At 45.6% G+C, this 72089-nt stretch overlaps 2 protein-coding genes and 1 pseudogene across 2 annotated transcripts; 2 read left to right on the top strand and 1 right to left on the bottom strand.

Annotated features, from left to right (window-relative positions):
• The first annotated feature begins 15766 nt into the window (after positions 1 to 15766).
• Positions 15767 to 16508, top strand: LOC123075333 (uncharacterized). Its single transcript, XM_044497968.1, has 2 exons — positions 15767 to 15925; positions 16042 to 16508. Exons 1-2 carry the CDS (start codon positions 15862 to 15864, stop codon positions 16395 to 16397), a joined length of 420 nt encoding a protein of 139 aa, XP_044353903.1. The 5' UTR covers positions 15767 to 15861; the 3' UTR covers positions 16398 to 16508.
• Positions 16509 to 25783: 9275 nt separating this feature from the next.
• LOC123076482 (uncharacterized) lies at positions 25784 to 43191 on the top strand (annotated as a pseudogene).
• Positions 43192 to 48839: 5648 nt separating this feature from the next.
• LOC123075332 (uncharacterized) lies at positions 48840 to 50372 on the bottom strand. Its single transcript, XM_044497967.1, has one exon. The coding sequence runs from the start codon at positions 50111 to 50113 to the stop codon at positions 49139 to 49141; it is 975 nt and encodes a 324-aa protein (XP_044353902.1). The 5' UTR covers positions 50114 to 50372; the 3' UTR covers positions 48840 to 49138.
• Positions 50373 to 72089: the final 21717 nt, after the last annotated feature.

The raw sequence follows: 72089 nt of genomic DNA, 5'->3' as shown, positions 1-72089 counted from the left end.
TTAAGTTCAGAAATTCTATCAACTAGAATATTGGTAGGAACCTTTTTTCTAAGGTTTTCATTAAAAGCAACATAATCTAGAGATTGAAAATGCATTATTTCCTCTTGATCAAATAAGATAGTTTCTATGGGAGAACGTCCAGCGTCCACCCTATAATGCGCAAAGATTCTTTGGCCTCTTTTATAATAAATCTGAACTCATGATCCAAAAAGATAGTAGCGGCGCGCTTAACGGAAGAGTGCTCAATGTTAGAAAATTCTAGGAAAATCCTCTGTATGCAAGGATGCATGTGCATAAATTGTCTTTCAAGTTCAACTACAAGCATGGCGATAGCATCTGCAAGACTACTAGTTCTATGAAGAATAGAACTACCCATAGAAGGCAAAGCACCGGCACAAGTAAAGAAATCTTGGATAACTCCTTTTCCAATAATGTTACCACTACCAATTCGGAATTTTTTTGTATGTAAGGTAGGGGATTCTTTAGCAGGAGCATCAGAATTTTCCATGATATTATTATTGTCCTTATCGACAATAATTTCCCCAATTTTAGACATAACGGCAGAAAGAGCAAAAGGGAAAAGAAGAGGGAGGAAGGTGAATAAAACGGCAAGGGTGAAGTGGGGGAGAGGAAAACGAGAGGCAAATGGCAAATAATGTAATGCGGGAGATAAGGGTTTGTGATGGGTACTTGGTATGTTGACTTTTGCATAGACTCCCCGGCAACGGCGCCAGAAATCCTTCTTGCTACCTCTTGAGCACTGCGTTGGTTTTCCCTTGAAGAGGAAAGGGTGATGCAGTAAAGCAGCGTCAGTATTTCCCTCAGTTTTTGAGAACCAAGGTATCAATCCAATAGGAGACCACGCACGAGTCCCTCGCACCTACACAAACAAATAAATCCTCGCAACCAACGCGATAAGGGGTTGTCAATCCCTACACGGTCACTTACGAGAGTGAGATCTGGTAGATATGATAAGATAATATGTTTGGTATTTTTATGATAAAGATGCAAAGTAAAATAAAAAGGCAATAAAAATAACTAAGTGTTGGAAGATTAATATGATGGAAAATAGCCCCGGGGGGCCATAGGTTTCACTAGTGGCTTCTCTCAAGAGCATAAGTATTACGGTGGGTGAACAAATTACTGTTGAGCAATTTATAGAATTGAGCATAGTTATGAGAATATCTAGGTATGATCATGTATATAGGCATCACGTCCGAGACAAGTAGACCGACTCCTGCCTGCATCTACTACTATTACTCCACACATCGACCGCTATCCAGCATGCATCTAGAGTATTAAGTTCAAAAGAACAAAGTAACGCTTTAAGCAAGATGACATGATGTAGAGGGATAAACTCATGCAATATGATATAAACCCCATCTTGTTATCCTCGATGGCAACAATACAATACGTGCCTTGCTCCCCCTACTGTCACTAGGAAAGGACACCGCAAGATTGAACCCAAAGCTAAGCACTTCTCCCATTGCAAGAAAGATCAATCTAGTAGGCCAAACCAAACTGATAATTCGAAGAGACTTGCAAAGATAACCAATCATACATAAAAGAATTCAGAGAAGATTCAAATATTGTTCATAGATAAACTTGATCATAAACCCGCAATTCATCGGTCTCAACAAACACACCGCAAAACAAGATTACATCGAATAGATCTCCACGAGAGAGGGGGAGAACATTGTATTGAGATCCAAAAAGAGAGAAGAAGCAATCTAGCTAATAACTATGGACCCGAAGGTCTGAGGTAAACTACTCACATATCATCGGAGAGGCTATGGTGTTGATGTAGAAGCTCTCCGTGATCGATGCCCCCTCCGGCGGAGCTCCGGAACAGGCCCCAAGATGGGATCTCACGGGTACAGAAGATTGCGGTGATGGAATTAGGTTTTTGGCTCCGTGTCTGGTAGTTTGGGGGTACGTAGGTATATATAGGAGGAAGAAGTACGTCGGTGGAGCAACATGGGGCCCACGAGGGTGGAGGGCGCGCCCCCTACCTCGTGCCTTCCTGGTAGATGTCTTGACGTAGGGTCCAAGTCCTCTGGATCATGTTCGTTCCGAAAATCACGTTCCCGAATGTTTCATTCCGTTTGGACTCCGTTTGATATTCTTTTTCTGCGAAACTTTGAAATAGGCAAAAAACAGCAATTCTGGGCTGGCCCTCCGGTTAATAGGTTAGTCCCAAAAATAATATAAAAGTGTATAATAAAGCTCATTAATGTCCAAAACAGAATATAATATAGCATGGAACAATAAAAAATTATAGATACGTTGGAGACGTATCAATAGGATAAAACTTCTGATGAAATTCCAATTTCAATCGTTTGTAGTTCCATGATCCCATATCATCACAGAGCCTATACCATGTCAATGCCTCTCCCTTCAAAGATAAAGGGAAGACCTTCTTCTTGATAACATCCTCGGGCATACCTGCAAGCTTAAATAATCCACAAACTTCATCCACATAGATTAAGTGCAAATCGGGATGCAATGTTCCATCACCTGTGAAAGGATTAGCTAGTAGTTTCTCTATCATACCCGAAGGAATTTCAAAGTAAACATTTTCAGTAGGTTTAGTAGGTTGAGGAGCAACTCTTTGCTCTACTGGTCGGGGTGAAGATACCCCGTACAAGCCCCTAAAAAGGACTACTTTCCATAGTAACAAGTGATAGTAAATTTCAGCACACTATATAAATTTTTCCTTACCAAATTCCGCTTACCAAAGGCACTTCACTCCCCGGCAACGGTGCCAGAAAAGATTCTTGATGACCCACAAGTATAGGGAATCTATCGTAGTCCTTTCGATAAGTAAGAGTGTCGAACCCAATGAGGAGCAGAAGGAAATGACAAGAGGTTTTAAGTAAGGTATTCTCTGCAACCACTGAAATTATCGGTAGTAGATAGTTTTGTGGTAAGGTAATTTGTGACGGGTAACAAGTAATGAAAGTAAATAAGTGCATAAAGGTGGCCCAATCCTTTTTGTAGCAAAGGACAAGCCTGGAAAAATTCTTATATGAAGGAAAACGCTCCCGAGGACACATGGGAATTATTGTCAAGCTAGTTTTTATTACGCTCATATGATTCGCGTTCGTTACTTTCATAATCTGATATGTGGGTGGACCGGTGCTTGGGTGCTTCCCTTCCTTGGACAAGCATCCCACTTATGATTAACTACTGTCGCAAGCATCCGCAACTACGAAAGAAGAATTAAGGCAAACCTAACCATAGCATTAAACATATGGATCCAAATCAGCCCCTTACGAAGCAACACATAAACTAGGGTTTAAGCTTCTACCACTCTAGCAACCCATCATCGACTTATTACTTCCCAATGCCTTCCCCTAGGCCCAAATAATGGTGAAGTGTCATGTAGTCGACGTTCACATAACACCACTAGAGGAAAGACAACATACATCTCATCAAAATATCGAACGAATACCAAATTCACATGACTACTTATAGCAAGACTTCTCCCATGTCCTGAGGAACAAACGTAACTACTCACAAATAATATTCATGTTCATAATCAGAGGGGTATTAATATGCATTAAGGATCTGAACATATAATCTTCCACCGAATAAACCAACTAGCATCAACTACAAGGAGTAATCAACACTACTAGCAACCCACAGGTACTAATCCGTGGCTTTGTGACAAAGATTGGATACAAGAGATGAACTAGGGTTTGAAAGGAGATGGTGCTGGTGAAGATGTTGATGGAGATTGACCCCCTCCCGCTGAGAGGATCGATGGCGATGACGATGGCGACGATTTCCCCCTCCCGGAGGGATGTTTCCCCGGCAGAACAGCTCCGCCGGAGCCCTAGATTGGTTCCGCCAAGGTTCCGCCTCGTGGCGGCAGTGTTTCGTCCCAAAAGCTTCCTCTTGATTTTTTCCAGGGTGAAAGACACCATATAGCCAAAGATGGGCACCGGAGGCCTGCCAGGTGGCCCACGAGGCAGGGGGCGCGCCCAGGGGTGTAGGGCGCGCCCCCCACCCTCGTGGATGGTGGGTGGCCCCCCTCTGGTACTTTCTTCGCTTAGTATTTTTTATTAATTCCAAAAATAACTTCCGTGGAGTTTCAGGACTTTTGGAGTTGTGCAGAATAGGTCTCTAATATTTGCTCCTTTTCCAGCCCAGAATTCCAGCTGCCGGCATTCTCCCTCTTCGTGTAAACCTTGTAAAATAAGAGAGAAAAGGCATAAGTATTGTGACATAATGTGTAATAACAGCCCATAACGCAATAAATGTCAATATCAAAGCATGATGGAAAATGGACGTATCATCGATCGTGCTCGATGACTTTAACAAAGTTCGTCTAAAATAGCTTCAAACATGAACACAAAATTGAGCATTTACGGCCCACGAAACTACAAACGGATTGCCTGAATGGAACCGTAACATCGATGTGCATCTTTTTTGTGTAGAGCTTGTCTTGACTCGAAGTACCATTGTGTTGATTAGAGGGGAGAAGGAAGAAAGGAGATTAGGGAGGAGGTTAGCGGAGGTAGAAGAAGAAGCACGTACAGAGCTCGCATCCCTCTAGCCTCCTCTCGTGCAAGGGGCCCACCCATGTGCCCTCCCTGTGGCTCAGCTTAGACAAACTCACAAGAAACTGCCGATCTGAGCATCCCAGCGAGCCAAGCCCAGAAGTGCTTTAAGTTCCGTGCGATGCAGGCCCAACAGTGAGCGCATGTAGCCAAGTAGCCCAGTTTTTCCTGTGCGGGCCTTGTTGATCCTAATGCACGCAACCAAACGCACCCAGCGAGACCAGAGTCGTGAGTGTCCATTGTTTTGTGTTGGATGGGATCGTAGTATAGGCCCAGTTGGCCCAATTGAATCTAAGATGGCCCAATAAACCATTGGAACGGTCCGAGGCGCTTAGCACTCACAACGCTGGGAACGAAGACTATACGCACGATTTACTTTCGATCAAGAGCATCTCTACCAGATCCGCAAACGCGCGGCCACAAAAAGCATATAAGGTATACCGTAAATTGTATTTACGGTGTGGCGAGCGTTCCGGCCAAATAGATCGCGCAAACGCATCCCATTGTGGGATGCGTTTGCGGGATCTGTTCGGCCGGAGCACTCGCTGCATCGTAAATTTTTCATAAAACATCAGACAAACTACACATTTCGTAATAATGTCTACTCAATGGAAACAAAAGTAAATTTAATATACGAATATATAAATAGTCAAGAAAATCACAATAGACCAGTAGTCACCATTACAACAAATGTTTGAACTGAAATAATTATTACAGCACCAAATTATCCAAATCTCACACGGATAGAAATGGATACAAATGGGGATATTTCTCCCCCAATAGAGTTTCCACCAATGCTCAATAAGATCATGCTAAAGTTGGTTGTGCGAAGCACGGTCCTCGATCTTCCGGTAAGTCTCAAGAAATGCATTGATATCACTTGCACCCCTGGCCGACTTCGCACGGCTACCAACATTGTCATAGTTGTACTCCAAGTCCAAATCCCTCTCGTCCTCGACGATCATGTTGTGTAAAATTACACAAGTAGTCATGATGTTTCCAAGGGATTTACTATCCCAGAAGCGAGCAGGACCTTGAACAATGGCAAACCGAGCTTGCAACACACCAAATGGCCTCTCAATATCCTTTCGGCATGCTTCTTGTGCTTCGGCAAAAAAATTGCTTCTTGATCTTGGGGTCACTAATGGTCTGAACAAACGTAGACCATGATGGATAAATACCATTGGCAAGATAGTAACCCATGGTATAGTCATGGCCATTAATGGTATAGTTGCAAGTAGGAGCTTTGCTACTATCTAGTTGGCAAATAAATGAGATCGTTGCAAAAAGTTGATATCCTCCAGGTACCCGGCAAACCAAAGAAGCAATGCCAAATGCACACATCATGTGAGGCCACAGCTTCAAGAACAATGGTGGGTTTCCCTTTGTGGCCCGTGTATTTCCCTGCCCAAATCACCGAGCAGTTCTTCCACCTCCAACGCATGCAACCTATACTACCTAGCATGCCCGGCCATCCCCATGCTTCGTTCATTTCCATGAGCTTCTTCACGTTGAAGGAAATATTCCCTAGAGACAATAATAAAGTTGTTATTTATATTTCCTTATATCATGATAAATATTTATTATTCATGCTAGAATTGTATTAACCAGATACTTAGGACATGTGTGAATACATAGACAAACAGAGTGTCCCTAGTATGCCTCTACTTGACTAACTCGTTAATCAAAGATGGTTAAGTTTCCTGACCATAGACATGTGTTGTCATTTGATGAATCGGATCACATCATTAGAGAATGATGTGATGGACAAGACCCATTCGTTAGCTTAGCATAATGATCATTTAGTTTTATTGCTATTGCTTTCTTCATGACTTATACATATTCCTCTGACTATGAGATTATGCAACTCCCGAATACCGGAGGAACAATTTGTGTGCTATTAAACGTCACAACGTAACTGGGTGATTATAAAGATGCTCTACAGGTGTCTCCGAAGGTGTTTGTTGAGTTGGCATAGATCAAGAATAGGATTTGTCACTCTGTGAATCGGAGAGGTATCTCTGGGCCCTCTCGGTAATGCACATCACTATAAGCCTTGCAAGCAATGTGACTAATGAGTTAGTTACGGGATGATGCATTACGGAACGAGTAAAGAGACTTTCCGGTAACGAGATTGAACAAGGTATGAGGATACCGACGATCGAATCTCGCGCAAGTAACATAAAAGTGATAAAGGGAATGACGTATGTTGTTATGTGGTTTGACCGATAAAGATCTTCATAGAATATGTAAGTGAAGGAAATATGCCCTAGAGGCAATAATAAAGTTATTATTTATTTCCTCATGTCATGATAAATGTTTATTATTCATGCTAGAATTGTATTAACCGGAAACATAATACATGTGTGAATACATAGACAAACATAGTGTCACTAGTATGCCTCTACTTGACTAGCTCATTGATCAAAGATGGTTGAGTTTCCTAACCATAGACATGAGTTGTCATTTGATTAACGGGATCAAATCATTAGGAGAATGATGTGATTGACTTGACCCATTCCGTTAGCTTAGCACTTGATCGTTTAGTTTACTGCTATTGCTTTCTTCATGACTTATACATGTTCCTATGACTATGAGATTATGCAACTCCCGATTACCGGAGGAACACTTTGTGTGCTACCAAACGTCACAACGTAACTGGGTGATTATAAAAGGTGCTCTACAAGTGTCTCCGATGGTACTTGTTGGGTTGGCATAGATCGAGATTAGGATTTGTCACTCCGATTGTCGGAGAGGTATCTCTGGGCCCTCTCGGTAATGCACATCACTATAAGCCTTGCAAGCAATGTGACTAATGAGTTAGTTGCGGGATGATGCATTACGGAACGAGTAAAGAGACTTTCCGGTAACGAGATTGAGCTAGGTATTGAGATACCGATGATCGAATCTCGGGCAAGTAACATACCGATGACAAAGGGAACAATGTTTGTTGTTATGCGGTTTGACCGATAAAGATCTTCATAGAATATGTGGGAGCCAATATGAGCATCCAGGTTCCGCTATTGGTTATTGACCGAAGACGTGTCTCGGTCATGTCTACATAGTTCTCGAACCCGTAGGGTCCGCACGCTTAAAGTTCGGTGACGATCGATATTATGAGTTTATGTGTTTTGATGTACCAAAGGTAGTTCGGAGTCCCGGATATGATCACGGACATGACGAGGAGTCTCGAAATGGTCGAGACATAAAGATCGATATATTGGACGGCTATATTCGGACACCGGAAGTGTTCCGGGTGGTTTCAGAGAAAACCGGAGTGCTGGAGGGTTACCGGAACCCCCCACCCCCCCCCCCCCGGGGGAGAAATTGTTGGAAATATGCCCTAGAGGCAATAATAAATTGGATATTATTATATTTCCTTGTTCACGATAATCGTTTATTATCCATGCTAGAATTGTATTGATAGGAAACTCAGATACATGTGTGGATACATAGACAACACCATGTCCCTAGTAAGCCTCTAGTTGACTAGCTCGTTGATCAATAGATGGTTACGGTTTCCTGACCATGGACATTGGATGTCGTTGATAACGGGATCACATCATTAGGAGAATGATGTGATGGACAAGACCCAATCCTAAGCCTAGCACAAGATCGTGTAGTTCGTTTGCTCAGAGCTTTTCTAATGTCAAGTATCAGTTCCTTAGACCATGAGATTGTGCAACTCCTGGATACCGTAGGAATGCTTTGGGTGTACCAAACGTCACAACGTAACTGGGTGGCTATAAAGGTGCACTACAGGTATTTCCGAAAGTGTCTGTTGGGTTGGCACGAATCGAGACTGGGATTTGTCACTCCGTGTAAACGGAGAGGTATCTCTGGGCCCACTCGGTAGGACATCATCATAATGTGCACAGTGTGACCAAGGAGTTGATCACGGGATGATGTGAGTTACGGAACGAGTAAAGAGACTTGCCGGTAACGAGATTGAACAAGGTATAGGGATACCGACGATCGAATCTCGGGCAAGTAACATACCGATAGACAAAGGGAATTGAATACGGGATTGATTGAATCCCCGACATCGTGGTTCATCCGATGAGATCATCGTGGAACATGTGGGAGCCAACATGGGTATCCAGATCCCGCTGTTGGTTATTGACCGGAGAACGTCTCGGTCATGTCTGCATGGTTCCCGAACCCGTAGGGTCTACACACTTAAGGTTCGATGACGCTAGGGTTATAGGGAAAGTATGTACGTGGTTACCGAATGTTGTTCGGAGTCCCGGATGAGATCCCGGGCATCACGAGGAGTTCCGGAATGGTCCGGAGGTAAAGATTTATATATGGGAAGTCCTGTTTTGGTCACCGGAAAAGTTTCGGGTGTTATCGGTAATGTACCGGGACCACCGAGAGGGTCCCGGGGGTCCACCAAGTGGGGCCACCAGCCCCAGAAGGCTGCGTGGGCCAAGTGTGGGAGGGGACCAGCCCCAGGTGGGCTGGTGCGCCCCCCCACCAAGGCCCAAGGCGCATGGGAGAGTGGGAGGGGGCAAACCCTAGGTCCAGATGGGCCTTAAGGCCCACCCTAGTGGCGCCCCCCCTCTCCTCCCCTTGGCCGCCCCCCTTGATGGGATCTAGGGCTGGCCGCCAGCCCTTGGGGGTGGAAACCCTAGAAGGGGCGCAGCCCCCTCCCCCCCTATATATAGTTGAGGTTTGGGCTGCCCAAGACACATGAGAACGTCTCTCTTTCGGTGCAGCCCTACCCCTCTCCCTCCTCCTCCTCTCCCGCGGTGCTTGGCGAAGCCCTGTGGGATTGCCACGCTCCTCCATCACCACCACGCCGTCGTGTTGCTGCTGGATGGAGTCTTCCCCAACCTCTCCCTCTCTCCTTGCTGGATCAAGGCGTGGGAGACGTCACCGGGCTGCACGTGTGTTGAACGCGGAGGCACCGTTCTTCGGTGCTTAGATCGGAATCAACCGCGATCTGAATCGCTTCGAGTACGACTCCCTCATCCGCATTCTTGCAACGCTTCCGCATCGCGATCTACAAGGGTATGTAGATCCACCCCCCTTCCCCTCGTTGCTAGAGTACTCCATAGATTGATCTTGGTGATGCGTAGAAAATTTTGAATTTCTGCTACGTTCCCCAACAGAAATAGTGGGCCTTATGGGCCTTAGTGGAGAGAGAGAGAGGTTTGGCCTAGGGCAGGCCGTGCCCCTCCCCCTCTGGTCCGAATTGGACTAAGAGAGGGGGGGCGGCGCCCCCTTTCCTTCTCCCTCTCCCCCTTCCTTTCCCCCTCCTAGTAGGAGTAGGAAAGAGGGGAGTCCTACCCCTACTAGGAGGAGGACTCCTCCTCCTGGCGCGCCCTACAGGGCCGGCCGGCCTCCTCCCTTGCTCCTTTATATATGGGGACAGGGGGCACCTCTAGACACACAAGTTGATCTGTTGATCTCTCCCAGCCGTGTGGGGTGCCCCCTCCACCATATTCCACCTCGGTAATATCGTAGCGGTGCTTAGGCAAAGCCCTGCATCGGTAGCATCATCAACACCATCATCACGCCGTCGTGCTGATCGAACTCTCCCGCAAAGCTCTGTTGGATCGGAGTTCATGGGACATCATCAAGCTAAACGTGTGCTGAACTCGGAGGTGCCGTGCGTTCGGTACTTGGATCGGTCGGATCATGAAGACGTTCGACTACATCAACCGTGTTGTCATAACGCTTCCGCTTTCGGTCTACGAGGGTACGTGGACACACTCTCCCCTCTCGTTGCTATGCATCACCATGATCTTGTGTGTGCGTAGGAATTTTTTTGAAATTACTACGTTCCCCAACAGTAAGAGCCAATATGAGCATCCAGGTTCCGCTATTGGTTATTGACTGGAGATGTGTCTCGGTCATGTCTACTTAGTTCTCGAACCCGTAGGGTCCGCATGCTTAATGTTCGATGACGATTTGTATTATGAGTTATGTGTTTTGGTGACAGAAGTTTGTTCGGAGTCCCGGATGAGATCACGGACATGACGATGAGTCTTGAAATGGTCGAGAGGTAAAGATTGATATATTGGACGAAGGTATTCGGACACCGGAAAAGTTTCGGGACGTTTCAGATATTTATCGTGGAGGGGTTACCGGAATCCCCCGGGGAAGTTATGGGCCTTGATGTGCCATAAGGGAGTACGAGAGGGAAGGCCACAAGGTGGAGCCCCCCCCCAAGGCAGTCCGAATTGGACTAGGGGGAGGGGGCGCGGCCCCCTCTTTCCTTTCCCTCTCCCTCTCCTTCCCTCCTCCTCCCTCTTGGAATGGGAATGTGAATCCAACTAGGATAGGGAATCCTAATTGGACTCCCCCCTTGGCGCGCCCTCCTTGGCCGCCGGCCTCCTCCCCCCCCCCCCTCCTTTATATACGTGGCCAGGGGGCACCCCAAAGGCACAACAGTTGTTTTCTTAGCCGTGTGCGGTGCCCCCTCCACAGTTTACCACCTCGGTCATATTGTCGTAGTGCTTAGGTGAAGCCCTGCGCGGATCACATCACCAACACCGTCACCACGCCGTCGTGCTGACGGAACTCTCCCTCGACTCTCTACTGGATCAAGAGCTCGAGGGACGTCATCGAGCTGAACATGTGCTAAACATGGAGGTGCCATACGTTCAGTACTTGGATCGGTTGAATCGTGAAGACGTTCGACTACATCAACCGCGTTACTAAACGCTTCCGCTTTCGGTCTGCGAGGGTACGTGGACACACTCTCCCCTCCCGTTGCTATGCACCTCCTAGATAGATCTTGCGTGATCGTAGGAATTTTTTTGAATTACTACGTTCCCCAACACACGTCACCTTCTTTTGGAGCGCGAAGATACTCCGGGCCAAAAACACGGATTATTGTCTTCGCTAACATAGAGACACTTTTTGATGGTGGTATCCTTGCCAATGCAAAGACATTCATCTGCATAGTCGGCCAGAACAATATATGCAATCTCTCGCATCGCCGCCGATTTTTTTTATATGCACTAAAATCAATCAACCTGGCGTCATTCCTGCGCCGGGTGAAGAAACAACGATTTTGCTCGCAAGCCTCGACGATGCGGAAAAAAGTGACATACACATTTGATATCGCCTACGAAAGAGGTTAGCCGGATATGTCGGTACCTCGGCGAAGTAGTCCTTCATGAGCATTTTGTCGCCGAGAGCTCGGTTACAGGGAATGCATAGCTGGCCGACCATCGACTAGCGCCGGTTTTTAGGCGGCCCCGTCTCAAATTCGTCGACGAGATGCAAAAACACTAGATTTTCATCATCGTCGTCGAGGATCAAATCTTCTATGTCCGAATCGTCGAACGAAGACGGCGAGGACGAACTCCATTCCATCTACAATGTGCACAGAAGCCGAATAAGCTTCACCCGAACCCAATCCGGGCCAAAATCGAGCACTTACCGGAATGAGCATCACCCAAACATACCTCACCGGAAACAAGCCGAGTCGCGCTACCCTTTCTCCTTCCCGCCGGCCGACACCGCGCTGCCCCTTTCTTCTCCCCCCGACCGAAGCAGCGCTGCGCCGCCCTCTTCCCCTGACGCGCGTTGGCCAGAGTAGGCGGAACCAACCGGATCCACAAGGAAAGAGCCCAAGCGCCGAGCTCCCGTGCGGATCCATGGCGCCGCCAGCGGCGGCGAGCCGCGTGTGCAAATGGTCACCCCCGCTACCGAGAGTTGGTGGAGTGGATGCAGCATGGGGCAGCGGAGCTTTCGGGCGGCGTGGGGCAGCTGGAAGCGGCGGGGATTTGCGGCAGCGGCGAGTGGAAGCGGATGAAAATGCGTCGCGCCAGCCGAAAGGGGTTTCGGCAAAATCGAGCGGATTCCGGCACATATGAAGGAAACAGGCTCGCGGATGCTGGATCCCACAAAAAAAAATTCCGGGACGGCCCAATTTGGTGGATCTGCTCGGGCCGGCGATACGGGATGGATCCCTCAAACCGGCGGTTATTTTAGCGGATGGCCCGGTTTGCGGGATCTACTAGAGATGCTGTACCAGTCAATCGGACGGCCAAGGAAGCCTAAAAGTGACGATCCAATGGCCTGATAAGTGCAGGAAAAATGTTCAGTTATATTGTATCAAATATGTTTGTGTACCAAAAAACTTAGCTACCTGTGTAACAGCTGCATCAATCCTGGTGTTGTCTTTGCATTTGGTGGATGAACTGTGTTATCATTGGACCCAACTTAGGATTTATTTTTCGGACCCCCCCCCCCCCCCCCCCCCCCCGCGTGCAAAAAGAGAACTTATGATTTGTTTTTCTTTTTACAAAGAATGACAGTAATGTTTCATTGAGCCATGCAGAAAGCTAAAAACAGAGCCCCCGTGATGATTCTGCTGTGTAGAACTGCTCACCTGCGTTCTGTCCACGGCGTGCAACGTACACGACTTGGAGAATGGGTGGAGCGATTGGATCTTGGGCCTAGTTTGCTTTCGCCATCCCCCGGCGGTGCTAGGAATTTAAGTATGTGATGTCAAACACATACTCCCTCCGTTTCAAAATAGATGACCCAACTCATCTATTTTGAAACGGAGGAGTATATGTCTACAAACTTTATACTATCTTTGGCACAACTTTAACTTGCAGTAAAAAGTTTTGCCAAAATGTTGCATGGCTTCGCCAGTCTAGGTTCGTCGTTCAAATGGAGAATAGGTTTATGCAAGCGTTGTAGGGCTAGCTAATAAAATGAGTGGTCACGTCTGTGTGCCCCATCCCAAGCTGCTGGCATGCACGTCGGCCGTTACGTACCGGCTTGCGTGCAATGCGTGCCATTGGAACAAATGGGTCCAGGACATCGACGCCGCCACTGGAAACGGCCGTCAGCTATGCACGTGGATCCACGGCCCAAAATATAGGATTTTCAAACAAACTATACACCTGACAATACCTGACGCATGAGAAGTAGCGCCGCCATACGCTCGAGCGCTGCACTTGGAAGGACAAAAAAATCCAACCTAAACTACCAACCAGTGCAGAGGCACCCAGATTCTTCTCCCCACCACCGGCCACCAGAGCGGCAGAAAAAGGGAAGGCGAATCCACAAGCTCGCTGGTGTAGTTTGGAGAAGAGAGTTTGTCCTAGCCACCTAGGGTTAGGGCAGGAAAATGAGAGGCTGCCCACCGTTACTTGCACGGTGCATGGTTGTTGTCGATGTCATCTTCTCCTCTGGTTCCATGATGAGGTGAAAGGGAGGCGACGGTTCTGTCGCTAGCTCCCTTAATAAGCGTGCAATCGCACAAGATCAAGTCTCTCTCGTGTCCTCCCCTCCTTATTTTGGCCATCATGGCGATGCCATGGATGGGAGAGCACGATAGAACTTGGGCTTCTAGTATGACATCTCACTTTATCCAAGCTAGCAGTGAGGTATTTTACCCAAATCTATTAGAGGGCCTCCAGCATGCATCCGATTGCCACATTCATCGTGGTGGTGGAGGCGTCGATGCGGTCATCCGGATGGGTTTCAAGAGCTAATGGCGGTGGATTTGGAGGAATGTGGTGCCTCAGGGTGGGCGTTCAGGTTTACCCAAAATTTCGGGTCTGGTAATTCAAATTTTTAAAAATTTGGATTTCCAAAATCAACACCCGAAATATTCGTGAAAAAAAAAGAAACCCAAAAATTCAGGTTTGTGTTCTGATAATCCCGAATTAGCACAACAAACAAAATGGCAGCAGCGGCTCGCGGCATACTAATGGTTGATGCATCGCTCCCCTTTGCTTCCCTCTCACTCAAAGGTTGTGGGATCTAGCCTCGCCTCATGCGCTTCTCATGGCGGCAGGATAGTGGGACTAGGATGTTGGGACAAACCCCCAATAGGAGGTCACATATGATGTTGGCATACTAATGGTTGGTTGCCGAGCCACATAGGAGGCCATCGGCCATATTGCAGGGGGAGATTGTGAGCCTCGCGCGCGTCGCAGACAGCGGCTGCGAGGTGCAGACCATGGTGATGACGCCGGCGAGGTACAAGGAGTTAAGGAGATTGTCGCCCGCTCGGCCGCATTACATGTTGGTGGAGGGACCAAGGATGTGGCCGTCTGCGTTGCATTGTAGGCGCTGGTTTCAAGAGAGGGCGAGAGGAAGGAACGAGGTGTTCTAGAGAGAGAGAGAGAGAGAGGGAGAGAGAGAGGACTGCGCGACTGGTGGCACATCATGGGAAGTGGATGAGCGTCGTGACTATGGTCGTTTGACCTAGGGAAATCGAGGCCTTATTCTTATTCCCTGATTGGGCTAGGCCGATTCCAGGAAGTGGGATTTTGATTGGAATTCTCCTAATTTCGAGTAATTTGGGCTATTCGGGTACCATGAGTTGAAACCCGAATTTCCCAAATAAAATTTGGGTTTCTAAATTGTTACCTGATTTAGTGTTCGGGTTTTTCAGGTTCGGGATACACGGGTTCGGGTTTGGGCTTTGGGTATTGGGTTTTATGCCCACCATGAGTGGTGCCCTTGTTTGTCATGGCCTGGTTAGTCAGACTAGAAAATCATGGCCAGACCTTGTTTAGACTTTGGATACTTACTAAGCCAAATGACCATGTTGATCGACTCCATGTTAGCCAGACTAGCTGCTGAATAAAGATGTTGCAGTATTAGGTTGGAAGATCCTTCAAACCTGGGCGTTGAAGCACAAAGCCCTCAATGACATTTTTTTGTTATCTTCTTATTTCAGGATTCCTCAATCTCAGTCGACTAAGGACTTAACGAAGTCTTAGTCGATGCTATATTCGTTAGATCTTACATGGAGATCCGTGTAAAATTTCCTTTTGAGTTTTTCTTTCTTCTTCTTTATATGTTTTGTTACTTGACTGAGACTTCGTTAAGTCTTAGTCGACTGAGATCTAGCCACACCCTTTTTATTTACCTAAGCACCTGTATAGGCGTTTTGCATGAGGGATGGCCTTAACATAATTTGTTTTCCACGACAAGTTGACTCACAGATTTTTTTTTGCATGTAACCAACTATGAGTAAGCAAGTATTATTTGTGTTTTGCTCTTACGTTGCCATCAATGTAATTGCACCAAGAGCCAGCAGAAATTTTCTTTTGGTGGGGTAGCACAAGCTTTTATTTGGATACATATGATTAATTAGTGGAGATAGATACTAATATACACAAATGCTTGTATCCAATATTTGGATTTCCATATCCTCTAAGCCATTACATAAATGCTTGTATCCAACATTTGGATTTCCATATCCTCTAAGGCATTGAATGCATAGCCAAGAGGAGTGCAATAAATAGCACTCAGACCCCGTTCTTCTCCTCACACCATCATTCCAACAACTTATTTTGAGAACTTGGCCATGGCATTCAGCGGCGCTCAGATTCTCACTGCCTTCACCCTGGGCTTTCTTCTCATGGCCTTCTGTAAGTTCATATAGCAGTTTTTATCACATTGTAATTCCATGCAATTTTAGATCAATCGATGAAACAATATGTACTATAATTTTCTGGTGCACATATTAATTCTAAGTTACATGCAGGTGCGGAGGCTCGCCTATGCACGGCCCCTAGCAAGTGGGGCCAAATGAGCATTTGCAAGACCACGGCCTGCATCGGGGCCTGTCAGTACGAGAACTTCAAGGATGGGTACTGCTCCAGCAACGACGGCAACTACTTTCACATACCTAAGAGAAAGACGTGCATGTGTAGATATGAATGCAGGAAAAACCCCACCACCACTGTCAGAACCTACGTGCCTAAGCCACCGGGTGAACCCGAGGTGCCCGATCCTAAGAAGAAGTCGCCGCCATATGAACGTGATGTGCCGGAGCCGCCCGCGGGAGAAAACAAGAAGAAAAGCTTCCGCCAGCTGCCAACCAGTGAGCAAATGGTCTAGTCCGCCCGTCCGTGGAAAATGATTTCAATAAGAGAGGAGTCAATCAATGCTTGACTTGTACATATGCATAATTGATTGCGTGAGAATAATAAAAATCTTAGTACTGTTAAAGTGAACCTGTCGCTGTGATGGTTCCACCTTCTTCCACCCCCTCCCCCTTACGATCCCATGTACCCAAAACCGATTTATTTCCTCATACAACACCATGCATCCAACGAGCCAACACCTGTTTTTCCCCTAAAAATGCTAGACCTATGAACAGGCTACTAAAGCCTACGAAACCTTCCATCTCTAATTAATCTCCTCCGCCCTGAATTTCATTGTGGGCCTGTGCCCTTTTCCTTTCCAATCAAAACCTTCCATGTTAACTCTCACGTAAGGTATGTCAAAAGATTTTTGTAGATATAGCGTTATCCTTTTTCCCTTGTGCGACCCTTCCTTCGGTCCCTCCCATCGATGCTCGGAAAAAAAAAGGAAAAGAAAAAGTAAACGGCAAAGCTAAAATCCTGCCGACTGTTGGTTTGCAACAGATCCGCACGATTCGCTTGCCTTTTCTTCCATTTCTCACCGCCCGCAATTATTGGATCGCATTAATCATCTTCGCGCTAATTAGTGGATCGGCTTAATTATCCTGATCTCCTTTAAATACGTCTCCTAATTTTATGCATGCAGATTTAAACAAGGATTATCCCGATCTTCTCTTTAACTGCCCCTCCTAAATTTATGCATGCGTATTTAAATGATAATTTCGGTCAGGATTTTTAGGAAAGTAACTGTCATATTAATTTGGGCCTCCTAATTATATGCATGCACATTTAAATTGTGATTTAACGCAAAAATACATGTGTGCCGAAGAATTCGAACTCTGGTTGTTTGGTTTAAGCTATAGCTAGCCAACCAATAAATCAACCATCTTTCTAGTGTTTATGTTCAAGACAACTTGTATTTGATCTGTTGGTTTGAACTACTATTGAATTGCCAAACTCACAAACAACAAAACCGACCAGAAATTTTAGAGAAAAAATTGACCGCTCAATGCTCCAACACATATGAGATCTAAGCGAAGTTGAGTGAATCAGGATTTCGAATCTTTTACCCTCTTTCGTGCCAGAATCGTGAAAGAGAGGATGAGATGTGTTGTCTCACTCGAAGGACTCATCATGCTAACTTCTATGTGATCATCGCATTGCAGACCATATAACTTACTTACAAACAGCATGGTAACTTTTGACCAATGGGAAAAAGTTGTTGAAAACAAACTCTGGTAACTTCTTTGTCAATAGCATGATAATTTATGCACCGCAAATATGATAACTTATGTACAAACATCGCGATAACTTTTTTGAACAGGTGAAAAAAGTTGTTGGCAAACACACTCCTGAATTCTATGTAAATAGCATGGTAATTTACGCATCATACACGTGATAACTTCCGTACAAATATCGCGGTAAATTTTTTCCCGTGGAAAAAGGTTGTTTGTAAAACATACCTCTAATAACTTACGTGTAAATATCATGATAACATACACCACCAGAGCTGATAACTAACATTTAGACAATGTGTGGTAACTTTTCGACTTCGAAATAAAACTTCTTGAAAAGCATACCCCGTAACTTCTGCACAAGTAGAATGAGAATATGTACATCTCAGAGATGATGACTTACGTACAACACCCCGGTAACTTTGACCAGGGGATTTTTTTAATATGGTGTGGGACAAAAAAAAAGACTCCCGGTAACTTCTCATGGTAATATACGCATCACAGAGTAGATAACTGACGTAGAAACACCGCGGTAATTTTTTTGACCCCGAAAAAAAAGTTGTTGAAAAACATATCCCGATAACTTCTGTAAATAACATGGTAATATACGCACAATAGAGGTGATAACTCGCGTACAAGCACCACGATAACTTTTGACTAAGGTTTTTTAATGTAAACCAAATAATTTTGTGTAAATAACATGATAATATTCGACTGCATACCTGATAACTTACCTACAAACATCATAATAACCTTGGACAGGGCAAAAAAGTTGAAAAGCATACACTCGATAATTTTTGTGTAATTAACATGGTACTTTACGCATAATAAACCTTATCATAGGTGGCCAACAAGCCGTCTCTAGCACTGCACGGCCCGACACACGCCTAAACGGGCATGGCCCGGCACGACCCGTAAAATCCGTTTTATAAGAGATGACACCGATGCTAGACTATAGTATTACAAACGCGATAATTTAATTACAAATACCATGACAAATTTTGACCCGGACAAATAAAAGTTGAAATATACCCTGATAACTTCAGTGCAAACATCATGATAATTTACGTATTGTAGACGTGATAGTTTACGTTGCCCAGACGTGATAACTTTTGATGTGAAAAAAATGTCGTCGAAACATATCAACATGGGACCTAGTTTTGAAGATTTTGTCGAGACGAATTTTTTATGTGAAGACGGAATTTGAATCGGAGCGCTGGTTTCAGCTATAAAACATTTTAAAGTTCGAAATAGAAAGAATCTTTTGCTGACATCATCTTTTTTGTCTCCTAGTTTATATGCAGGCATGAAATCCAAGTGAACACGCGTGCATACTATTCCTCCGTCGTAAACATGATTAGCTAGTAATTTTTTTTGAGTAACCACGATTAGCTAGTATAAAAAGTAGAATTAGGTGAGTGATTAGTTGGAAAAGGAAAAAACAATCGTTCGAATCTATTACTATCTTCCGGTTGTCTGGAAGTTAGTCATGTCCAAAAGTAAAAAAGAGATCCCACGAACCATGAACACATGTTCACATGCCCCATCTCCCCAACCTCGTCGCTCACGATCACGTATCTCTCCCCACCCCTGAGAAAATCCGCCGACGCCGCTCCACTCCTCATTCACCTCGTGGTCGTGTGTTAGACTCTGTGAAAGATCGTGGATGTCGCCTAGAGGGGGGGTGAATAGGCGCTTTAAAATAATTACGGTTTAGGCTTGAACAAATGCGGAATAAACCTAGCGGTTAATTTGACAAGCACAAAACCTACAACAACTAGGCTCACCTATGTGCACCAACAACTTATGCTAAGCAAGATAAACAACTAAGTGATAGCAAGATATATGACAAGAAACAATATGGCTATCACAAAGTAAAGTGCATAAGTAAAGGGTTCGGGTAAGAGATAACCGAGGCACGCGGAGATGACAATGTATCCCGAAGTTCACACCCTTGCGGATGCTAATCTCCGTTTGGAGCGGTGTGGAGGCACAATGCTCCCCAAGAAGCCACTAGGGCAACCGTAATCTCCTCACGCCCTCGCACAATGCAAGATGCCGTGATTCCACTAAGGGACCCTTGAGGGCGGTCACTGAACCCGTACAAATGGCAACCCTTGGGGGCGCTCACCGAACCCGTACACTTTGGCAACCCTTGGGGGCGGTCACCGGTACCCGTCAAATTGCTCGGGGCGATCTCCACAACCTAATTGGAGACCCAGACGCTTGCCCGGAGCTTTACACCACAATGATTGAGCTCCGAACACCACCAACCGTCTAGGGCGCCCAAGCACCCAAGAGGAACAAGCTCAAGGGCACCAAGCACCCAAGAGTAATAAGCTTCTCAACTTGTAACTTCCACGTATCACCGTGGAGAACTCAAACCGATGCACCAAATGCAATGGCAAGGGCACACGGAGTGCCCAAGTCCTTCTCTCTCAAATCCCACCGAAGCAACTAATGCTAGGGAGGAAAATGAGAGGAAGAACAAGAAGGAGAACACCAAGAACTCCAAGATCTAGATCCAAGGGGTTCCCCTCACATAGAGGAGAAAGTGATTGGTGGAAATGTGGATCTAGATCTCCTCTCTCTTTTCCCTCAAAAACTAGCAAGAATCCATGGAGAGATTGAGAGTTAGCAAGCTCGAAGAAGGTCAACAATGGGGGAAGAACACTAGCTCAAAAGATGAGGTACATTGGGGAAGAAGACCTCCTTATATAGTGGGGGGAACAATCCAACCGTTACCCCCACTTCAGCCCCGCAGAGAGCGGTACTACCGCTTGCCCCTATAAGCGGTACTACCGCTCCCCCTCGCGGTACTGCCGCTGGGCCCAGAGCGGTACTACCACGGTGGCAGGGCGGTACTACCGCATACGAGCGGTACTACGGCCCCCACTGCCGCGGCTAGTACCGAAAAACCCGACACGAAAAAAGACCCCTCGAATCGAGGCGGTACTAGTACGAGACCGTAGCGGTACTACGGCTGGGGGCCACCAGCAGTACTACCGCTCTGGAGCGGTACTACCGCTTATAGCACCCAAGCGGTACTACCGCTCCGGCCCGCGGTACTACCGCTAGGAAACCAAAACTGCCATAACTTCTGCATATGAGCTCCGAATTGAGCAAACTCAAGCTTGTTGGATTGAGGAAGACGATGAGTAGCATCAAAACAGCAACTGGTTATAGTAAGAAGAGGCAGGGGAGGTATGCCAACAAATAGAGGAGTGAAACCTCCAACCAAGAAGAACCGGCATAACCTCCAACATCGAAAACATCATAGAAGATGCGAGTGAACTCCGTTTTCGATGAACTCGAGCTTGTCATCAAGATGACCATAAGCTCCAAAACTCACAAAGAGAAGAACCAAACAAGAACCAATAAAGATGATGCAAGGATGCAATGGTTTGAGCTCTCTATGAACGATACGATCAAGCTACTCATCGAGAGCCCCCCTTGATAGTACGACAATCGATCCTATAACCCGGTCTCCCAACTACCATCATGAGACCGGTAAAATAGAAAACCTATCAAGAGCAAACCTTTGCCTTGCACATGGTCCACTTGAGCTAGATGATGGCGATCTTGACTCCCTCAAGTTGGACCACCTTTCTTGGTTGTGTTGGCTTGATGAAGACTAGTTGATTGCTCCCCCATACTCCACTATGGGTGAGCCACTCTTCCGCACATCTTCACCAGTCCATTGTCACCACAATGGACGGCAAGCTTCAAGCATTTGATCTCGTCATGATGCTTCACTTGAACTTGCACACCGCAACATCTTCACAAGTCCATTGTCGCCACAATGGACGGAAAGCTTCAAGCATTTGATCTCTTCATGATGCTTCACTTGAACTTGCACACCGCAACCTAACCCCACAAAGAACTCTCACGAAGATCATGGGTTAGTACACAAAGCGTAATTGACAATGCTTACCACACCATGGGATCGCTTGATCCCTCTCGGTACATCTTGTGCGCTTTGTGTGTTGATCAACTTGATTCACTCTTGACTTAGTCTTGATCAACCTTGACTCTTTCCAACTCTCTTCATTTGGATGATGTCTTGAAGGTAAACATGAATGATCACACAATCTTCTTCTTCAAGACATGCTTGCAATAAGCTATACTCTCACATGACCAATCTTTGGATAATTCCTTAATAACACCTTGGTCACCACATAAACTCCTTGAAACCAACACATGGACTTCAAGAAAAGCCTATTGACAAATCCTTCAAATATAACTCAAGGCAACCATTAGTCCATAGAGATTGTCATCAATTACCAAAACCAAACATGGGGGAACCGCATGTTCTTTCACTCTGTATATACTGGGCCCCACGTGTAATTGTATTGTACATTATATGTACCTCTCTATATAATGAAAAGGTCACCCCACGTTGGAGGTGTGCCACAATCCCTAAAACCCTTGTCTAATAGGGTATCCGACCTAACGATCTAATGTCTTCCGCTCCGCCTTCGCCGCCAGCCGCCGACGTCGCCTCACGCGCCGCCGCCACCGCGGGCTCCTTCCCCGCCCTTCTGCCGCCGGCCTCGGACCGCATGGATCACTCGTTCCTACCGCCGTCCCTCGCGCGTCTCCTCCATGGCGGTACTGCGCCCTACACGGCGGATGGATCGCTCGGCCCCCTGCAGACCCAATCGGCGGGGTCCCTCTTCGCCGGCCCGGTGTCATTGTTGTACGCCGGTGTGTCGTCCTCGTCGCCCGCTGCTTCGGCCCGGTCCCAGCAACCGCCGCCGCCTTCGGCTGCCATGCACTCCCTCGTGCTCACGCCGCCACCGACTGCATCGCACCCGATGCGTGTGGTCGCACCTGCTCCGGTTGCCTCCCTCTACACCGCAGCCGGCCCTACCGTTGACGACGTCGCCCATGTGCATCATGGCGGCCCTGGTGGCTACTCGCTGTATGTGGCCCCGTACGGGCCGCCGCCACCCGCATGCCCCTCCTACGGCGCGTACCATGGCCAGGGCTCGTATCAGGCTCCACCACCCTATGGTACATCCTACGCGTACGGTGCCCAACACATGTACGCACCGGCCGTGGCTCCGCCTGCACCGTTGCCCTCTCCTGTGCCATATGTGGATGTTGAAGCTGCTCTGGCCGCGATCCCCTCGCCGCCGTTTTTGTTCTCGCACCTCCTTCCGGTGAAGCTTAAACCGGACAATTATTTGTATTGGCGTGCTCAGGTGCTACCTCTCCTTCGCAGCCATTATTTGGAGGGGTTCGTCAACGGTACCCTGCAGTGTCCACCGCCACAACATTCGATGTTTCGTGCGTGGATCGCTCAGGACCAAGCCATCCTCTCAGCCATCCAGTCTTCCCGGGGTGAGGGTGTGGCCTGGCTCGTCCTCTTTGCTGCATCTTCTCACGAGGTGTGGGACATCCTGGAGTCGAGTTTTTCGTCTCAATCTACTGCTCAGTCCATGGCCATCCGTGCCAAGCTTGGTGAAAGTCGCAAGGACAATGGTACGGTGACCGCCTTCTACAACAAGGTCAAGAAGTTGTCCGACACTCTTGCTTCCATTAGAGAGCCCCTTTGTGACAGCGAGTTCACGTCCTTCATCCTAGCCGGCCTTGACAGCGACTATGACTCGCTTGCCGAGGTGCTTAATGAACGCAAGGAGCCTATTCGTCCTCAGGAACTCTACAGCCGTCTCCTGTCTACGGAGCAACGGCTCACTACGCGCCGCCCCGACGTCTCCATCGACTCCTCCGTCAATGCCGTCTACCGCGGCAAAGGCGGCGGCCGTGGCTCCCCTGCAGCTTTGTCCTCGGGTGGGGGGGCAAGTCCGGTGGTGCGTCCCCTGCCCAGCAGCAGGCCCCGCGTCCTGGCGCCTCGGTGGTTGTCGTCGACGGCCACGCCTGCGCCTGCTGTACTGCCTGTGGTGCGGCTCAGCTGTGTCAGCTCTGTGAGCTTCCTCGCCATGTCGCCTCCGGCCGCTGTCATCGCCGGTACAAGACTAACTTCCTCGGCCTCGGCAATAATGGCAAGGGCAATGAGCGTCAAGTCAACATGGCGCAACAGGGTCACACTCCCTCTTTTCCTGTTGATCCTTCATGGTACATGGATACTAGAGCAACAACTCATGTCACGAACGAGTTGGGCAAGCTAACTGTTCAGCAGCCTTACGGCGGGAATGACAAGGTTCACACAGCTAAATGGGCAGGTATGCACATTTCGCATGTTGGTCAGGCATCACTTCTCACAAACACCTCTAGGACCTTGCATCTTAGAAATGTTCTTCATGTTCCCACAGTTGCACATAACTTACTCTCTGTTCCTAAACTTACACAGGATAATAATGTTTTCTGTGAATTTCACCCGTTTCATCTCTTTGTTAAGGATCGTGCTACGAGGAACATACTTCTTAGAGGTCGCTACCGCCGTGGTTTATATGCTCTTGATGCGCCCACCGACGTTCCCGCTCCTGCTGCTGCATTCCCAGTCTTCAGTGGCGTTCGTGTGTCTCCTTCACTATGGCACTCTCGCCTTGGTCACCATTGTTCGCCATGTCCTCCATCGTCATGAGCTATCGTCCGAGTCTAGTAATAAAGCTGCTGCCATCTGTGATGCCTGTCAGCAAGGCAAGAGTCATCAGTTACCTTTTTCTGTTTCTACACATATAGTCAAAACTCCTCTTGAGCTTGTGCATTCAGATGTATGGGGTCCTGCCCAGCTGTCCATTAGTGGGCACGAATATTATGTCAGTTTCATTGATGCTTATAGTCGCTTTACCTGGATTTATCTTCTTAAGCATAAGTCTGATGTGTTTAATGTGTTTTTACAATTTTAAGCACAAGTTGAGCGTCTCCTTAATCATAAGATCATTCATGTAAAGTCGGATTGGGGTGGGGGGGGTGAGTACCGCAATCTTAGTACTTTCCTTGAAAAACTTGGAATTGCTCATCGTGTCTCTTGCCCGCATACACATCAACAGAACGGTTGAGCTGAACGTAAACATCGTCATATTGTTGAAACTGGGTTAACCTTGCTCGCTCATGCATCTGTCCCGTTTCGTTTTTGGAGTGATGCTTTTACTACAGCCTGTTTTCTCATAAATAGGCTTCCTTTGCGGCTCCTTCATATGAAAACTCCACTTGAACTCTTGCTTGGTCAGATTCCTGATTACACGTTTCTTAAAGTGTTCGGGTGTGCGTGTTGGCCGCATCTCCGTCCGTATAATAATCGCAAGCTTGAGTTCCGTTCAAAAAATGTGTCTTTCTGGGGTACAGCTCTATTCACAAAGGGTATAAGTGTCTTCATGTCCCGTCTAATCGTGTGTATATCTCATGAGATGTTGTTTTTGATGAGCATGTTTTTCCCTTTGCTGCCCTTCCCCCACCTGACACAAGTTCCACCCCGCCGGTGCACCCATCCACTATATTGCCTGATCAATTTGTAGATGCTGCACATTCTCCCTCTTTGTTGTCTAACCATGGTTCAGGTATTGGGAGATGTGCACAGCTGGAGCTCCTGGACGAGGTTGACCCTCCGGCTCCCTCGTCCCCGACCGCTCCGTCCTCCTTGTCCGATCACGTCGATCGGGTGGCTCCCTGCATGCCCCATGCAACGAGCCCGCCTGCGCCCGCGCCAGCGGCTCCTGCGTCGCACACCGGTACTCCGGCCCAGCCGCCGCGACTGACCGACGCGTCGGCCTAGTGGGACGTCTCCTCTTCACCGGCGTCCCCGACACCAACGCCTGGGCTGTCCCCTGCACCAACGCCTGGGCCTTCCCCGCCTGGGAGCCCCTCGCCGTCCACGTCGCCTGCGCGACCCTTGTCCCGCTCGCCTGGACCGGTGTCGCCCTCCAGTGGGTAGGCGTCTCCTGCTGCTTCTACCCCGTCACCGCCTCCGACTGCATCAGCATCTGTCATGACGGAGGCTGCGCCCCCGTCGTCATCCTCAACGTCGGCTTCGCCACCTGTTCTGCCCCCTGTCTTGCGTCCTCATACACGCAACAAAAGTGGGGTGGATCGTCCTAAGAAACGCACGGATGGCATGGTGGCCTGGCTTGCGACTTGCATGGCGCAGACCCAGTCCGACCCTACTGCTGAGCCACGGCATTTTCAGGCTGCCCTGAGTATCCCTCACTGGCGTACTGCGATGGAACAAGAATACCACGCTCTTCTTAAGAATGACACGTGGCGTCTAGTTCCTCCCAAGGCTGGTGTCAACATCATTGATTCCAAGTGGGTTTTCAAGGTAAAGATCACATGCTGATGGTTCTATCGAGAGATACAAGGCTCGATTGGTTGCTAAAGGATTCAAACAACGCCATGGCCTTGATTATGAGGACACCTTCAGTCCGGTGGTCAAACCCACCACTATCCGGCTTCTGCTCTCACTGGCTATTACTCGTGGATGGTCTCTTCGTCAGCTTGATGTTCAGAATGCTTTCCTTCATGGTGTCCTTGAGGAGGAGGTTTACATGCAGCAGCCTCCCGGTTTTGTTGATCCAGCTCGTCCGCAGCATCAGTGCCGTCTTGTTAAGGCGCTCTATGGTCTGAAGCAGGCTCCGCGTGCTTGGCATGCGCGTCTTTGCACCACTCTCCGGACTCATGGATTTGTTCCCTCTCTGGCCGATACCTCATTATTTCTTCTTCAGCGACCTACGGTTACTATGTACCTGCTGGTCTATGTTGATGATATCATCCTAGTTAGCTCCTCGGACTATGCTGCGGATCGCTTGGTTTCTGCTTTGAGTGCTGATTTTGCTGTTAAGGATCTTGGGCAGCTTCACTATTTCCTTGGGCTGGAAGTTTTGTCCTCTGGCTCTGGCTTGACCCTTACTCAGCAGAAGTACTCTCTTGATATTCTTCGACGGGCTGGTATGCTTCAGTGCAAGACAGCTACTACACCTATGTTCTCTACTGACCGACTGTCTGCTCTCGATGGTTCTCTTCTCTCTGCTGATGAGGCTACTGAGTATCATAGTATTGTTGGTGCCTTGCAGTACTTGACTATCACCCGTCCGGATATCTCCTAAGCTGTCAACCGTGTCTGCCAGTTTCTTCATGCTCCTCGAGACTCTCATTGGACCGCGGTTAAGCGCATCTTGCGCTATATCCGGTTCACTTCTTTTTATGGCTTGCATCTGCAACCGGCCCCTCTAGAGTTCTCTCTGCATTCTCTGATGCCGACTGGGCTGGGAGTCCGGATGACCGACGATCAATAGGGGGATATGCAGTGTTCCTTGGTTCTAACTTGATCGCCTGGAGTGCTCATAAACAAGCAACGGTGTTCCGCAGTAGCACTAAAGCTGAGTACAAAGCAGTTGCAAATGCCACAGCTGAGCTTATTTGGATACAGTCTTTGCTCAGGGAGTTGAAGATTCCTCAGAAGCAGCCGCCGGTACTTTGGTGTGATAACATTGGTGCGACGTATTTTTCTTCAAATCCAGTCTTTCATGCTCGCACCAAACACATCGAAGTTGATTATCATTTTGCCAGAGAACGTGTTGCCCAGAAACTACTTCTTATCAAGTTTATTTCCTCCAAAGATCAACTTGCTGACATCTTCACGAAGCCACTGCCTCTTCCTCAGTTTGAAGGATGTAGGCGCAATCTCAACCTAGTGAATTCTTCTGAGCACGGTTAAGATTAAGGGAGGGTGTTAGACTCTGTATATACTGGGCCCCACGTGTAATTGTATTGTACATTATATGTACCTCTCTATATAATGAACAGGTCACCCCACGTTGGAGGTGTGCCACAAACCCTAAAACCCTTGTCTAATATCGTGGGAGCGCGGCCGCCGGGATGGGGGACATGGTGGGAGCGTGGCGCGTGATTGGAGGCAGAGCAGGGTGTCTTGCAGTGAAGATGCTCCCCACGACCACTCGTTGGCCTCGTGGTCGCCGTGGTTGTGGGAGCGCGTTCGCCGGGATGGGGGATCGGGTGGGAGCGCGGTGCGTGATTGGAGGCAGAGCAGGGTGTCTTGCAGTGATGCATCCACCAAGTGTCCAAGGCTGCAACATCCTTTGACATGGAGACAAGTGCATGCAGGGAGAGAGCCTGACCGGCGGTGGTATGGGGTCAACGACCCCGTTAGCATGTTGCATGCTGCTGCTCGAGGGGATTATGGTGGGGGTCAATTTGAAGCGTGGGAGAGAGCATTGAGGAAGGTCGTTGCATTGGGGATTGATTTGGCCCCGAGCCGACTCGCTGGAATATAAGCCATGCCCACGCCACCCATGGACGCCCCTAACCGAGGTCGGGGCTTGCCGTGGGTGCATCTGCACCAGTACGGTTGATGGTGTCCTGGACTAGGGGGTACTGATACGTCTCCAACGTATCTATAATTTTTTATTGTTCCATGCTATATTATATTCTGTTTTGGACATTAATGGGCTTTATTATACACTTTTATATTATTTTTGGGACTAACCTATTAACCGGAGGCCCAGCCCAGAATTGCTGTTTTTTGCCTATTTCAGAGTTTCGCAGAAAAAGAATATCAAACGGAATGAAACCTTCGGGAACGTGATTTTTGGAACGAACGTGATCTAGAGGACTTGGACCCTACGTCAAGACATCAACCAGGAGGGAACGAGGTAGGGGGCGCGCCTACCCCCCTGGCGCGCCCTCCACCCTCGTGGGCCCCATGTTGCTCCACCGACGTACTTCTTCCTCCTATATATACCTACGTACCCCCAAACTACCAGATACGGAGCCAAAAACCTAATTCGACCGCCGCAACCTTCTGTACCCGTGAGATCCCATCTTGGCGCCTTTTTCGGAGCTCTGCCGGAGGGGGCATCGATCACGGAGGGCTTATACATCAACACCATAGCCTCTCCGATGATGTGTGAGTAGTTTACCTCTTCGGGTCCATAGTTATTAGCTAGATGGCTTCTTCTCTCTTTTTGGATCTCAATACAATGTTCTCCCCCTCTCTTGTGGAGATCTATTCGATGTAATCTTCTTTTGCGGTGTGTTTGTTGAGACCGATGAATTGTGGGTTTATGATCAAGTTTATCTATGAACAATATTTGAATCTTCTCTGAATTCTTTTATGTATGATTGGTTATCTTTGCAAGTCTCTTCGAATTATCAGTTTGGTTTGGCCTACTAGATTGATCTTTCTTGCAATGGGAGCAGTGCTTAGCTTTGGGTTCAATCTTGCGGTGTCCTTTCCCAGTGACAGTAGGGGTAGCAAGGCACGTATTGTATTGTTGCCATCGAGGATAACAAGATGGGGTTTATATCATATTTTATGAGTTTATCCCTCTACATCATGTCATCTTACTTAAAGCGTTACTCTGTTCTTATAAACTTAATACTCTAGATGCATGCTGGATAGCGGTCGATGTGTGGAGTAATAGTAGTAGATGCAGGCAGGAGTCGGTCTACTTGTCTCGGACGTGATGCCTATATACATGATCATACCTAGATATTCCCATAAATATGCTCAATTCTGTCAATTGCTCAACAGTAATTTGTTCACCCACCGTAATACTTATGCTCTTGAGAGAAGCCACTAGTGAAACCTATGGCCCCCGGGTCTATTTTCCATCATATTAATCTCCCGTCAACAAGTTATTTCTAGCATCGTCTTTATTTTGCTTTCTTTACTTTGCATCTTTATCATAAAAATACCAAAAATATTATCTTATCGTATCTACCAGATCTCACTCTCGTAAGTGACCGTGAAGGGATTGACAACCCCTTTATTGAGTTGGTTGCGAGGATTTATTTGTTTGTGTAGGTGCGAGGGACTCGTGTGTGGCCTCCTACTGGATTGATACCTTGGTTCTCAAAAACTGAGGGAAATACTTACGCTACTTTGCTACATCACCCTTTCCTCTTCAAGGGAAAACCAACGCAGTGCTCAAGAGGTAGCAAGATGGATTTCTGGCGCCGTTGCCGGGGAGTCTACGCAAAAGTCAACATACCAAGTACCCATCACAAACCCTTATCTCCCGCATTACATTATTTGCCACTTGCCTCTCGTTTTCCTCTCCCCCACTTCACCCTTGCCGTTTTATTCGCCCTCTCCTTTTCGTTTGCCTCTTTTTTTCGTTTGCTTGTCGTTATGGCTAGTCCCCTTTCTTTTCCGTTGTCTCCCGAGAATGAAGTTCTTAATTTTAAGCAAAGGGAGGGAGAAAATCAAAAAGACGCTTGGTATAGAATTTGCAATTCTCAAAATAGATCTACCAGGAAGCAATCTACTTCCGTTCTTCTCCGCAATTTTTATGTAGGCGCTACTCCTTGGTACAGATATATCCTTGATACCATTACCGGAGGGAATTTCTTGGGTAGCCATACTTTTGATTCTTATAATGCTATGATAGATTTGTTTGGCTCACCACCTCTTTTGGTTAATGGCACTATGTTAATTTTGGAGCATATAATGCAAAGACTTGAAATTATTGAAAATAAAGTTGCTACCGTAGAGTTAATTGAAAATTTGGATAAAAAGATCCACAACCAAATTACCCAATATGGATCTAAAGTAGGAGTCACTTTGAAAAATATTAAGGAGAAAGAACCCATAGTTAATGAAAGAATAAATCAGGATTCCACTAGAATCGATAAACTTGAGGGTATCATTACCAACTTGGGAACCGCTTTTTCTTCCGTAAAGAATAATCCAAGTCCTCCAACTAAAATTGCCAAGCTTATGTATGTTCCTAAAAATAAGGGTGAATCCTCTAGTAAGGAAACTATGGATCTTAAATCTATAAGTATTCACCCCAATCTTTTTGCTATCATTAAGGAACCATTTGCCACAAATGAATTTTTCGGTTATGTGCCTGGAAGTTTGATAATTAATAAAAAGAAAGAAATTCCCAAGGATGATAGATGTCTCATTGAAGAATTTCCCACCAAAGGTGGCAATACCAAGATCTATCCTTGCTATTATGCCTAGCTAGGGGCGTTAAGCGATAGCGCTTGTTGGGAGGCAACCCAATTTTATTTTTAGTTTTTTTTGCTTTTTGATTCTGTTTAGGAATAAATATTTGATCTAGCCTCTGGTTAGATGTGTTTTTATGTTTTAATTAGTGTCTGTGCCAATTCTAACCTATAGGATCTTCTTGGATGATAGTTATTTGATCTTGCTGAAAATTCCAGAAACTTTCTGTTCACCAAAATAATTGTTAAAAATCACCAGAACGTGCTAAAATATTGATTCCAATTGCTTCTGATCAACAAACAAATTGTCTAGGTCTTCCTATTTTGTCTGAAGTTTTGGAGTTCCAGAAGTTTGCGTTAGTTACAGATTAGTACAGACTGTTCTGTTTTTGACAGATTCTGTTTTTCGTGTGTTGTTTGCTTATTTTGATGAATCTATGGCTAGTAAAATAGTTTATAAACCATAGAGAAGTTGGAATACAGTAGGTTTAACACCAATATAAATAAATAATGAGTTCATTACAGTACCTTGAAGTGGTGTTTTGTTTTCTTTCGCTAACGGAGCTCACGAGATTTTCTGTTAAGTTTTGTGTTGTGAAGTTTTCAAGTTTTGGGTAAAAGATTTGATGGATTATGGAACAAGGAGTGGCAAGAGCCTAAGATTGAAGATGCCCATGGCACCCCAATATAATCAAAGGACACCAAAAAGCCAAAGCTTGGGGATGCCCCGGAAGGCATCCCCTCTTTTTTCTACTTCCATCGGTAACTTTACTTGGAGCTATATTTTTATTCACCACATGATATGTGTTTTGCGTGGAGCGTCTTGTATGATTTGAGTCTTTGCTTTTTAGTTTACCACAATCATCTTTTCTGTACACACCTTTTGAGAGATACACACATGATTCGGAATTTATTAGAATACTCTATGCGCTTCACTTATATCTTTTGAGCTATATAGTTTTTGCTCTAGTGCTTCACTTATATCTTTTAGAGCACGGCGGTGGTTTTGTTTTATAGAAACTATTATTCTATCATGCTTCACTTATATTATTTTGAGAGTCTTTAAGAGCATGGTAATTTTCTTAAATTGGGAAATTAATCCTAATATGTTAGGTATTCAAGACTAGTAAAAAACTTTCTTATGAGTGTGCTGAATGCTAAGAGAAGTTTGATGCTTGATGATTGTTTTGAGATATGGAGGTAGTGATATTAAAGTTGTGCTAGTTGAGTAGTTGTGAATTTGAGAAATACTTGTGTTGAAGTTGGCAAGTCCCGTAGCATGCACGTATGGTAAACGTTATGTACCAAATTTGAAACATGAGGTGTTCTTTGATTGTCCTCCTTATGAGTGGCGGTCGGGGATGAGCGATGGTCTTTTCCTACCGATCTATCCCCCTAGGAGCATGCGCGTAGTGCTTGGTTTTTGTTGACTTGTAGATTTTTGCAATAAGTATGTGAGTTCTTTATGACTAATGTTGAGTCCACGGATTACGCGCACTCTTACCCTTCCATCATTGCTACCCTCTTCGGTACCGTGCATTGTCCTTTCTCACATTGAGAGTTGGTGCAAACTTCGCCGGTGCATCCAAACCCCGTGATATGATACACTCTTTCAAAAATAAACCTCCTTATATCTTCCTCAAAACAGCCACCATACCTACCTATTATGACATTTCCATAGCCATTTCGAGATATATTGCCATGCAACTTTCCACCGTTCCGTTTATTATGACACGCTCATCATTGTCATATTGCTTTGCATGATCATGTAGTTGACATTGTATTTGTGGCAAAGCCACCGTTCATAATTTTTCATACATGTCACTCTTGATTCATTGCTATCCCGGTATACCGCCGGAGGCATTCATATAGAGTCATACTTTGTTCTAGTATCGAGTTGTAATCATTGAGTTGTAAATAAATAGAAGTGTGATGATCATCATTCATAGAGCATTGTCCCAATAAAAAAAGAGAAAGGCCAAATAAAAAAAGGCCCAAAAAAGGAGAATAAAAAGGGACAATGCTACTATCCTTTTTTCCACACTTGTGCTTCAAAGTAGCACCATGATCTTCATGATAGAGAGTCTCTTGTTTTGTCACTTTCATATACTAGTGGGAATTTTTCATTATAGAACTTGGCTTGTATATTCCAACAATAGGCTTCTTCAAATGCCCTAGGTCTTCGTGAGCTAGCAAGTTGGATGCACACCCACTTAGTTTCTTTTGTTGAGCTTTCATGCATTTATAGCTCTAGTGCATCCGTTGCATGGAAATCCCTACTCCTTGCATTAACATCAATCGATGGGCATCTCCATAGCTCATTGATTAGCTGCGTTGATGTGAGACTTTCTCCTTTTTTGTCCTCTCCACATAACCCCTATCATTATATTCTATTCCACCCATAGTGCTATATCCATGACTCACGCTCATGTATTGCGTGAAGGTTGAAAAAAGTTTGAGATTACTAAAGTATGAAACAATTGCTTGGCTTGTCATCGGGGTTGTGCATGATGAGAGCATTCTTGTGTGACGAAAATGGAGCATGACTAAACTATATGATTTTGTAGGGATGAACTTTCTTTGGCCATGTTATTTTGAGAGGACATAATTGCTTAGTTAATATGCTTGAAATATTATTACTTTTATGTCAATATTAAACTTTTATCTTGAATCTTTTGGATCTGAATATTCTTACCACAATTAGGAGAATTACATTGAAATTATGTAAAGTAGCATTCCACATCAAAAATTCTGTTTTTATCATTTACCTACTCGAGGACGAGCAGGAATTAAGCTTGGGGATGCTTGATACGTCTCCAACGTATCTATAATTTTTTATTGTTCCATGCTATATTATATTCTGTTTTGGACATTAATGGGCTTTATTATATACTTTTATATTATTTTTGGGACTAACCTGAGGCCCAGCCCAGAATTGCTGTTTTTTGCCTATTTCAGAGTTTCGCGGAAAAAGAATATCAAACGGAATGAAACCTTCGGGAACGTGATTTTTGGAACGAACGTGATCCAGAGGACTTGGACCCTACGTCAAGACATCAACCAGGAGGGCACGAGGTAGGGGGCGCGCCCTCCACCCTCGTGGGCCCCATGTTGCTCCACCAACGTACTTCTTCCTCCTATATATACCTACGTACCCCCAAACTACCAGATGCGGAGCCAAAAACCTAGTTCCACCACCGCAACCTTCTGTACTCGTGAGATCCCATCTCGGGGCCTTTTCCGGAGCTCCGCCGGAGGGGGCATCGATCACGGAGGGCTTCTACATCAACACCATAGCCTCTCCGATGATGTGTGAGTAGTTTACCTCGGACCTTCGGGTCCATAGTTATTAGCTAGATGGCTTCTTCTCTCTTTTTGGATCTCAATACAATGTTCTCCCCCTCTCTTGTGGAGATCTATTCGATGTAATCTTCTTTTGCGGTGTGTTTGTTGAGATCGATGAATTGTGGGTTTATGATCAAGTTTATCTATGAACAATATGTGAATCTTCTCTGAATTCTTTTATGTATGATTGGTTATCTTTGCAAGTCTCTTCGAATTATCAGTTTGGTTTGTGGCCTACTAGATTGATCTTTCTTGCAATGGGAGAAGTGCTTAGCTTTGGGTTCAATCTTGCGGTGTCCTTTCCCAGTGACAGTAGGGGCAGCAAGGCACGTATTGTATTGTTGCCATCGAGGATAACAAGATGGGGTTTATATCATATTGCATGAGTTTATCCCTCCACATCATGTCATCTTACTTAAAGCGTTACTCTGTTCTTATGAACTTAATACTCTAGATGCATGCTGGATAGCGGTCGATGTGTGGAGTAATAGTACTAGATGCAGGCAGGAGTCGGTCTACTTGTCTCGGACGTGATGCCTTTATACATGATCATACATAGATATTCCCATAACTATGCTCAATTCTGTCAATTGCTCAACAGTAATTTGTTCACCCACCGTAATACTTATGCTCTTGAGAGAAGCCACTAGTGAAACCTATGGCCCCCGGGTCTATTTTCCATCATATTAATCTCCCGTCAACAAGTTATTTCTAGCGTCGTCTTTATTTTGCTTTCTTTACTTTGCATCTTTATCATAAAAATACCAAAAATATTATCTTATCATATCTATCAGATCTCACTCTCATAAGTGACCGTGAAGGGATTGACAACCCCTTTATTGCGTTGGTTGAGAGGATTTATTTGTTTGTGTAGGTGCGAGGGACTCGTGCGTGGCCTCCTACTGGATTGATACCTTGGTTCTCAAAAACTGAGGGAAATACTTACGCTACTTTGCTGCATCACCCTTTCCTCTTTAAGGGAAAACCAACGCAATGCTCAAGAGGTAGCAGGTACTCACGACGTCGTCTCCCGACCAGGTGGATCGGGCCGAGGACCCTATGGCGGTTCACTAATTGGCCACTTTGGACAGTGGATAACGTATACGAGGAAGATTCCACAAGACTTGGTGATCAAGAAAAGGACGCCTCTCCACCGACATATCCGACTAGGACTCTTGTTATCCTAGGCCTCCGGTACATTATATAAGCCGATACCAGGCTAGTCGATAGATCATTATGACATTCATCATCATACCCCTAGGGTTTAGACCACAACATATGATCTCGAGTTAGATCAACTCTGTACTTGATACTCCATCAATATAGACAAGAGCAGGACGTAGGGTTTTACCTCCATTAAGAGGGCCTGAACCAGGGTAAAACATTGTCTCCTTCATTCCTGTTATCATTGATTCGAGAATACACAGCTCAGGACCCCCTACCCCGAGGTCTGCCGTTTTTGACACTAACGATGGTGCTTTCATTGAGAGTTCGGCTGTGAGATTAACAAAGGATCAATGGCTCGTCTGCAGATCAACCGCGACGTCGGCATCAACCGCGACGTCAGCATCTTCGTCGCCGACTCGACTGGTCACCTTGGATCGACCGAGGACTGCGCTCCGCCTCAGATCGCCATGTTCGGACGAGGGCCTTCATCAACATCAACTGTGATCTCTATCAAGAACATGGAGGAATCATATAGGGGCTAAACGTCAACATTGACCTCGGTCGACCGTGGTGTTTTTCTGGACAGCGAAGCTGTATCCGCCGTCACCGCCTTCTCGAGCATCGCTTTGACGATTGCTTTGGTGGAATTTTGCGGAATTGAGTCTAAAACAACCCTGTAAAATTTCGTCGTATTCTGGTGAAGGAATCTCCGGCGATCTCCTATATACTGGAACCCTGTCAAATCTGGACGGGAATTCGGACAAGTTTAGGGCGAGGAGTCCAGCATCCAGGTCGGACATCTTTTTGTAGATCCAACCGTTCATTGGCTGCAGAATTCCTATATCTACCACCCCTAAAAATTCCAGCTCGATCTGACCGTTCAAACTCTGGGAAACTTCCGATAAGTGGATCAATTTTTGGATCTGTTTTCTGCGCGAATACGAATCCGAGCCGAGTTCATCTTTCTTCCTGAACATTATATTGGACAACCTTTTTGGAGGAACTATGGAATTTAACATTTATGGAAAAAATATTTAAACTTCTGAAATACATATTGCAAATCAGGGAGTCCACTATGGTGTGCCACTTTTTCTGAATATAATAGAGTCCTTTGTACATCTAATAGTGGTTGTATGCATTATGTATAGGTTTGTACAATAAATAGTTACTCTTTATTTACATAATAAAATTTGCATCTACATACACTATGTATTTCTATGAAGAGGCATCCTCGTGAATATACTCTCTCGTTCATAAAAAAAATGGTATTTAGACATCGGCCCAGTCACCAACATGTATCATTGGCTACATCTTATTTGTTTGTTTTTTGGCGGGATGGTTACGTCTTACTTGTGTATATATTTCTAGAAAAGTATAAATTTTATGCCATAAGAATAATATGTTATCCTATGCCGCGATGATAAAGAAGTTTTGCGGGTGGCGATAATTAATTTTTATTTGTCTTTATTTGCCGAGCACAGAAATCAGTTTATTTTTCCTTTAGTTTTTTTTTACTATCGTCATTTATTGAGAACCTTTTCTTTTTTTCCAAAAAATTCTGAACTGTTGTTAGGGATCAGTTTTTCACTTTAACATCGAAGTATACTATTTATTTTGATAATAAGCATTGATGTATATTAATTTGGCAGCTTCTCTATTTTTCTGTAGAGATTTGGGCAACGCGGCCTTTGTCTTGATGTGCTTCATGCGTTGCTTTGGGTCTATGTGTTAGCCCTTTTTTTACGGAACCTTGCTTTTGTTATTGGTTTTTCCATGGAGTCTTCACAGCTTTACGGTAACTAGCACATATGCCCGTGCGTTGCAACGGTAGAGATATTCTTTTAAGAAGCAACGGGCGAGATAATTGATGTGTGCACCAAAAATGGTTTGCAGAGCAGTGGGGCGACGGAGCGAGGAGTTGTGGTCTTCTCTCGGATCATATTTGGCCTGCGAGATCTTGATAGTGGTGGAGTTAGTCGGCGTGGCGACGACCAACCAACTCGTGCCTTTTCTTCCATTGGGTTCGCCCTCGTGTCGGGGTTGTGCCTCCCTCCTCATTTGGTGGCTGCGCGGCGACCTTCAGGGCACGGTTGCTTCGCCACTTTCTCCAACTACGATGTAACCGGATGGATTACTAATTGCAGTGCATAAATCAAGTTTCATTAGCATAATCCACGCATAACCAGGCAGTCCCTTCTTTATCAGGGTTTATTTTCTTTGATTATTTTAGCGGTCACGTGCCTACAGTTCTTTTCATTAGAGCCAATTCAACATATTCTCTTTTATTGGCTTGTCCCCACAATTTCTTTCAACTATAGTAAAAAAAGCATACTCTTTTATCGTCACATTGTGCATGAGACGCACAATAGTTCGCATCTGGCAGGCACCTAAACGACTTGTGTTTGTAAGGCACGAGTATAAATAAAAAACGACAAGTTGAAGGATCGACCTCACAAACTAAAAACTCGACCACTGGGTGCTGGCCACTCGAATAAACAGGTCTTGCTTACCAATGACTAGTGCGAACGTTTAAGAACATACTGCATCACCATATTCAAAACATTTTTTGATATTTTAGAAATTTTCCAAAAATAAATTAATATTTATGAATTGCAAAATATTTTTGAAACATGGGCAATATTTGAAATCCTGAAAAAAATTCAAAAAATTTGTTCATTTTGGAAAAAATATGAACAATATTTGAAATAGGGAGAATTCTCTAAAATTCACAAACATTTATTGAAAACATGAACCTTTGAAAAAGCACTACTTTTTTTTAATTTGGGAACACATATTTAAGACAGGAACATGTTTTGAACTTTTATAATAGTTTTTGAAAATGTGTTTATTTTAACCACAATCATTATTTTGAATTTGTGAACATTTCACTAAACAAGAATATTTATAGAATCTGGAACATATTTTAAAATCCAATTTGATTTTAAAATCCCAAATTTGTTTGGAGAACACATTTTTTGTAGAAAAATAGAACATTTTTTATGCAATTTTATTTTGATATCTCGGTTTTGTTTTAAAACACAAACATTTAAAAAATATTTTTTAAAAATTCTGATAAATTTGGAAATGAGAACAAAAATTACAAGTTTCAAACATTTTTTAAAATAGGAACAAAATTTGGAATTAGTATTTATTTTTTAAAAATTGAAAACACAAACCAAAATTTTTGCAGGTAAAAAAGAAAAAAGAAATATAGAAAGGAATAAAAACTAAAATAGAAATAAAACAGGCTGGCACAGCCTTGCGCCCTGTGCAATGGTCAGACTATTTGTGGCCTTGTGCAGTAAATAGGGTTTCCTTCGCTGTGTGCGCAGGGAATAAGTGGGCTGGCTTCGACGGGCCACAACATGCATAGCTCATCTACGAAAATTGCCTTTTCTTTTCTAGCAAACGGACGCACAAAAATTTAGTACCATTTTGGATAGGGAAAAAACTTTTCGGAGATGAACGGATGAAAAAATCGAAGAAACGCACCTTGCTTGCTTTATTAGTAAGGTATAGAGGTATAGATAGATATAGAGGTATAGATATAGATATAGCCTAGTATATTGTTTCTATATGTGACCGTGTGTTGTTTTGGGATAATAGGTGACCTTTTGTTTAATGCATGCATCTACGTGACCGATTAGATTAGTACTCCGGCTGGACTTCTACCTTTACAGCGTGACGGAGTATGCTTTGTATCACGTGACTTTAATGCTGCTAGTCTAGTTTCCTTTACACCCGATGGTTGCATTTTTTTTTTCTATTTTGGTCAAGGCATGCATACATTTTCATATGTACTTTTTTTCTATTTTGGCCAAGGCATGCATACCTTTTCATTTGTACGCGACAGGCATATTCACATGTTACGTAAAAACTATTAAATCTGAACCGTTATTATTATGATCAAACGATGTAAATAATATTAGCATATGTGGACGAACGTGATGGCTTGTTTGACTTCTATCTTAATTATATAACTAGGAGGGTCACTCGCGTATTTGCGCGGCCAGGTTTGTTATCTGACAATGTATTCGTGTTTTTATCTACCATTGGTTTGAAAGATTTGAAGAGGATGTTCACCATTCCAGATCAAGTAAAGAATGTGTTTATTGTGTAAGTTTTTTGGAGTAAATTTTTTTATCTACCGTATATTTATTTTTATATACTTGTACTATACTAAACATGTTTTCATGTACCTCACAGAGATCCCAGCAAAAAAAATATACCTCATAGAGATGTTCTTACCGACCTACCCCAGTTGCATGGTGATGAACTATTTCAAGAAGGAACACACCTAATTTTGAAACATGTAAAAAAAATATTCAATCTTTTGTAGTCCATGAAAGCGTATTAGGTTGTTTGTAGGAGCTCGTTGCGTGATGAATGAAGATATATGGCTCTGGCATCTATGAAAGACTGCTGCGGGGTCCCACACACCAGCGCCTCGCGCGAAGAAGCGACCGGCCGAATGGCGTGAACCGTTTTTCTAAAAGTTTTCATGTATTTCTCACGTGGCACTAGATTTCCCACAAAACCCCGCAGGTATATATAGCCAAACCCCACGATTCCGCCTACCCTCCCCGAGTGCGACGGCTACGACGACGCCGTCCTCATAGACCTGCGGTGCTACATCGCCGACCGTCCCAACGCCACCACCGCCAGGGGCGCCAGGAGCACTGGCCTCCCGATCCAGGTTACCTTCCACGCCGCTCCTCTCCTACCTGTGCGTCGACTGCCCCGGCCTCGATTACAACCGCCACCGTGAGCCCAGGGTCGTCGCCGCCGAAGCCGACGTCGTGCTCCTTCGCGTCCCTAACAACATCAACGCCCGCCTAGTCGTACAGTCCTGGGACTACTTCATGTACAGGCCGCGAATCCATGTGCTGGACCTGCTCCCCAACCCGCACCCCAGGGGCTTCCACGACTCCGCGACCGCCCTCAGCCGCAAAGGCGGCGCCTGGTACGCCGTCGCCGCCACGAGCGATTGGTCCCCGGTGTACAAGACCGAGTGCAACTGCGACACGCCCATTATCAGGTGGGATTTCAGTCTCCACATGTACCGCTCCTACGACTCCTAGTCCGAGGGGTGGATCACCGTGCCCATGTCAGTGGACGAGCTCGTCAGGGACAAGCTCGCCCCCCTACCCGTCGAAGTGTCGGAAGAAGACAGGCCGTATCACAAGACGGACAAGACGATCACGATCGGCGACGAGCGCGGCGCGGTCGCCTGGGTGGACCTCTGGCGCGGCATCCTCGTCTGCGACGTGCTCGTGGAGCCCCTAGTATAGTGCAGGACATCCCGCCAACGAAGCTGTACAGCAAGGCCCCAGATTCCTATCTGGAATGGGTGCGATGGATGCGGAGCGTCACCAAGGTCATCCCTGGTGGCTGGAAGGCCAGGACATGGAGCATGGCGATACCGCCAGCGACGGATGCTGATGGTTCATCTGCGGTCTAGCAGCCTGACTGTCAACTTTCAGTCAAAGATGTCACCATGGATGCCGGCGGCGTCCCAGGTCATTGCGACCTGCTGTCTAAGCTGAGCGGCAGCGGCAGCGACACCACCCCAACGTTGCAAAAACTTCAGATGGTGTTCCCCACCATAAGCATAGACGACGACGACATTGTCTACTTGGCTTCTAGCACCAAACACGGGATCATGGAAAAGATGGAGTTCATGATTGCTATCGATGTGAGGAACAAAACCCTGCGAGGAGTAGCCCAACTTGATGTAAAGAAGCGCTTCGTTTTCTTTCCCACCTTCTACACCAGTGAGATCTGCAGATATCTGAGCAAGAGTGCAGGTAATTAATCAACTTCTGTGTACTGCTGCTGCTACTCGCTTGCTGGATATTTTTGTGACCGACTATCGTATGAATATTCAGTTTTGTATCAGCTGTTTCAACAAATTCTGGCGATCCAATAGAAATAAGTTGCTGAATTTGTCTTGTGTTTGTGCGCGCAACGACCATTCTTCAATAATTGTGTAATGTTCAACGTTGTGATAGATGATGAGTCACAAGTCCAAATCTCTCTGTTTCCATCAGTGTTGGTGCATGGTGGAGTTCTGCCAAGTTGAGATAAACTATACACTGCTAGCTAGAGGATAAGCAATCAAGAAACTGTGTTCAACCTGTTCCTATTAATGGCGTGGCCAGAAAAAGTATTCAAGTTGTGTTTAAGAAGAAATTAAGAAATTCCACCAAAGCCAACCTGGACAAGTTATTCTATTCTAGCATCAGGTTTCTGCGCGCCTTATTTTTGTGCTAACAAATTATTTTTGAGAGCTTTTTGCGCTAATAATTGACGACATGGGTACTTTCGTCGTCGATGGAAAAGAGAAATCATTTACTGCTCTTGGCCATTTTCTTACTAAGAGCATCCCCAATAGAAGATGTATATACAAAAATAACTATCTTTTGCATCTCCGAGGCCCAAAAATACCTCTTCAACAGATGATGTAGACGCCTCCCGGAGATGGAAAATACAACGCCTAGCGGTGTAAATTTGCACTGGAGATGTAAAAAGGGTAGCCGCACGCCAACCGCTCAACTGCCTTCCATTCCCTTCCATGCGACCGCCCGCCACCCGCCCAACTCCGCCGCCGCCCGAATTCGCTCAAAATCGACGCCGCCGCAGCCCGCCGGACTGCCACCCGGCCTGCCGCGACTTCGCCCCCTGGCCCCCATCGTCTGCCTCGACGGGCCATCGCTCACATCCGCCAATTCCCTTTCGGCCACCGATTCCCTTTCGGCCACCGCTTCGAATCGAAGCTTCTCCGGCGGTCCGGCTGGCCTAATGCCTTCCATGGCGAGGTCATGGATGGGCTACGCTTCTTCCTAGCCAAGACCCCCCACTGGAGGTAGGGGAGGCACGCCACGCCGCCCGCCTGGTGGCCGCCCGCTTCGGCAGTTCTTCTGGCCGTGAAATCGGGCGCCCGCAGCCCCGAGCTCCCACCTTCTTCTCTGCCGAGCTGCGGCCACCTCCTCTGTCGAGCCATCGCCACCGTCCGCACCCGCCGCCGCCGAACGGTTGCCCAACCCGCAGCCAGCCATTTCGTCCACCCCGCAATCAAGGTGTTCGATGAAATTCCTCAAGGTAAAAAAAGATGAAACTTGATTATTATTATTTTAATTGGGATGAGAGTTAGTTTCACAGTGATTTTTAGCATTGTAGATGAGCTCGTGTGACTCCTCTTTCGCGGACAATTTCTCGTCGGATGAGGAATTTGATTTTAACGAAGAAGAGGTCATTGCTATGCTAGTGACCATGCACAAAGGTTTAAATTACACCTTCTATCACTTGATGGGTATAGTGTTATGCGGATGAGAAGAGAGGAGCGAACCAAACACTTCATGAAGGTGTACAATGAAATTAGAAACTATGATGCACACGGTCAACTTTAGAAGAATTTGTTGGAGGAGTGTTGGAAATGGCATGGCGAAAGAGCCGCCTAGTTTCATTATTTGTTTGTTGTATTGTGCAAAACTATGTTGTATGTGTGTTGCATTTGATCTTGTCGATTTGATGAATTATTATGTAATAATTTGATATTGTGGACATGTGAAATTTCAAATTGTTTTCCAGATGTCTTATTTCAATTTGTGCGGCTGCACAACAATTGCGCGGCCGCTGGCAACTTTTACATCTATAGTTTGCATCTTTTATTAAAGTTGCTTTTTTACATCTCTATTTTGCATTATCTGTTGGAGTTGCCTCTTTTTAAAAAATGCAAAATGCACTTTTTGAGGTACATCTTCTATTTTATATCTCCAAATTAGCATCTTCTACCTACATGTACTCTTTGATGCAGGCGCACCAGTACAGCTCAAACGAACTGAAAAGGAAGCTGCTAAGCCAACTGAAAAAAGAAGCTGTTAAGGTGAGTGGCAAAAAGGAGGCAAACCAACCAGGGTGCATGCGGACGAGCGGACCGGCAGAACAAGGCCGCCTGTGAACGAGAGGGTAATGAAGACCTTGGAGCAGCTACGAGCGATTAACTGGAGCTGCCCGAGGCGACTTGGTGAGCAGATGAAGGACGCAGAAACTGGCGATCAAGGAGCTTGTTGAATTGATCTGTGAGAATCATGCCAAAAATGGCAGATGAAGGACGCAGAAACTGGCGATCAAGGAGCTTGTTGAATTGATCTGTGAGAATTATGCCAAAAATGATTATCTGGATTGATTTGTGTGGAACTTGTGTAGGCTCAGCTCCATTCGGTTTTATTTCTGTGGCCAATGCTTGTCCGTGCTTTTGGCTTGATTCCGGTATTTTCTTACTTCGCTCTTAATATATTTGTTATGGACTTTGCTAACTTCCATTCAGTCGGAAGTTAGCCGACAGATCCGCATAATTTTTCTCTTTTCTAATTTGCATGCATGCATTAGCTTCATCTTATTTTTTTTCTGTGCGTGTCCACTGTCTACTAGCGGTTAATTATCAGCTACTAATCATATACATGCAGAAAAAATAAAATTGATGATGTCATCAAAGATTCTTCCCAATACGAAAATTTAAAATATTTTGTAGCTCAAACCATCGCTCCGATTGAAAAACCGTTTTCATATAAAAGATTCGTCACGAGAAGATCTTCGAAACAAGATCCCATATTATTATACATGCTGTAAGTTACCGTCTTGTTTATATACAAATTGCCGGGGCATAAAAATGGTCAACCAACCTTCTCCCGAGGTGCAAATGAACCAGAGGAAATAATAGGTGATGTCATCCTAGATTCCCCTATTTCAAAACTTCAAAATATTTTGTAGCTCAAAACATCGGTCATATTAAAAATTCGTTTCCACATAAAAGATTTGTTGCAACGAGACTTTCGAAACTAGATCCCATATTGATATGTTTCGTCAACTATTTTTCGAATCAAAAGTTATGGGCCCAGACTAAGTAAGTTACATCTTGTTTATGTTGAAATTACCGGGGCATAAAAATGATCCTTCTACCTTCCCTCCATGTGCAAATGAATTAGAGGACAAAAAATGTGATGTCATCTTAGATTTTCCTCTATTTTAAAATTTCAAAATGTTTCGCAGTTCAAACCGCCGGTCCGATTGAAAAACCATTTCACATAAAAAATCCATCAAAGACGAGAGCCTCAAAACTAGATCCCATGTGGTATGTTACGCTGACTTTTTCTGATCAAAAGTTACCACTAATGGGCTAAGTAATTTATCACGCATGTGCTACATATGTTACCATGTTGCTTACACGGATATTACCGGGGCATAAACCTGGTTTCTCTAACCTCCTTATCAGCTCAGGTTAAAGTTACCGCGGTGTTTGTGCGTGAGTTATCACGTATAGAATGCCTATATTACCAAACTATTTACACAAGTTTACACAAATGTTATCGGGGTATGTTTTTAAACAATCCCATCGCCAAAGTTATCAGGACTGAGGCAGATAAATTTACCAGGTCTGCGATGTGTAAGTTACCATGCTATTCACACAAAAGTTATCGGGGGGTATTTCATCAACACCCCTCCCCCCCAACCTCGCCAAAATTATCAGGATCGTGGCACATAACTTATCAGGTCCGCGATGTGTGAGTTACCATGATATTCGCATAAAAGTTACCAAGGGATATTTCATCAACCACCCCTGCCCCCCCCCCACCGGCAGCAAAGTTACCAGGACCGAGGTACATAAGTTATCAGGTTTGCGATGAATGAGTTACCGTGCTATTAGGCTTTGCTAACTTCCGATCGTTCCGCTTTTAGTAAATAGATCCGAATGACATGCAGTCGAACAATGCGTATATTACCATGTTATTTACACAGAAATTATCGCGGGATGTTATCAACATTTTTTCATTGGATCAAAATTACCGCAGTGTTTGTACAAACTTATCAGGTCTATGATGCATGTCCCTAGATGTAAAAGCAGAAACCACGGTTTTGCCTGCCTCAGAGCTTCATGCCAAGCTTGACGCGGAGATGAGGCTGAAAGAGCTTCTTCGTGAGGAAGAATTAAAGTGGGCACTGCGGGCCAAGACACGAAGAGTTGTCCAGGGGGACGCAAATACTCAATTCTTCCACATGATCGCTAATGGTAAACACAGAAAGAAGAGGATCTTTCAGCTTGAGCAAGACGAAGGAACCATCTTAGGTCAGGAGAACCTAAAGTTATACATTACTGAGTATTACAAACAGCTGTTTGGGCCACCAGAGGATAATTGTGTTTCTCTGGATGAGTCTAGGATTGAGGATGTTCCTCAACTCACTACTATTGAGAATGATATTCTAGTTGCTCCTTTTTCTGAGAAGGAGGTGTTTGAGGCCATATCGCAGATGAAGAATAATAAGGCTCCCGGCCCGGATGGATTCCCGGCTGAGTTTTATAAGAAGTGCTGGCATATTATTAAAGGGGATTTGTTGTCGTTGTTCCACGATTTATTCTCTGGCCAGCTCCAGCTTTTTCGCCTGAATTTTGAAATGATAACTCTACTTCCCAAGAAAACAGAGGCTGTGAGAATTGAGCAATTCAGGCCCGTCTGTCTTCTTAATGTGAGTTTCAAATTTTTTACCAAGGTCAGGACTAATAGGCTCACACAGATTGCGAGTGCTGTGGTGCAGCCTACCCAAACTGCTTTCATGCCGGACAGGAACATCCTAGAAGGGGTTGTGGTCCTTCATGAAACGCTCAATGAGATCCACACGAAAAAACTTGATGGAGTTGTTTTTAAGGTGGATTTCGAGAAAGCGTACGATAAAGTCAAATGGTCTTTCCTTCAACAGGCCTTACGCATGAAGGGTTTTGATGAAGCGTGGCGACGCCAGGTAGAATCTTTCACGCAAAAAGGGAGCGTTGGAATTAAAGTGAATGATGATATTGGTCATTATTTCCAGACACACAAGGGCCTTAGACAAGGTGATCCAATGTTCCCTATTTTATTCAACATTGTGGTCGACATGTTGGCAATCCTGATAGGTAGGGCAAAGGAGGCCGATCAAGTAGGTGGCCTGGTGCCTCATCTAGTTGATGGTGGTGTGTCTATCCTGCAGTACGCTGATGATACAATCATCTTTATGGAGCATGACTTGGCAAAAGCGAGAAATATGAAGCTGGTGTTATGCTTATTTGAACAGTTGACCGGATTGAAGATTAACTTTCATAAAAGCGAGTTGTTCTGTTTTGGTAGAACCAAGGAGGAACAAGAGGCTTATAGGCAATTGTTTGGATGTGAATTGGGGGCATTGCCTTTCACGTACTTAGGCATACCCATTCACCATCGTAAGTTAACAAACAGAGAATGGAAGTGCATCGAAGATCGGTTTGAGAAGAAACTGAGTTGCTGGAAGGGCAAACTCATGTCATATGGAGGCCGATTGATTCTTATTAACTCGGTGCCCACGAGTATGCCTATGTTCCTCTTATCTTTCTTCGAAGTCCCAGTTGGTGTTAGGAAAAGGCTGGACTTCTATCGATCCTGATTTTTCTGGCAGAGTGATGAACTCAAGAGAAAGTACCGACTAGCCAAATGGGATATTATCTGTTGACCAAAGGACCAGGGGGGCCTTGGTATTGAGAATCTTGAAGTCAAGAACAGATGTCTTCTCAGTAAGTGGCTGTATAAGTTATCAGTTGAGACTGAGCCCACGTGGGCGCAGATTCTCCGTAGTAAGTATCTGCAGTCCAAGACCTTATCCCAGGCGACAGTGAGACCGACTGATTCACCGTTTTGGAAGGGGCTTATGAGAGTCAAAGCTGCCTTCTTTAAGAGAACAAAATTTATAGTCGGTAATGGTAACACCACTTGCTTCTGGGAGGATACTTGGCTTGGTGAAACGCCGTTGGCGATTCAGTATCCGTCCCTGTACCGTATTGTTCAACGTCGCGATGCTCTTGTTGCAACGATTATGCAGTCCATTCCTCTTAATATTCAGTTTAGGAGGGCGCTTGTTGGCGACCGGTGGGAATCTTGGCTTCATTTGGTGAGTAGACTGATGGAGGTTCAGCTATCTCATCAGCCCGATCAGTTTTGTTGGTTGCTTACTAGGTCTGGAGAGTTCACAGTTAAGTCGATGTATATCGATGTCATTAACTCTAGCGCTATTCTTAGTTCCAAACATGTTTGGCAAGTCAAGGTTCCTCTGAAAATCAAAGTGTTTATGTGGTTTGTACATAAACAAGTCATTTTAACAAAGGATAATTTAGCTAAGCGCAACTGGACAGGATCTACTAGGTGTAGTTTCTGTGATCGGGATGAAAACATAAAACACCTTTTCTTTGACTGCCCGTTGGCGAGAGTCTTGTGGCACACGGTTCATATTGCCTTTAACATTACTCCTCCGAATTCGGTCGGTACGTTATTCGGAACGTGGCTTGTTGGGATAGAGTCCGAAACAGCTAGACACATTCGCGTAGGAGTATGTGCTGTGTTATGGGCAATTTGGAACTGCAGAAATGATTTGGCTTTTAACCGAACAACAAATATTCATTTTTTGCAGGTTTTATTCCGAGCTACGGCGCTGATCCGTATGTGGTCCTTACTCACTCCGACGGAGGCCAGGGAGCGTTTGGTTATTGGATCTGTCCGGTGGGAGATGATAGCGCGGGATATCTTCAACCGGTTTGGATGGCGGTCATGTAATAGGATAGGCCATAGTTTACCTATCTTTGTTTTGCCAGCCGGTTGTGGCTTTTCGGCCTTTTGTGCTTGGCCTTGTGGCTCTTTGTGAGCTTGCCGTTATTTTGATTTCAGACGATACAACCTTGTTGAACTTATTTGTTTATCAATAATTATGGCCGTATGCATCGTTCTGATGCAGAGGCCGGGGAGTCCCGCTTTTCGAGAAAAAGCATAAATTAGCATGTTATATGCACAAAAGTTACTGGAAGGTGTGTTTTCGGGTCTGCGATGTGGAAGTTAGCATGTTATTTACACATAAGTTCCTCATATCAAAGTTACCACGACGTCCGTAAGTCAATTAACAGGCATGAGGTGCATAAATTGCCGTCCTATTTATGCACAAATTACCGAGGGTATGTTTCAATAAAAAAAATCCCACATGAAAAATCATGTACATATGAGTTCGTTGTTTACGTGTACCTATTTTATAGCCAGAAGGGTCAATAGAAAACCTAGGTTGATGTGTTTTTTTTTAAAGTTCGTATTTGAAATGATGTACAAAAAGTACTCTATTTAGTCAAGCTGATCGTGATCATGGAACGTCATCTAGTAGGCTCAAATCCCGCTAGCTGTTTTTTCCCTTTTCTTTTTCACTCGCATTTAGTATCGACAAAAGGTCACATAAAGTACTTGGCTTAAAAGAAACACAAACGGATCGTTGGTGGGGTGGTTATTGACCTCGTGTTCCCGTGAAGCGACCACGGTTAGAATCCTATGGGGGGCATTTATTTTTGCGAACGAGGAGATGTGTTCTGTTCCCTGACGATGGAATCCACTCGGGAGGTGCGATCAATATCTGACCGCTCTGAGATCGTCTGTTACTAAAATACAGTCGACTGGAAAATAGCTTTTCCGATTTGTTATTAGTCGGAGCCAAAAGACCAACCAAAATTCTTTAGCTGAGCTGTTGAACAATTCTGTTTAACTGCCCGAGTCCAGGTTTCTAGCATTCGAAGCATATCATTCCAAGGCCCTGTTAGGGAGCATTGTGAAGTTTTACTGGCTTCAGCAGCACAGTGGATACAGAGCACTGAACACAAATACTAACGATTTGAAGTGAATGATGGCCTTCGTCGAAAAACCTGACAGTGAGAATTAACCGAACTGAACACAAACTGCAATTTTCAGCGACCGCATTGCATGTTTCTCAAAATTCTATGATTATGCCATGATCATTCAACTTATTTCATTGTATTTGTATACATCATAAGATTTTTCTTTTTTAGGATGAGCAACACGACTTGTGAAGTTTGGACTCCAACTGGGCAGCTCACGAATGGCGGACCTAGAAATTTACTGAAACCTGAACAAAGTGAGTGCCATTTCCACTATCTACATAGCCATAAATTTGCACCCGAGCTGCTCGGACAGGAGGAACATTAGGAATGTCGGATTCTTCCAGGCGAATCAGAGCGCGCAGATCGCTATTCATCATAGATTCTTCAGGCGATCGCACCCTTAATCAATTTCAGAGAATTTAGCGGGGTACCTCCTAGCTTCATGTCCTTCATCATCAGTGGAATGGCAAGATCACGACGACGCTGCTGCTCCATGCCCCGGTGGTAGAACACGGTGGCGGCCACCGCGGAGTAGAGCTGCACGCCGGCGGACGGCAGAAGGAACCCGAACAGGCTGCCGAGCAAAAGCACGCACCCGCCCTGCCCGCAGTTCAGTGCAAACGCGTACACCGGGTGGGTGGCCAGGGGCAGCACGACGCTCACCACTAGCACCTGCAGGGCGGCCTCCTTCCAGCTCGCGGCCGCGGTCATGAGCCGCCACGCGCGCTGGAGATGAGCGGCCGCGCCGCCACCGACGTCCCCGCCTTCCTCTGTCGCCGCCGTCGCCGACGCGGCGATGGCGACCGGGAAGACCGCGGCGAGGCAGAGGCGGAGGAGGAGCGTGGCGAGGAAGACGAACAGCAGGACGCCCTGCACGAACGACTCCACGCCGCCGGTGTCCGAGTGGCTCCAGCTGTACCTGTACCAGGAGTGGAGGTAATACGCCGGGACGGCCGTGGACGCGAGCTCCGCGGCGGTGACCAGCGCGGCGCAGGCGAAGATGCCGCGTGGCCGGGGGGTGCCGCGCACGAGCTCGGCGAGCGAGCGCGGCCGGTCGCCGCGGAGCGTGGCGCAGGCGGCGAGCGCGACGGCGGCCTGCGTCCCGAACTTGCTGGCGAGGTAGGCGAGGTGGAGGACGAGCAGCGCCGCTGGGTGCAGCCAGATCGTGGGGCCCGACAGGGCGTACTCGTGGGCGAAGTGGACGGCGACGGCGAGGAAGACGAAGGTGTGGGCGAGGACGAGCGAGAAGACCGGCGCGAACAGCCTCGCGTTCCGGGTGGGGAGGATCAGGGAGTCCGCGACGAAGCCGGCGCACGGAGAGAGGGGCGGACCTCCCGGGCTCGCCGGTGCGGCGACCATGGTGGGACGAACTGGTCTGGCTAGCGGCTAGCTAGGGGGCTTGGTCGCCGAGAGAGCGCGCTTGTGGCTTGTCGATGGTCGAGAGGCGGGTGGTCACCGGAGAAGAAGATTCTCATGAGACGACTTGGGATGGAAGTCTGGAGTCTTTGGTTGGTCAGTCAACTGAGTGGGTGGAGGAAATTATGTTGCAGTATGCCGTGCTGTTTGGTTTCTTCGCGAGCGGAGCGGTCGAGGCATCCGCCCATCATTTTCTTCTCCTTCCTTGTTCTTTCCCGCGGCATGACGGCACGGCTTATTCGGGTGGATGATCATCATCCGCGTCTCTCGTTTCCTTTTTGTCTCCGTTTGGATGGAACCTTGAGCAATTCTGTTGCACGCTGGAGGTCTGAGGTTGAGAGTTTTTAAGGACATATATATACCCAAAGTTTGCCAATTGGTATAATAGCCACAAGGGCCAAAAGTGTGCAAACAAACACCCATAACGCTTCCTACCAGAGAGATAGGGTCCTGGCCGGCGCCAAAAATCCCAACCGTCACCCGACGTCTCCCCCTCTCGTTAGCGGGGGAGGTCATATTGGGTGGGGGATAGGGGTGCCGAGGAGGTGCTGGAAGGGACAGGGAAGGAGATGTATGCTCGAGTGGCGGCTTTCAACGGGCGATGCTCAATTGAGGCGTTGGTGAAGTCAACGGCGGCCGGAGGGATACAGCGCGCCGATCTTCATTGGTGGTCTGGCCTGACTAGATCATTGAAGAAGAGGTAGTTCGTGCATGGTTCTGGACGGCTGTGAGCTAGACATCAGCCCGGGATTTTTCATATAGCGGCATGGGTGTTTTGATTCAGGTTTTCTTTAGGGAGTTTTCGTATTTGGTGTGGAGCGGCGACGTGGTGGTGTTGCCCGAGTGTATGAATAATGGTCTACTCGGATATCCCTGCTCATTTGGAGGTGGCGTGTTTCTCGCCGGCGGAGGACCTGTGGAGCCGTGTCTTCGATGGGTCTTTCGGGATCCAGTCAGTTTAGAATTCCAATTGATTCAGGCAACTTTCATGATCTTTGAAGCTTCTACATGCCCTTACCGCCTTTTCTTCTCCGTGATGGCAATTTGCTTTGCAGATAGCGGTCGTCGGCGTCTTCTGGTCTACATTAACGACTTCTTGCCCACTGCTTCTAGAAGCTCCTGGGTTTTAACAAGTTTCCTTCCTCAAGGCGAAGGCCCAGAGGCGGCATCGAGCTATGGTCATGGTGTGCTACCGGTGGATGCAGGAGGAAGAAAACTTCGACACCCCAAGATTTTGAATGTAATTTTATCTTTCTGTATGAGTGTGTTTGTAAGAACATGTGATAATTAATAGATGACCTTGATAATTTTCAGAAAAAAGTGACAAAAGTGCAAAATAGAAACATTTTTATATTCCTAAAAAAACAGCCAGCTATTTTCCATTTGGTGCGTGATGGAGTTTTCCGTTTGTCGGATCTGTAGGCGCGCAACTTCGGGGGCTCTTAATTTGTTGATCTATTTTGATTATTCGGGTTTATGTCCTCATTTTATTTTGGGTGGTGGGATTTATTGGGTTTCCAGGAAAAAAAAAACAATGTCACTGCGCATCGTCTCATATACGTCCCCGGCATGAGGGTGGCCATGTCAATATCATCGCCGCAGTCATATACGTCACCGCAGTCATTCGGGCACCGTTATAACGTTGTCCATAATCTACGTCCTGGAACGAAAGCACAATGTTCCTAAAATACTATCTCTAGCAAGCTTATCTTCAATATATTCGCTAATACCTCCGTCACAGTCTTAAACATGACTATGCATGGATTGATCGGTAAAAAAAATCCTAACACCTATGATTTTCTATCTTTGGCATGAGTACCATAAAAGAATTCTTGATCGTTACTAGATCCCCCTCCTCATGTGGTACGGGAAGCACTACAGTAGTCAACTCGTCGCCACACATATCCCAGTGTCACTGGAAAATGTTGTGTAGGAAAATCATCTGGACCCGTGCAGAGAATGTTATGCTATGTAGATGGTTGGAGTAGTGTGCTCCCACCTATTTTTTTCAGAACGACCTATAACTTTATTCAAACTCAAAAAATTAAAGGTACAATGCTTCAGATCAAACTCCGCGCTGGATTAGAGCAGGCCAGTTGAGCAGGTCGGCGCGGCCTTCCTCCATGTGCCGAAGCAGGAGGCTCCGCCGCCGGTTTCTCCCGCTGGATCTACTGCTGGTATAAGTAGTGCATCATGGTGGCTGACGGTGAGGGGAGCAGACCGGAGCAGATCTGCCGGCGGGGAAACTCCTAGCACTAGAGAGACAGAGGCAGAGGAGGAGGCGTTTCAATCTGATTTTATCTTAAACGCTTCGGTGGCGTGACTGCTCCGAGTCACGGCACCAGACGTAGAGGATGGACGTCGTGCCGGAACCGGACTGGATCCTTGTGGATGTACTACAAAGAAACAGGAAGGGCATCTCCCCTCAAAACGCCCGCGTTCGTTCGGATCGAGCTCTCTGGCCGAAATTTTTCGTCAAACACGGTAAACTATTTGTTTGCGGATCAATTCAGTTGTCGAACTTTCGCAAACTAGACGGAAACTGAGAGGCCTTTGCGGAGCCCGGGGTTGTGTCACCCCCGGTCCACCAGGACTGGCTGGAGACGCATGCGTGGGCATCTTCTACTATGGAGGTGTCGACCCAGACTCTGCGACTGATGTCAGGCTAGGAGTGAAAGGAGACACCTTTTACTTGCTATCGTGGTGGGTGCACCATGATGTGGGCGGTGAGTGGCATCTCAAACATGGATGCAGAGACGGCGGCCCCAGATTGCGGTCTGCGTGGTTGGCTCTTTGGCGGGCACGGTGACAGTAATGGCTTTCTCTCTTGGTCGTGTGGGCGGCGAGAGGGGGAGCGGAGGGTGGCTCTGGGGCGCTCTCTGTCACTAGCAGTGGAGACACCCGAATTCGGATCTGGAGTTCCGAGGCATGGGGGAGTTGCCAAGCGAAAGCTCTGCGCTTTATCGCCGAAGACGGCGACGCTCGCGGGTGTCTCTCTCTTCTCGAAGACATCATCGTGGTGATCCTCTCCCCATCACGGTCCCGAGTGAAAAACCTTGTTCGTGGTGACTCAGCAGCAGTGACAATTATCGCCGTTATCCCTCCTAAGAGCGTTGTCGTGGAGCTTAGGTGTTTTAGGACACTGCGTGCGTTGTACTCAGATCTTTCTGTGCTCTCTTTTCGGTAGCGTAGTCGTGTGCGTCTTGCATGAACCGGTTATCCTGGGATTGGTGTTGTAGGAGGGCTACTCCATCACCTATTGTTCATCCATGTACTTTGTTCATTTGTTCCTCTATATATAAAGAGGGGAGAACGCCTGTTTCGAGAGGGAGTGTGGACCGCCGCCATGTAGTACTATATCCTGACCGCCTTGCTTTGCATCTGCGCCCTACTCGTCTAACATCGTCATTGTACCTCTCTGGTCGTCGCCCAGTCATACATGGACGCCCGCAACCCCGACTCACGTGCCTGCGCGCATTGGACTACGCCGCCGTCCACCTAGGAACCGTCCATAGCCAGGTAGCCTCCGCCCCCTTGTCGACGCCGTCCATGACAGACAACACACCTGGAAGGTGTTCGGTCAAATGACATAGATCTCTTTTTGTTGAATTTTTGTTGTTTTCTAGAATTAAGCACGATGGCGGGGTATTCGGTGATGGAGACGAATTGATGTGGGATGCATGGAAGATTGTTTATGCGGACTTTGTAGGCATGAGAGAGGCAAGACAACCTGTTGTTTTGGCAAAACATGCATGCTTCGTTTCTTTAGCAAAAGCACTTTGCGCCTTGTGACTGTTGGGGAACGTAGTAATTTTGAAAAAAATTCCTACGCACACACAAGATCATGGTGATGCATAGCAACGAGAGGGGAGAGTGTTGTCTACGTACCCTCGTAGACCAAAAGCAGAAGCGTTAGCACAACGCAGTTGATGTAGTCGTACCTCTTCACGATCCGACCGATCAAGTACCGAACGCACGACACCTCCGAGTTCAGCACACGTTCAGCTCGATGACGTCCCTCGAACTCCGATCTAGCCGAGTGTTGAGGGAGAGTTTCGTCAGCACGACGGCGTGGTGACGATGATGATGTTCTACCGACGCAGGGCTTCGCCTAAGCACCGCTACGATATTATTGAGGTGGACTATGGTGGAGGGGGGCACCGCACATGGCTAAAAGATCAATGATCAATTGTTGTGTCTATGGGGTGCCCCAGCCCCCGTATATAAAGGAGCAAAGGGGGAGAGGTGGCCGGCCAGGAGGGGCGCGCCAGGAGGAGTCCTACTCCCACCGGGAGTAGGACTCCCTCCCTTTCCTTGTTGGATTAGGAGAAGGGGGGAAGGAGGAAGAGGAGAAGAAGGAAAGGGGGGCGCCGCCCCCCTCCTTGTCCTATTCGGACTAGAGGGGGAGGGGGCGCGCGGCCTGCCCTGGCCGCCCCTCCTCTTCTCCACTAAGGCCCACTATGGCCCATTAAACCCCCGGGGGGTTCCGGTAACCCCTCCGGTACTCCGGTAAAATCCCGATTTCACCCGGAACACTTCCGATATCCAAATATAGACTTCCAGTATATCAATCTTCATGTCTCGACCATTTCGAGACTCCTCGTCATGTCCGTGATCACATCCGGGACTCTGAACTACCTTCGGTACATGAAAACTCATAAACTCATAATATAACCGTCATCGAAACTTTAAGCGTGCGGACCCTACGGGTTCGAGAACTATGTAGACATGACCGAGACACGTCTCCGGTCAATAACCAATAGCGGAACCTGGATGCTCATATTGGCTCCCACATATTCTACGAAGATCTTTATCGGTCAGACCGCATAACAACATACGTTGTTCCCTTTGTCATCAGTATGTTACTTGCCCGAGATTCGATCGTCGGTATCTCAATACCTAGTTCAATCTCGTTACCGGCAAGTCTCTTTACTCGTTCCGTAATACATCATCCCGCAACTAACTCATTAGTTGCAATGCTTGCAAGGCTTATAGTGATGTGCATTACCGAGTGGGCCCAGAGATACCTCTCCGACAATCCAACAAGTACCTTCGGAGACACCTGTAGAGCACCTTTATAATCACCCGGTTACGTTGTGACGTTTGGTAGCACACAAAGTGTTCCTCCAGTAAACGGGAGTTGCATAATCTCATAGTCATAGGAACATGTATAAGTCATGAAGAAATCAATAGCAACATACTAAACGATCAAGTGCTAAGCTAACGGAATGGGTCAAGTCAATCACATCATTCTCCTAATGATGTGATCCCGTTAATCAAATGACAACTCATGTCCATGGCTAGGAAACTCAACCATCTTCGATTAACGAGCTAGTCAAGTAGAGGCATACTAGTGACACTCTGTTTGTCTATGTATTCACACATGTATTATGTTTCCGGTTAATAAAATTCTAGCATGAATAATAAACATTTATCATGATATAAGGAAATAATAATAACTTTATTATTGCCTCTAGGGCATATTTCCTTCAGTCTCCCACTTGCACTAGAGTCAGTAATCTAGTTGACATCACCATGTGATTTAACATAAATAGTTCACATCTTTATGTGGTTAACACCCATAGTTCACATCGACATGTAACCAACACCCAAAGGGTTTACTAGTCAGTAAACTAGTTCACATCGCTATGTTATTAACACCCAAAGAGTACTAAGGTGTGATCATGTTTTGCTTGTGAGATAATTTTAGTCAACGGGTCTGTCACATTCAGATCCGTAAGTATTTTGCAAATTTCTATGTCTACAATGCTCTGCACGGAGCTACTCTAGCTAATACTTCCCACTTTCAACATGTATCTAGATCGAGACTTAGAGTCATACAGATCGGTGTCAAAGCTTGCATCGACGTAACTCTTTACGACGAACTCTTTATCACTTCCATAACTGAGAAATATTTCCTTATTCCACTAAGGATAATTTTGACCGTTGTCCAGTGATCTACTCCTAGATCACTATTGTACCCTCTTGTCAAACTCCTGGTGAGGTACACAATAGGTCAGGTACATAACATAGCATACTTTATAGAACCTATGACTGAGGCATAGGGAATGACTTTCATTCTCTTTCTATCTTCTGTCGTGGTCGGGCTTTGATTCTTACTCAATTTCACACCTTGTAACACATGCAAGAACTCTTTCTTTGACTGTTCCATTTTGAACTACTTCAAAATCTTGTCAAGGTATGTACTCATTGAAAAAACTTATCAAGCGTCTTGATCTATCTCTATAGATCTTGATGCTCAATATGTAAGCAGCTTCACCGAGGTCTTTCTTTGAAAAAACTCCTTTCAAAAACTCCTTTATGCTTTTCAGAAAATTCTACATTATTTCCGATCAACAATATGTCATTCACATATACTTTATCAGAAATGTTGTAGTGCTCCCACTCACTTTCTTGTAAATACAGGCTTCACCGCAAGTCTGTATAAAACTATATGCTTTGATCAACTCATCAAAGTGTATATTCCAACTCCGAGATACTTGCACCAGTCCATAGATGGATCGCTGGAGCTTGCACATTTTGTTAGCACCTTTAGGATCGACAAAACTTTCTGGTTGCATCATATACAACTCTTCTTTAAGAAATCCATTAAGGAATGTAGTTTTGACATCCATTTGCCAGATTTCATAAAATGTGGCAATTTGCTAACATGATTCGGACAGACTTAAGCATCGCTACGAGTGAGAAAATCTCATCGTAGTCAACACTTTGAACTTTGTCAAAAACCTTTTTCGACAAGTCTAGCTTTTTAAATAGTAACACTACTATCAGCGTCCGTCTTCCTCTTGAAGATCCATTTATTTTCTATGGCTTGCCGATCATCGGGCAAGTCAACCAAAGTCCACACTTTGTTCTCATACATGGATCCCATCTCAGATTTCATGGCCTCAAGCCATTTTGCGGAATCTGGGCTCATCATCGCTACCTCATAGTTCGTAGGTTCGTCATGGTCCAGAACAGGATTACCGTACCACTCTGGTACAGATCTCACTCTGGTTTACCTACGAGGTTTAGTAGTAACTTGATCTGAAGTTACATGATCATCATCATTAGCTTCCTCACTAATTGGTGCAGGAGTCACAGGAACAGATTTCTGTGATGAACTAGTTTCCAATAAGGGAGCAGGTACAGTTACCTCATCAAATTCTACTTTCCTCCCACTCACTTCTTTCGAGAGAAACTCCTTCTCTAGGAAGGATCCATTCTCAGCAACGAATATCTTGCCTTCGGATCTGTGATAGAAGGTGTACCCAACATTTTCTTGTGGCTATCCTATGAAGACGCACTTCTCCGATTTGGGTTTGAGCTTATCAGGTTGAAACCTTTTCACATAAGCATTGCAACCTCAAACTCTAAGAAACGACAGCTTAGGTTTCTTGCCAAACCATAGTTCATACGGTGCGTCTCAACGGATTTAGATGGTGCCCTATTTAACATGAACGTAGCTGTCTCTAATGCATAACCCCAAAACAATAGTGGTAGATCGGTAAGAGACATCATAGATCGCACCATATCTACTAAAGTACGGTTACGACGTTCGGACACACCATTACACTGTGGTGTTCCAGGTGGCGTGAGTAGTGAAACTATTTCACATTGTTTTAACTGAAGGCCAAACTCGTAACTCAAATATTTTACCTCTGCGATCATATCGTAGAAACTTTTATTTTTGTTACGATGATTCTCCACTTCACTCTGAAATTCTTTGAACTTTTCAAATGTGTCAGACTTTGTGTTTCATCAAGTAGATATACCCATATCTGCTCAAATCATCTGTGAAGGTCAGAAAATAACGATACCCGCCGTGAGCCTCAACACTAATCGGATCGCATACATCAGTATGTATTATCTCCAATAAGTCAGTTGCTCGCTCCATTGTTCCGGAGAACGGATTCTTAGTCATCTTGCCCATAAGGCATGGTTCGCAAGCATCAAGTGATTCATAATCAAGTGATTCCAAAATCCCATCAGCATGGAGTTTCTTCATGCGCTTTACACCAATATGACCTAAACGGCAGTGCCACAAATAAATTGCACTATCATTATTAACTTTGCATCTTTTGGCTTCAATATTATGAATATGTGTATCACTACGATCGAGATCCAACAAACCATTTTTATTGGGTGTATGACCATAGAAGGTTTTATTCATGTAAACAGAACAACAATTATTCTCTAATTTAAATGAATAATCGTATTGCAATAAACATGATCAAATCATATTCATGTTCAACGCAAACACCAAATAACACTTATTTAGGTTCAACACTAATCCCGAAAGTATAGGGAGTGTGCGATGATGATGATATCAATCTTGGAACTACTTCCAACACACATCGTCACCTCGCCCTTAACTACTTTCTGTTCATTCTGTAACTCCCGTTTCGAGTTACTAATCTTAGCAACTGAACTAGTATCAAATACTGAGGGGTTGCTATAAACACTAGTAAGGTACATATCAATAACATGTATATCAAATATACCTTTGTTCACTTTGCCATCCTTCTTATCCGCCAAATACTTGGGGCAGTTCCACTTCCAGTGACCAGTCCCTTTGCAGTAGAAGCACTTAGTCTCAGGCTTAGGTCCAGACTTGGGATTCTTCACTTGAGCAGCAACTTGCTTGCCGTTCTTCTTGAAGTTCCCCTTCTTCCCTTTGCCCTTTCCCTTGAAACTAGCGGTCTTGTCAACCATCAACATTTGATGCTCTTTCTTGATTTCTACCTTCATCGATTTCATCATCATGAAAAGCTCAGGAATCATTTTCGTCATCCCTTGCATACTACAGTTCATCACGAAGTTCTACTAACTTGGTGATGGTGACTAGAGAATTCTGTCAATCACTATCTTATCTGGAAGATTAACTCCCACTTGATTCAAGCGATTGTAGTACCCAGACAATCTGAGCACATGCTCACTTCTTGAGTTATTCTCCTCCATCTTTTAGCTATAGAACTTGTTGGAGACTTCATATCTCTCAACTCGGGTATTTGCTTGAAATATTAACTTCAACTCCTGGAACATCTCATATGGTCCATGACGTTCAAAACGTCTTTGAAGTCCCGATTCTAAGCCGTTTAGCATGGTGCACTAAACTATCAAGTAGTCATCATATTGAGCTAGCCAAACGTTCATAATGTCTGCATCTGCTCTTGCAATAGGTCTGTCACCTAGCGGTGCATCAAGGACATAATTCTTCTGTGCAGCAATGAGGATAAACCTCAGATCACGGATCCAATCCGCATCATTGCTACTAACATCTTTCAACTTAGTTTTCTCTAGGAACATATCAAAAATAAAACAGGGGCGCTAACGCGAGCAATTGATCTACAACATAGATATGCTAATACTACCAGGACTAAGTTCATGATAAATTAAAGTTCAATTAATCATATTACTTAAGAACTCCCACTTAGATAGACATCCCTCTAATCATCTAAGTGATCACGTGATCCAAATCAACTAAACCATAACCGATCATCACGTGAAATGGAGTAGTTTTCAATGGTGAACATCACTATGTTGATCATATCTACTATGTGATTCACGCTCGACCTTTCGGTCTCAGTGTTCCGAGGCCATATCTGCATATGCTAGGCTCGTCGAGTTTAACCTGAGTATTCTGCGTGTGCAAAACTGGCTTGCACCCGTTGTAGATGGACGTAGAGCTTATCACACCCGATCATCACGTGGTGTCTGGGCACGACGAACTTTGGCAACGGTGCATACTCAGGGAGAACACTTTTATCTTGAAATTTAGTGAGAGATCATCTTATAATGCTACCGTCAATCAAAGCAAGATAAGATGCATAAAAGATAAACATCACATGCAATCAATATAAGTGATATGATATGGCCATCATCATCTTGTGCTTGTGATCTCCATCTCTGAAGCACCGTCATGATCACCATCGTCACCGGCGCGACACCTTGATCTCCATCGTAGCATCGTTGTCGTCTCGCCAATCTTATGCTTCTACGACTATCGCTACCGCTTAGTGATAAAGTAAAGCATTACAGAGCGATTGCATTGCATACAATAAAGCGACAACCATATGGCTCCTCCCAGTTGCCGATAACTCGGTTACAAAACATGATCATCTTATACAATAAAATTTAGCATCATGCTTTGACCATATCACATCACAACATGCCCTGCAAAAACAAGTTAGACGTCCTCTCCTTTGTTGTTGCAAGTTTTACGTGGCTGCTACGGGATGAGCAAGAATCGTTCTTACCTACGCATCAAAACCACAATGATAGTTTGTCAAGTTGGTGCTGTTTTAACCTTCGCAAGGACCGGGCGTAGCCACACTCGGTTCAACTAAAGTTGGAGAAACTGACACCCGACAGCCACCTATGTGCAAAGCTTGTCGGTAGAACCAGTCTCGCGTAAGCGTACGCGTAATGTCGGTCCGGGCCGCTTCATCCAACAATACCGCCGAACCAAAGTATGACAAGCTGGTAAGCAGTATGACTTGTATCGCCCACAACTCACTTGTGGTCTACTCGTGCATATAACATCTACTCATAAAACCAGGCTCGGATGCCACTGTTGGGGAACGTAGTAATTTCAAAAAAATTCCTACACACACGCAAGATCATGGTGATGCATAGCAACGAGAGGGGAGAGTGTTTTCTATGTACCCTCGTAGACCGAAAGCGGAAGTGTTAGCACAACGCGGTTGATGTAGTCGTACGTCTTCACGATCCGACCGATCAAGTACCGAACGCATGACACCTCCGAGTTCAGCACACGTTCAGCTCGATGACGTCCCTCGAACTCCGATCCAGCCGAGTGTTGAGGGAGAGTTTCGTCAGCACGACGGTGTGGTGACGATGATGATATTCTACCGACGCAGGGCTTCGCCTAAGCACCACTACGATATTATCGAGGTGGACTATGGTGGAGGGGGGCACCGCACACGGCTAAAAGATCAATGATCAATTGTTGTGTCTATGGGGTGCCCCCTGCCCCCGTATATAAAGGAGCAAAGGGGGGAGAGGCGGCCGGCCAGGAGGGGCGCGCCAGGAGGAGTCCTACTCCCACCAGGAGTAGGACTCCCTCCCTTTCCTTGTTGGATTAGGAGAAGGGGGGAAGGAGGAAGAGGAGAAGAAGGAAAGGGGGGCGCCGCCCCCTCCTTGTCCTATTCGGACTACAGGGGGAGGGGGCGCGCAGCCTGCCCTGGCCGCCCCTCCTCTTCTCCACTAAGGCCCACTATGGCCCATTAAACCCCCGGGGGGTTCCGGTAACCCCTCCGGTACTCCGGTAAAATCCCGATTTCACCTGGAACACTTCCGATATCCAAATATAGGCTTCCAATATATCAATCTTCATGTCTCGACCATTTCGAGACTCCTCGTCATGTCCGTGATCACATCCGGGACTCCGAACTACCTTCGGTACATCAAAACTCATAAACTCATAATATAACCGTCATCGAAACTTTAAGCGTGCGGACCCTACGGGTTCAAGAACTATGTAGACATGACCGAGACACGTCTCCGGTCAATAACTAGCGGAACCTGGATGCTCATATTGGCTCCCACATATTCTACGAAGATCTTTATCGGTCAGACCGCATAACAACATACGTTGTTCCCTTTGTCATCGGTATGTTACTTGCCCGAGATTCGATCGTCGGTATCTCAATACCTAGTTCAATCTCGTTACCGGCAAGTCTCTTTACTCGTTTGGTAATACATCATCCCGCAACTAACTCATTAGTTGCAATTCTTGCAAGGCTTATAGTGATGTGCATTACCGAGTGGGCCCAGAGATACCTCTCCGACAATCGGAGTGACAAATCCTAATCTCGAAATACGCCAACCCAACAAGTAGCTTTGGAGACACCTGTAGAGCACCTTTATAATCACCCAGTTACATTGTGACGTTTGGTAGCCCAGAAAGTGTTCCTCCGGTAAACGGGAGTTGCATAATCTCATAGTCATGGGAACATGTATAAGTCATGAAGAAAGCAATAGCAACATACTAAACGATCAAGTGCTAAGCTAACGGAATGGGTCAAGTCAATCACATCATTCTCCCAATGATGTGATCCCGTTAATCAAATGATAACTCATGTCCATGGCTAGGAAACTCAACCATCTTCGATTAATGAGCTAGTCAAGTAGAGGCATACTAGTGACACTCTGTTTGTCTATGTATTCACACATGTATTATGTTTCCGGTTAATACAATTCTAGCATGAATAATAAACATTTATCATGATATAAGGAAATAAATAATAACTTTATTATTGCCTCTAGGGCATATTTCCTTGAGTGACGCGCACGTGACCAAGATCGTAATGTGAATTCACTAGCCCATCGGTCGTATACTGGAAGCACATATTATTGACCAAACAAGGGTTTATGGAAGATTTTAAACAAATTCTTCAAAGGAGGCTATTTTTTCGAAGAAATAAAAACTAAGTAGTACAAACAAATACTTGCTAGAAGAAAAAGTAAGCTAAGCATGCATTCAATGGAATAACAAAGTCATCGGAACAAAAGAAAGCATACACAGTAAGTACCAATACAAGTAAAAAAGGCGCACAAACATGCGAACACACTTAAGTACTACATGACTTACGACAAAGCGAAACATAGCAGGCACAACGAAATATGAAAGTCTTCACACAAAGTCGTCAGAAAGGGAGGAGACAAAGTCTTCACAGTTCAAGTACTGAATGTAAAGAGGCGAAGAAATGAAACCATTTGCTCACGGAAGACAATGGATTTGTTTCCAGTTCAAGTTGTTCTAACAACTCTATATCTGGTTGGAGAGACTAACACTCAACTCAGAAGACAAAGTCTTCACCTTATTCTTCTTGAGCTAAGGTCACTTAGATCTCGCTCAATCACTTGTGGTAAGCCTTCGAGATAGACTTCCGAAACCTTCATAGACTCATTCTTTGGTAACCCACAATTCACCCTTGGATGCTTAGAGGATGACGCCTAACCATCTAGAAGATCACAGTCTTCAAACGTAATAAGTCTTCGGTTCACTCAGAACAGATTCTTCAGTGATTCTCAATCACTTTGGCTCCGGGTAATTTTATTTTCCTCATATGGATTATCCCAAATGCTTCGGAGGATAGGTTGCTATAAATGACACTTGTCATGCAATAAGTTGGAGCAGTCGCCAACAAAGAGTGGAGAGGCGGCTGTTTATAGCCGGAGAAGTCCCAGGGTGAAATCACCAATAGGTGCCTGAGCCAGATCATCGAGAACTCGACACGTGTTTAACGGTCGGATTTCAAATACACACGATAACTTTACTTGAGGAACAAGTAAAACTGACTTCTCATATAGTAGAGATTTCGCTCATCTTACTATAAAGCTGTTCATGCCTTTTTCATCGACATTACAAAAACGCATACATGTCCTTTTGGTCTGTACATGGGAAACCCCATGAACCCTGGCATTTCGCCTGGACATGAACTTACACGTTTGGCAACTTCAGGGAAGACACCAGAGACTTTGATGTCTCCTTCGGCGTCATGTCAGATGGTCAGCGCACGCGAGCACCACGTCGGCCAGGCGAAACGTCAGCGTAGTCACGTCCCCCGTGCAACTGAAACCCCAGAGATGTTGGTGTGATAAAAAAAGATCAACTCCGAATAATATTTTCAAACGAGGTCAAATCGTGTTTATCTTTGTGTTTAAGGTCAAAACAGTGATTTTGACCCATCGACTTCTTCAAAGAGACGCCTCATCGCTGGACTACAATGTTTTTTTGACCGAAACGGCAGGTGCTCTGCCTTTTCATTATAGAAGGGGGAAAACTGTACATAATTGCGAGGTTCAGCAAGAGGAAACAAAAGAAAAGGGGTCTGGTGCTACATCCAGCAGCCCAGCTGTACAAGCCTTACATGACTACTCCCTTGCCTCCATAAGGAGGCCTAGGTCATCTCTAATCAGCCAGCAAACTCCTTCAACTGATTTCTGCTCCTTCCTGAAGATACGCCTGTTTCTCTCATTCCATATGTTCCACCCCACATAGGTCGCAGCCACACATTCGTCAATCACTTCTTCTTTCCGCTTGAGTAAGCAGGTTTTGTCCCACCAATCACTAATCGAAGTGGCATGAAGTGTAGCAGTCGCCGCCTTTGGGTACTTTGTAGCCATGTGATGCCAAACTTCTTTTGCAAAGGGACATTTCAAGATCAGGTAGTCAGCCGATTCGAGAACCTGATCACAAGCACAAGACACGTCCTGATGATCCCAACCCCTTCTAAGCAATCTGCCATCTGTCCAAAGTCTGTTTTGGAGTAAGGTCCAAATAAAGATTTAATTCTTGACTCACTTCGGATCCTCCATACACTTAACAGGCGAGGCAGCGGGAGTTGCGTGAATTGTTGCATGTATGCCGACTTGGCAGAGTAGTTCCTAGAAGCAGACAGCGTCCAAGTAATCTCATCCTTGGCGTTGCCAAGCTGGACTTCCTGGACCTGGTGTCAAAGGAGGACAAAAGAGTGAAGCATCTCGGCTGAGCTCAAACGTTGCAGGCCCATCATCCATTTTCCATCGCGTAGAGCATCTGCAACAGAGAAAACATATTCCCTTCTATGATTTCTTCATCATCCCTCACTTGTCAGTTCCCCCGCTTCTTCCCCGAGACCAAGAACCGAAAAAGATAAGCCAAGAACCTCTCCATTTGCCTGTTGTTGTTCGGCACATACCTGCCCCGCCGCCTACCACCACTCAACATGACCACCTATGATAGCCCCTGCCTTCTCCCTTACCAGAATCCATTTTGTCATACATTACGCCAACTATGTGATGACTTATGCTACAAGTAACTCATGGAGTTCAAACACATTTGAGATGGGGTTGAATGAAAATAATTATTTTTTATATCAAACTTTTATACTTATTTAAACATATTTTTAGCATACTATAATATTTAACGAGTATATTTTTTATTATTTAGTAGCATAAATAATCATAGAACAATGTGGTAAAATAATTATTATAGTACTTTTGTTATCAATTTGAATGTATATCAAATGATTTTTTCTAATTTAAATCGTGTATTGGCATAAAGTCATCTCCGAATTATTTTTTGGTAAGACCATAAATTATATAGTGCATACCTATATATTTGTGTGCGCGCATGTGTAAATGTAATACCATGATAGAGATCTCTAAAGTGTGATGTCTATTTAATATTATAAGAATGATTTCTAGTGTATTACTAGGTAAGCATATTTATAGAACCATCTAGTCTAGCGTATTTATAAAGTGAACTATTTGCAAATGTGTCGCAAGCTAGGTTCAGTAATTAGTTCACAACATGTGCATGCTCACAGACTGGGCATACCTCATATGGTTATGTTCCTTGTGGTGGAACATGGCTACCACAATATTCTTTTAGTGGGAGAGACGTTGTCGTCACAACGAGACGCTTCTAGTGATTTCGCCAATCTCAAGATTGTCAAAAAGAATTCAAGTTTGCATATATATACAATATTAGATATGCTTGTTCGACGCTTGGTTTAATCAGTGTATACATGAATTTCCAATTTCTTAATAAAAAGCTTTGCACGAAATTATGCATGACCTGTAGAGGAGAGAGACAGTATAACTAAACTCAATGTCGCTTATCAGATTTTTCTAAACGAGGCAAAATACTTGTCCATTTCATTAATTAAAAAGGGAGAATTGACCGCTTAATTAGCAGAAAACCGATTAAAGGTCACGCATTGAGACATTTGGAATATGACCGATTAAAGGTCATTCCATGAGTTTCTAGCAAATCTTTTACCTCTCATCTAGATGAGGAGGATCTGCATGCCACATCAGATGGTCAGCTACTCGCTCATGTAGTAGGGGATGTTTCGGACGTGGGCTTGGAGGAACCCGGGCTTAGTTCATTGATTGAGCTTACAGCTTCCGGTCGTAAATCCAAGTCCGACCGTTCGAAAAAAGGCCGTCAACCCTCTAAGAGTGTGAAATTTTCTAAATCTCCCATTGTTTCCCCATGAATGGCATGTTCTTTAATAGCAGAGGTCTTCGTGACTTGGCTAAACATCTATTCATTGCGGAGTGTAATAGGGAGTACAATTTAGACTTTTTGGCTTTATCTGAAACAGGGAGACGTGATTTCTCAGCAAGTCTGCTTGACCGCCTGTCTGGCGGGATAGACTATAATTGGATTTCACGCCCACCTCGAGGTCGTTCTGGGGCATTTTACTTGGCATTAACACAGGGACTATGGATGTTCTGCCTAGTTCGTATGGAGAGTTTCATATTAAACTCCATATCTGAAACAAAGCTGACAACTTCACATGGACCCTCGTCGCCGTGTATGGGGCAGCCCAGGATGAGCTCAAGGCCGTTTTTCTCCGTGAACTGGTTAATCTGGCGAAAGATAATCCCTACCCCATTCTTATTGGTGGGGATTTTAACTTGCTATGATTTCCAAATGAGAAAAGCCGAGGTAGGTTTGATAATCATTGGCCTTTACTTTTCAACGCTGTCATTGATAGTCCAGATTTGTGAGAGGTTTCCATGATTGGAAGACAGTTCACTTGGGAGAATAGTCTTCCGGAGCCGACATATGAGAAACTAGACCGCATTTTAATGGATACAGACTGGGAATGCAAATTCCCAATGGTTTCTGTTCGCGCTCTTCCTCGTATAGAGGCTATTTCAGACCATGCACCCATTCTCTTAACCACTGGATTACCTCGACCACAGCACCGAAGCAGGTTCAAGTTTGAACTGGGTTGGTTGCATCGGGATGGATTCCATGAAATGGTCAAGGAGGTGTGGAATAAACCGGTTGCCGGGCTTACCCCAATACACATATGGAACAACAAAATGCGTGCATTACATAAGTGCCTTTGTGGATGGGCTAGGCACACAGCGGGTATCCTCAAAAAGGAGAAGCTCCGTCTTTCATCTATTATTGATGATTTAGAAGCTCTGGCAGAGAATAGACCTCTCTCTGACATCTAAATAGAGATCAAGAGTCAATCAAATGCCCACTTAGCTCGCATGTTGTGCGAGGAGGAACTCAAGCGGTACCAACATTCAAACTCTCAGTTTATCCTGAAAGGTGATTCGAATACGAGATTTTTCCATGATGTCGCTAATGGTAGACATCGGAAGAAACTTATTCATTCCCTACAACAGGCAGAGGGCACGCTTGAAGGGCATGAGAAACTTAAGTCTTATATCACTAGTTATTATAAAAATCTATTCGGAACCCCTGAGGAAGGAAACTTCTCGATGGATGAGTCTCGAACAGATGACATTCCCCAGGTTTCTGACGCGAAAAATAGCCTTCTAACATCTCCATTTTTTGAGGAGGAAGTTAGAAAGGTGGTTTTCCTAATGGAGCATAACAAAGCACCGGGTCCTGATGGTTTTCCCGCTGAGTTCTACCAGAATTTTTGGGGGGTCATCAAACAAGATTTCCTACTCTTGTTTGGATGCCTTCACGCTGGCCAACTAGAGTTGTTCCAGTTAGACGTCGGTGAAATTATTTTATTACCTAAGGTTAATGAGGCTGAAAGGATACAACAATATCGTCCAATTTTCCTCCTTAATGTTAGTTTGAAAATATTCACCAAGGTAGCGACGATTAGGCTAAATTCGGTTGCTGAACATGTGGTTCGTCCTTCTCAAACTGCTTTCATGCAAGGCAGAAACATCCTAGATGGGGTTGTTGTCCTTCATGAAACAGTTCACGAATTGCATCGGAAAAAACTGAATGGGGTGGTTCTTAAAATCGACTTTGAAAAAGCTTATGACAAAGTCAAGTGGTCTTTTCTTCAACAGACTCTCAGAATGAAAGGTTTTTCTGCTGAGTGGCACGCTATGATCCATAGTTTCGTGTCTGGAGGTAGTGTTGCCATTAAAGTCAATGATGACGTTGGCAACTATTTCCAAACGAAGAAAGGATTGCGACAAGGTGACTCAATATCGCCCATGCTATTCAATATAGTGGCTGATATGTTAGCGGTCATGATTGAGCGTGCCAAGGTTGATGGCCAAATTGATGGGGTAGTGAATCATCTAGTGGATGGTGGCCTATCTATCCTCCAATATGCCGACGATACGATTCTCTTTATGGATCATGACCTTGAGAAAGCAAGAAATCTGAAATTAATTTTATCAGCATTCGAGCAACTCTCAGGGCTTAAGATCAATTTCCATAAAAGTGAACTATTTTGTTTTGGCGAGGCTCAAGACGAGGCCAATCTGTATGCTGAGCTATTTGGATGCAGATTGGGCCAGTTTCCGATCACTTATTTGGGGATACCGATACATTATCGGAGACTCACAAATGCTGAATGGAAACACGTTGAGGAGAGACTACAAAAAAGACATAGTAGTTGGAAAGGTAAATTGCTATCTCTGGGTGGAAGGTTGGTCCTCATAAATTCAGTATGAAGTAAAATGGTACTATATATGATTTCCTTCTTCCAATTGCCGAAAGGAGTATTACATAGATTGGATTACTTCCGATCGAGATTCTTTTGGCAAGGAGATAGCAAGAGCAAAAAATATTGGCTGGCTAAATGGAGTGTAGTTTGCCGTCCCAAGGACCAAGGCGGGTTGGGCATTCATGACCTTGAGGTTAAGAACAGGGCCCTCCTTGGCAAATGGTTGTTTAAGTTGTTGACGGAAGATGGTGTATGGAAAACCCTCCTAACAAGAAAATATGTGGGTTCTAGGCAGTATCCCAAGTATACTGGAAGCCTGGGGACTCTCATTTTTGGGCCGCACTAATGGCAACGAAGAAATATTTCTTCCGCTATGGTTCCTTCTCAATTAAGGATGGCTCAGAAATTAGATTCTGGGAGGATAAGTGGCTAGGTAGTGCTACTTTCCGGGAACAATATCCAGCTCTGTACAATATTGTGCGTCACAAGGGCGATACTATTGCCAAGGTTTTGGAATCATTTCCGCCAAATGTGACGTTCAGAAGGGATTTAATTGGACCTAGACTCCAATCGTGGAACATACTGCTCCAACGGTTAACCACGGTACAGTTGTCACAAGGGTCCGATATCTTCCATTGGAACCTATATGGGAATGGGCAGTTCTCAGTGGAGTCTATGTATTGAGCTCTGATCCAGTCAGATGTGCCAGTTGATAATAATAAGAAGATCTGGAAGATGAAGATACCTCTTAAGAATAAAATCTTTGCGTGGTATCTTCGCCGTGGAGTCATTCTTACTAAAGATAACCTTATTAAGAGGAATTGGCATGGAAGTACACAATGTGTATTTTGTCTGCATGATGAGACAATAAAACATTTGTTATTTCATTGTAAATTAGCTCGTTCTATATGGTCAGTCATCCAGATAGCTTCTGGCTTGTATCCTCCGTGTAGTGTTGCTAATATATTTGGCAACTAGTTACATGGGACTGATCACGAGTTTAGAATTCTTCTCAGGGTGGGAGCGCTTGCCGTGATTTGGTCGCTTTAGCTATGTAGAAATGATAAGGTTTTTAATGATAAAAGTACTTCCCTTATGCAGGTTATCTACAGATGTACCGGGACGCTTCGTTTATGGTCCTCTCTACAGCGAGTGGAGAATCGAGACCTGTTTATGGAGGTGTGTACACGATTGGAAGCTCCGGCGAGGGATACTTTTACCCAACATGGGTGGCAGCATGATCTTAGGATTGGGGCTCCTACCGTTTAGGTGTGATACATATATTCATCTTTGTATTTCGCCTTCTTCTTTTATTTTGGCTTGTCGTGAGGACTTTGTTGGCTGTGTGCATCTTAGTTATGCAGAGGCCGGGTGTAATGCTTAAACCTTTTAAATAATAAAACATTACAAACCACCTGCATTGCCATCCTGGATCACAAGAACAAAAAAAGGACTTCATCGGCTACCTGACTACGTACACACACGCCACAAAGTTGCTGAGAAGAAGACATCCATTGAGTGTGCCTTCAAGATTCACTGTTATCACTCGTCCTGTTGGGGATATTACTATTGAGTATAAACCGGCCAGGAGGGGCCGGGTTATACCTATAATGAGTTATTCATATTTGAAGCCCATGAAGACAAGGAGTGTGGCACTTTACGGGGGAGATCTAACCAGGAGGCCCAGGGCCCAAAGGCGGATTAAGGCCTGTAGACATAAACCGCCATATGATATGTAACTTGTATTGTAAGATAAGAAAAGGTAGAAACCGAGCCGGACACGTTGATGAGTCGGCCTCGGGATTCTGTAAACTGCCGGACGTCAACCTGTGTATATAAAGGGACGACCCGACGGCGGTTTAGGGACAAGAAACAACAACTCGAGAGCCAGGCATCACTACTGGAATCAGCTAATTTGCCATCTGCCAGCTCTTTGCCGTCTGCTAGCTGACGGCAAAGAAGCTCTTTGCTATCAGCTACCCAAAAGCAGACGGCAAAGAAACGACAGACGACAAAACAGGCCTTTGCCATCTGCCGGCTCTTTGCCGTCAGCCAGCTGACGGCAAAGAATCTTTGCCGCCCGCTGGCTGACGGCAAAGAGAGAGGTGGCCCCCACCCCCCCGCCCGTTTAGAAAAACTTAACGCCCCACCTCTTTGCCGTCTGCTAGCAGACGGCAAAGAGAGACAAAAGGCGGACGGCAAAGATTGGCGGACGGCAAAGAGCAGACTAACTAACGGCCCCCACCCCCCCGCCCGTTACTCTCTCTTCTCTCCCTCTCTCCTCCCCGACGCGCCCCGCCACCAGATCCCACGTCCACCGCCGCCCACCGCCGCCCGGCGCCGCCCTCGCCCCCGCACCCGCTTGGCACGTCGCCCCACCACCGCTCCGCCCACCCCACCCGCTGACGCTCCGTCGCCCCGCCACCCGCCGCCCGGCGCCGCCCCCGCCCCGCCGCCCGGCACCGCCCCCGGCACCGCCCCCGCCGCCCGGCGCCCCCCCGCCACCGCCCCCGCCGACCGTCCCATTGCTTCGGTGAGGGACTACTTTTATTTTTATTTTTTCATTTTTTTCTGTTTAATTGTTAGTGCTAGATTGTGTTAGTGTTAGAAAAGAATGAGAAGAAGTAGAAGTAGTAGAAGAAGTAGAAGAAGAAGAAAAGAGAAGAAGTAGAAAAAAGATGAAAAAAGAAAAAGAAGAAAAGAAGTAGAAGAAGAAAGGAAGAAAAGAAAAGAAGTACAAAAAAGATGTAAAAAGAAGAAGAAAAGAAGTAGAAGAAGTAGAAGAAGAAGAAAGGAAGAAACAAAAAGAAGTAAAAAAGTAGAAAAAGATGAAAGAAGAAGAAGAAGAAAGGGAAGAAGAAGAAGAAGAGAAAGAAAGAAGAAGAAGGATAGAAGGAAACACCCCAACCCCTTGACCCCGACACCCCGACCCCCTGACCCCGACACCCCGACCCCGACACCACACCCCGACCCCGACACGACACCCCGACCCCCTGACCCCCTGACCCCGACACCCCGACTCCGACACCACGCCCCGACACCCCGACCCCGACACGACACCCTGACACCCGACCCCCAAACCCCCTGATCCCCTGACCCCGACACCCCGACTCCGACACCACACCCCGACACCCCGACCCCGACACGACACCCCGACACCCGACCCCCAACCCCCTGACCCCCCAACCCCGACACCACACCCCGACACCCGACCCCGACTCCACCCCGACACCCGACCCCGACTCCACCCCGACACCCGACCCCCTAACCCCCTGACCCCGACACGACACCCCGACCCCCCGACCCCGAAACAGCACCCCGACCCCGACACGGCACCCCGACACCGACACCACACCCCGACCCCCGACACCTCCCGAAAAGGTGTTCTTTGGCCTTGCAGAGGCCGATGGGGTCATATATTTGTGAATTATTAGTTAGGTCATATATTTTTCGATTTTGTTATGAAAACATCATATATAATTGTGTTGATCAGGTAG

Source organism: Triticum aestivum, chromosome 3D (genome assembly GCF_018294505.1).
Source record: "Triticum aestivum cultivar Chinese Spring chromosome 3D, IWGSC CS RefSeq v2.1, whole genome shotgun sequence".
Taxonomy (NCBI): Eukaryota; Viridiplantae; Streptophyta; class Magnoliopsida; order Poales; family Poaceae; genus Triticum; species Triticum aestivum.
Note: the sequence above shows the minus strand (reverse complement) of the source record. Positions and strands in the feature narration are given on the sequence as shown.

Bases quoted from the DNA above. Each gene is read 5' to 3' on its own strand.
- LOC123075332 (XM_044497967.1), bottom strand. From the start codon at position 50,113: ATGGTCGCCGCACCGGCGAGCCCGGGAGGTCCGCCCCTCTCTCCGTGC.
- LOC123075333 (XM_044497968.1), top strand. From the start codon at position 15,862: ATGGCATTCAGCGGCGCTCAGATTCTCACTGCCTTCACCCTGGGCTTT. The intron at 15,926-16,041 runs GTAAGTTCATAT...AGTTACATGCAG, and splicing joins CTTTCTTCTCATGGCCTTCT to GTGCGGAGGCTCGCCTATGC.